Source organism: Stegostoma tigrinum, chromosome 12, assembly GCF_030684315.1.
Source record: "Stegostoma tigrinum isolate sSteTig4 chromosome 12, sSteTig4.hap1, whole genome shotgun sequence".
Lineage (NCBI taxonomy): Eukaryota > Metazoa > Chordata > Chondrichthyes > Orectolobiformes > Stegostomatidae > Stegostoma > Stegostoma tigrinum.
The window spans coordinates 1,758,018-1,817,241 of record NC_081365.1 but is presented as its reverse complement, the minus strand read 5'-3'; the positions used below and the strand labels follow the sequence as shown (position 1 = coordinate 1,817,241).

General features: G+C 48.1%; 2 protein-coding genes across 3 annotated transcripts in view; both read right to left on the bottom strand.

Annotated features, from left to right (window-relative positions):
- Positions 1-6,468: 6,468 nt before the first annotated feature.
- pwp2h (PWP2 small subunit processome component) lies at positions 6,469-40,319 on the bottom strand. The gene is made up of 21 exons (XM_059650077.1): positions 40,194-40,319; positions 38,826-38,938; positions 31,818-31,912; positions 31,574-31,673; positions 31,237-31,380; positions 30,766-30,901; positions 30,266-30,474; positions 29,870-30,013; positions 29,542-29,612; positions 23,436-23,572; positions 22,204-22,352; positions 20,908-21,055; positions 19,814-19,964; positions 18,089-18,269; positions 17,790-17,937; positions 15,347-15,455; positions 12,378-12,443; positions 11,230-11,448; positions 10,039-10,189; positions 8,774-8,848; positions 6,469-7,083 (listed from the first exon to the last, which is right to left on the bottom strand). Exons 1-21 carry the CDS (start codon positions 40,209-40,211, stop codon positions 6,939-6,941), a joined length of 2,709 nt encoding a protein of 902 aa, XP_059506060.1. The 5' UTR covers positions 40,212-40,319; the 3' UTR covers positions 6,469-6,938.
- An 18,807-nt stretch (positions 40,320-59,126) lies between these two features.
- The window catches only part of trappc10 (trafficking protein particle complex subunit 10), a 124,562-nt gene continuing 124,464 nt past the window's right edge, over positions 59,127-59,224 (bottom strand). For both annotated transcript variants that reach the window (XM_059650076.1, XM_059650075.1), the window contains one exon: positions 59,127-59,224. This exon is cut by the window's right edge and continues 1,208 nt beyond it. The gene's annotated coding sequence lies outside the window, so the exon portion shown is untranslated.

The following is a 59,224-nucleotide window of genomic DNA, read 5'->3' as shown; positions in this document are numbered from 1 at the left end:
AGTCGATCTGAGACATCCCTGATCCATGCACCTGGGAGGCAACATACCATTCGGGAGTCTCGTTTTCAACCACAGAACTGTCTATCTATTTCCCTTACAATCAAATTCCCTGTGACGTTCCACTCTTTTTGCCGCCCTTCTGTACAGCACAGCCAGCCACGGTGCCATGAACCTGGCTCCTGCTGCCTTCCCCTGGTGAGCCATCTCCCCCAACAATATCAAAAACAGTATACCTGATTTGGAGGGAGATGGCTGCCGGGGGCACCTGCACTGCCTTCCTGCTCTTTCTCTGCCTTTTGGTCACCCACTCCCTTTCTCCCTCAGTGATCCTAATCTGCAGTGTGACCAATTTGCTAAACGTGCTATCCACGACCCCCTCAGTATCACATATGCTCCAAAGTGAGTCCATCCACAGCTCCAGAGCCATCAATGTGGTCTAACCAGAGCTGCAGCTGGACACACTTCCTGAACATGTAGTAGTCAGGGATATCAGCCGCGACCCTGAGATCCCACATTGAGCAACAGGAGCATAACACGGGTCTTGGATCTCCTGCCATTCTTACTCTTAAGCTTAACTTAGTCCTACTATAATATCAAATACTAGATAAATGAAATGAAAAAAATTTTACCAATCACTCTACTTACCAGCACACGATAAAAAAAATCAAGAAAAACCTTACCTCATCAACACACCACAGAGGCTTTCTTTTTGGTCAGAGGAGGAGGGTGGGTGGGAGACACTACACGTGTAGTGTCTCGGGTTTTAGCCACTGCCCAAATATATCAGTTCACTCACCTTCCCAGACAGCAATCCAACCGCTCCCACTCAGTTCTGCTGCTGAAACGAAGAACTTACCTTCTCGGCAGCCCCCAGTCCTCGCTCTCACCGCTCCCGCTGCTGCTGAGAGAATGGAGGATATCCCAGTTCCATGTTCCCAAACATGCCCTGAGTTCATCTGCCCTACAATCAGACTTCTTGCACTGAAATAATTAGGAGAGTGAAGGGGGAAGGGTCTGCGTGGGATGCTCTCCCGAGGTTGGTGTGCACATGTTGGGCCAAATGGCCGGTATCCACACTGTCAGGATTCCCTGATTCCCTGAGTATACCAGTAATCAAGACCCAATACTCCACCAGGTCTCATCAGCAATGTGAATCTCATTTACTTGCCACACCCAATGCTCAATTTATTTGTCTTTAGTATTTATTATTTCATCAAAAAAGACTTTTTACCAGGTTTCTTCAATACATTCAGAGACCAAGCACAGACTCATAGACCGTATTGTGGGGCATTTGTGCTCTGTATACAACAAACAACACCTTCCCATTGCCAACCATTTTAACTCCCCCTCCCACTCCCTGGGTGACATGTCCATCCTGGGCCTCCTCCAGTGTCACAATGACACCAACCCACAAGCTGGAGGAGCAGCACCTCATATTCTGCCTCAGGAGCCAACAGCCCAATGGCCTAAACATAGAATTCACTAGATTTAAATTCCACCACCCCCACCCACCCCACCGGCCTCATCCGCCACATCCAACCCTTTCTCTCATCACCACCTCCTTGACCTGATACATCCCATCCACATTCTTCCCCACCTATCTGCACCAACCCTTCCCACCGACCAATCCCCACTATCCCCCAGCTACCTTTCCCCAGCTCCACCCATTCTTCCTCCCACCTCCTTGACCAATCTCTACCACTTCCAACCTGTACTCACCTATCACCATCTCACCTACCTTCCCCAGCCCCACCTCTTCTCTATTTCTGAGCTCCCTTCCCCCTCCCAATTTCCAAAGAAGGGTCCCAACCCAAAATATCAACTTTCTTGCTCCTCTGATGCTGCCTGGCCTGCTGTGTTCCTCCAGCTCCCCACTGTGTTATCTCTGACTCCAGCATCTGCAGTCCTTACTATCTCCTGTTTCACAAATGTCCTTTAGGGAAGCAAACTGTTATCCTCACCTGGTCTAACTGACATGTGACTCCAGACCCTCAGCGATATGGTTGATTCTCAACTGCCCTGTTGGCAATTAGGGATGGGCAGTGGATACTAGCCTAGCTAGTGATGCACATATCCTGTGAATGAATAATAAATATCGGTGGAGCCAGCAATACCCAAATCCCATGAATGCCCAAACACAGCTCTGCAAAGATACCATGGGTTTGGAAAGTAAAAGGAAACATCACCTCAGTAGGTGACGAGTTTGAAGGCAGTAAAAAGAACAGGCTGACTTCTTCTTTACTGTCAATGAGATGCAAATTTTAACAATTGAGGAGAACAATGGGAGATCTCCAGACTTAGTTCTCAGTTACCAGTCATCAATTTTTCTTTTAATTAATTCATTGAGAAAGAACTTTATAGCTACTTTTGCTTATGGGTTATTCTGTTACTGACAGAGATTGAGGTTCCTTGTTAGCCTCTCCACAATTGCCACATATGGGCATGCACTGAAAAAAAACTTTCATTCAGAGGCTGTTGCTAGGCAATCCACAGCACAGATTCAAGGCTTCTCGTAGTCCAACAATTAAGCCATAAAGCCATAATTTCTCTCTTCTTAAAACCTTTGTTGGACAATCTTTCCATAAAACCAGTTTACTTTCATTAGCAGTGAGTAAACCACTTTCTCTCTGATATTTTTCATCACCAAGAAACCACAAGATAAATCCACCCTCAATGCCAAATGCCCAAATTGTTCCGTATTCTGGTTTCTCATAGTCTATAAATGTATATGTAATTCTAAAATGCCTTCGCCCTTGGAAAATGAAGGGCCATACAATGCAGAAATAATACATAAATAAGAAAGCTTAAGAAAATTATATGTATTCAACTTTGTTCACTCTTTATAGGGGATTTGCACAATTTCTTTTAACAATCATAAATCTAACATTGCGACCCTAACTGATTCTTCATCCTGTGATCAGGAGTATCTATCAAATATTTCACTTTACTGACCCTTTTGATGACCTCAATGGATCAGTGAATCTTGATTTCAGATGTTCACTCTCTAGTCTGTCCTTCAATATCAGAACAGTATCACTATTTGACTGTCCATTCTTCACTCGCAGGTCTGTAAGGAAGTCTCCACTTTTTCAGCAAGATTTCATTTTAACAGAACAACATTTGGGATATCCAGCAGCTATAGCCTCTGAGAGTCGATTGTATCATCATATTTCATGCTGGATCTGCTTCTCAGCCTCAGTTAAACAAGATTTTCTTCATTTGATTTATCCTCATTCTGAAGCAGATTTACAGTTCCCCTAATATCTGCTTAGGTATCAGTCTGCCCCAGTCTGGTGAAGGGCAATGTTTACCCATCACGCTGGTCCCTGCGCACAATGGAAAAATACCCAGCAGCTGTTCTTACAAATGTTCCATTTCTGAGTAACTGTGGATGATGCTATCAATTATGCTCCAGTTAAATCATTACCCAGGACAAAGTCAATCCCATCCACAGATAATTTCTGAGCCACTCCGAACCGTCAGTTCCAAACATTATGTCACATTCTAAATGCACTTCATATAAAGTTATGTATTTGACTGAGTGTGACACCTAGGAGCCCCAGCAAAATGGAATCAATGGGGAAATCTCTACAGTTAGAGTCATACCTTGCAGAAAGCTAGATGGTAGAGAGCAGTTATCTCAGTTCCACTCATTCCATTTACAAAATGTAGACTCTCAATGGACTCTTTAGAGGAAAAGTTATACGTTTATTCAGCAAAAATCCAGATACATTTTACATGTTTTAAATAGTTTTAACTGATTCCAATGCTATCTTTCTTTAAAGTTTTGGAAAAGATCTGTACCTTGGGTTGTGGGTGAGGCTGTTAACTTGCTCACTGAGCTGGGCTTGTTCTCGTTCAGATGTTTTGTCACCATGCCAGGTAACAACATCAGTGGAGCTTCCGATAAAGCGATGTTATTCCATTCCGCTTGGAATTTATACTGTCCGGTCCGTTCTGGTGAGTAATGTCATTTCCGGTTTTGATCTGTACGGGTTTGTTTATCGGGTGCAATTCTATACAATAGAATCCCTTTGGTGTGGAAACAGGCCCTTCGGCCCAACAAGTCCACACCAAACCTCTCAGCATCCCACCCAGACTCATTGTTCTGTAACCCCCCTAAATTACACATCCCTTGGGCAATTTAGCATGGCCGATCCACCCTAACCTGCACATCGTTGGACTGTGGGAGGAAACCGACACAGACACAGGGACAATGTGCAAACTCCGCACAGACAGTCGCCCGAGGCTGGAACTGAACCCGGGTCCCTGGCGCTGTGAGGCTGCAGTGCTAACCACTGAGCCACCCTATGTTTGTTGATTGTAGTATAGGTGGAGATCCATGCCTCTAGGAAATTCTGTGTGTGTCTATGTTTGGCTTGGGCTCCGATGGTTACCTTGTTCCAGTTAAACTGATGGCCTTCGTTGTCTGAATGTACCGATATTAAGGAGAGTTCATCGTGCCGTTTTGCTGTTAGCTGATGTTCGTGTATTCTGAAATCCAACACCAAGCCCTCAAACCTTGTGATGACTCTAATTAGAGGGGTGTGTACTCATGTGAAAACGTCTAGTTTTGTCTGTGAAGAACTCCTACAGAGACGTACTGGACCTGAGATGATTGATCTCCAACAATGCCATGAACAAAAACACAACCTGTCACTGTTCTTTCACTGTCAATGAATCAAAATCCTGGAATTCTCTCCTATCAACAGTGCGTGTCAATCCACAGCACATGGAGTGCAGTGGTTTAAGAAGGCAGCTCACCACCTTCTCAAGGGCAACTAGGGATGGGCAAGAAATACGGGCCAACCAGCAGCACCTACATCCTGTGAATGAATTTTAAAAATCTTCCTTAAAAAACATGCCCCGCTCAGCCTTGTAACATTCACAAATGTGGAAATTTTATTTTTGGTCCTCAACTCGATTGACGTACACAGTGAACGGCTGGGCTCCAAGTACTGAGCTTGTCGTACGTCACTAGTTTCAGCCTGCCAATGTGAGAATGACCCATTTATTCCCTTTTTTTATTCATTCACGAGGTGAGGGCGTCGCTGACCAGGCAGCATTTATTGTCCATCCCTAATTGCTCAGAGGGCAGTTCAGAGTCAACCATATTGCTGTAGGTCTGGAGTCACATGTAGGCCAGACCAGGTAAGGTTGGCAGTTTCCTTCCCTAAAGGACATGAGTGAACCAGGTGGGTTTTGCCAATAATCGACAATGGATTCAGGGCCATCATTAGATCCTTAATTCCACAAATACTGAATTCAAATTCCATCTGCTGCAGCGTGATTCGAACCCAGGTCCCCAGAACATTATCTGGGTCTCTGGATTAACAGTTTAGCGATAATATCAGTAGGCCATTGACTCCCCTCCTACTCTCTAAATTCTGTCTGACAGCCCATTATTGATTGTTCACCCATTCTCCTGTGGGGGAACTTTATCAAAAGCATTGCAAAAACCCGAGTATAATACATTAATTAAGTCTCCTTTATCAATTTTGCTAATATTGTCTACAAAAAAACCTCCTACACTCCAAACTGACTATAGCCAATCACATCATTATCAACCAAGTGTCTACTTATCCATCCCATACAGTAAATTGTAGTGTTATCCCCAAGACTGATGGAAGTTAACAGGCCTGTAGTTCTGTTTTCCCCCTCGCTCCCTTTCTTCCCCACCATTTCCTACCTTAAAATCAGTTTTCCATTTCATATTCTAAAGAAGTTTGGAACATAGTTGATGTTTTGGTGAACAATCTCCAGCTACCTCTTTCTGGGAATATAGGCAATATGGGTCCTGGAAATTTATCAAATTTCAGACCCACTAATTAATCAGTACAATCTTATTGATGTCAATTTCCTTTACCTTCTCAGATCTTGTACTTTTGGAAGATTTATGGTGTCTTCCTCAGTTAAACAGCCATAGTAATAATTTAGCATCTCTGCTGTCCCTCTATTCCCCCATTTTAAAATCTCCTGACTCAGCCTACTTTAGTCCTTCTTTGCTGTATTCTTAAAAAAAAAATCCCAATCCTCAGATTTATTAGTATTTCTGGCCACTGAATAATCACATTCTTTTAATCTTCTACAATCTTAACTTTCTTTGTCAACCACGGCTAACTGATTTCTTGCGTTTTCTACCTTGAAGGTGCGTATTAGTTGTTTTAAGGTACGTACTATGACCTTTAAGACTATCTAATGCCTCTGCACAATCATTTCTTTTCCCAATAAATCTCAGCTACTTTGCGCCTCATGTTTTTATAACTTCCCTTATTCCAGTTCAACACCCTTTCACTTTCAAATATAATGTGAAATCCACTCAGATCATGGTTCCTCAACACCTAAAGGCTCTTTCACAACAAGATTGTTCATCAGCTCTTTTTCTTTACACAAGATCTAAAATAGCATGTCCTCGAACTAGCTTCTAAGAAACTTTACCAAAAAACTGGCTGTTCACATAGCTTCAATATTTGACAGTGTGATGGATACAAACAGCCGCATTTTTATTAAACATTTATTATACATCATTTACATTGGGAGGAAGCATTCTCAGTCAGAGTGTCGAACATGTGAGGCATTCTTGGTTCATTTCCTTCCACATTCAAAAAGTCACAGTTTTGGAGAAGGGACAGTTCCCACTTTGGAAACTTATACTGCAGGAGTCTTTCTACATTTCCCCACTGGTCAGCCCATCAGAAAGAACTATTTCCATTCACTGTGAATGTGTTTACACTCCATAACTTAACCACTCGACATTTACAATACCCCACAGCGTACAGCCCATGTTTTGTTACCTCACTGCCATGTTACAAGTGGCACTTAATGACTGTGCTCTTGCTGTAACTGCTAGTTTGAGACTGTGATGTACCCACGGATGTTGCTGGAGGACAACCAGAGATTGTTTTAAATCAGCAGTCACCATTCTGGGAACTCCCAGCTTAGTCACTTGCATCCATCAGTTGCTCGATGTCCCCCTCAGAGCCACTGTTTTCATCACTCTCTGCCAATTCTGCTGGGCGTTTCATTCCTCTCTGCTGGGACAGGGCGAGTGCATACCGCATGTTGTAGCGATTCCAGTCACACCTTGAATACACAAAACCAAAGACCCAGTGTCAGGAAAACAAATCAACACCAAAGTCAGCGCCAGCCTGAAATCAGTGGCTGCACAGAGAGCCTGCCCTTCCTTCCTCACCAGCCCAGCACCCACACCAATACACACCCCACAGATATTAGCCCAGGTTATTTATAAACCGGTTCATCGACACCTGCAAGTGACTGCTCCCCAAGTTGGGAGCATCAAGAATAGGGGGCACCGAACTGAAATAATTAACAACTGATGCAGAGGCATAGCCGAAATCAATCTGACCCAGCGAGGGGTTAGGGTCCGGTACGGACTGTCTGAGGGTGTGGGGGGGGGGGGCAGGGTCACTCGAGGGGTTAGGGTCCGGTACGGACTGTCTGAGGGTGTGGGGCAGGGTCACTCGAGGGGTTAGGGTCCGGTACGGACTGTCTGAGGGTGTTGGAGGGGGGCAGGGTCACTCGAGGGGTTAGGGTCCGGTACGGACTGTCTGAGGGTGTTGGGGGGGGGCAGGGTCACTCGAGAGGTTAGGGTCTGGGATGTACTGTCTGAGGGTGTGGGGGGGGGGCAGGGTCACTCGAGGGGTTAGGGTCTGGTACGTACTGTCTGAGGGTGTTGGGGGGGGGGCAGGGTCACTCGAGAGGTTAGGGTCTGGGATGTACTGTCTGAGGGTGTGGGGGGGGGCAGGGTCACTCGAGGGGTTAGGGTCTGGTACGTACTGTCTGAGGGTGTTGGGGGGGGGGGGGCAGGGTCACTCGAGAGGTTAGGGTCTGGGATGTACTATCTGAGAGTGTCGGGGGGGGCAGGGTCACTCGAGGGGTTAGGGTCTGGTACGGACTGTCTGAGGGTGTGGGGGGGGGGGGCAGGGTCACTCGAGGGGTTAGGGTCCGGTACGGACTGTCTGAGGGTGTGGGGGGGGGGGGGGCAGGGTCACTCGAGGGGTTAGGGTCCGGTACGGACTGTCTGAGGGTGTGGGGGGGGGGGGGGGGCAGGGTCACTCGAGGGGTTAGGGTCCGGTACGGACTGTCTGAGGGTGTGGGGGAGGGGGGGGGCAGGGTCACTCGAGGGGTTAGGGTCTGGTACGTACTGTCTGAGGGTGTTGGGGGGGGGCAGGTTCATTCGAGGGGTTAGGGTCTGGTACGTACTGTCTGAGGGTGTTGGGGGGGGGGCAGGTTCATTCGAGGGGTTAGGGTCTGGAACGTACTGTCTGAGAGTGTGGGAGAGGCAGGTTCACTCAAGGGGTTAGGGTCTGGGATGTACTGTCTGAGAGTGTGGGGGGGGGCGCAGGTTCACTCGAGGGGTTAGGGTCTGGAACGTACTGTCTGAGAGTGTGGGGGGGGGGAAGGTTCACTCGAGGGGTTAGGGTCTGGAACGTACTGTCTGAGAGTGTGGGGGGGGGAAGGTTCACTCGAGGGGTTAGGGTCTGGAACGTACTGTCTGAGAGTATGGGGGGGAAGACAGAGTGAATCGAAGATTTTAAATAGATAATGGATTATTACCTGAAATGGAAGAATGTGTCAGATTTCAGGGGAAGGAAGAGGGAATGGTTGTTGTAGACATGATGGTTGAAAGGCTGTAACCATTCTGCCATTCTTAAATCTGAGTGAGTTAAAGCAGACTCTCTGGGATATCAGACAGTGCAGCTTTGGGTGTATCTGTTCAGAACAATGAAGAATGTCTGGCCCATTGACTTACAGTTTGGACACTGTGTCAAAGTGATGTCGGATGCTCCTCTGTAGAGCCTGGATCACTGGCAGTAAAACCACCGAACTGTGGGAAAAACTCCAAAAAATTAACCTTCACCGAGAAAGCACAACTTCAGAAACTGTACGATCAATAATACTACAACTGAGAATTTACCCTGGGTTCACGTCCAAGAGCATTCTACAGTCAACGATACCCAACTGGTATAATCTAACACTGGGCATGAGCCCATGGGGATGGGTTTAATGTTTTAACAAAGATCTGTATCTCAGGCTGCACTTGGAGCTGTTGGTTGGTTCGCCGAGACGACTGGCTTTCATGCAAACATTTCATTTCCCTTCTGAGTGACATTATCAATGCTTCGACAAAGGCGGCACAGCACCGACGATGTCACCTAGAAGGGAGATGACACATCTACACACAGACCAGTCAGCTCCATGGGGCTGGGCAGAGCAGCATGTGCAGGTCAGGGTGTAGCCTGGGACACTGCAGTAGGGTCTAGCGCAGAAAGGGAGAGGAGCACAACAACAAGACGGTTCCAGGTGAAGCAGTGATTTATTTGTAGTTCTAACAAATCGGTCCACCATATTCACTGCTCAAAACGTGCTTGGTCCTCTTTCGATTGGTGAGACCGAGCACAGACAGGGTTACCGGGCTGTGCAGCTTCATCCAAAGGAATTTTTGAGGTCTCATAGGAACGTAGGAAGTAGAGTGGGAGGAGGCAATCCAGCCCTCTGAACCCAATCTGACATTTAACATGATTGTAGCTGATCTTATCCTGGTCTCCACTCCACCCTCCTGTTTGCTCCCCACTGCCCTTTATGATCAGAAACATATCTATTTCTGTCTTGAATCGGTTGACTGATTCTGCCTTCACTGCACCCTGGAGAAGTGAGTCCCACAACTTCACAACCCTCTGAAAGAAGTAGTTTCTCCTCCCCTTAATCTGAACCTACCTCCTCTCATTCTTTATCCACGGCCTGTTGTTCGAGTGTATCCCACAAGAGGGAGAAACTGTTGAAAGTCCCCACCTTATCAATTCCCTCGAGCATTTTATATCCCTCAATCAGATCCCCCACCCCAATCTTCAAAACTCCACTGAGTACAAGCCCAAGCTATTCTGCTGCTCTTTGTATAATGGCCCTTTCATGCCTGGAAGTGTCGCTGTCACCCTGGGTGGATAAAGTTGACAGCATGTCCCTCCCGTCCAACATGAAGCCTCCCTCTCCCCAGTTACCAGGCAGTCTGGCTCTCACCTGGCCTTCAGCTTCTGTCCGTGGAGAGTGAGTAAACGCTGGGCCCAGGTCAGGAAGAACTCCAGGTGCCGTGAGGTTTCCAGAGCCGAGGCCACAAACTGAAGGATTTTCTCTGCGTACATCAGAGGCAGAGTCGAGCACACCAGGTCAACTGGAACAGAGGGAGACGGGAGGTAAGACAGGAACAAGCTGAGAAACAACAGGACAAAGAGAAAAGGGTGTCGGGGCTGGCTCCAGCTCACCGTGTGGTTGTGCTAGACTTGTCGGTCAAGTCTGATGAGGATCTGAGGCCAGCCTGTCAAATGTGATAACAGTGAAGCTGGGGCAGGGAGGCATTTGGTGTCAATGGGCTGCCTGATTCCTGGCCTTTATTCATTCACAGGATGAAGACGTCGCTGATTTATTGCCCATCCCTAAATGCCTAGAGGGCAGTTCAGAGTGAACCACATTGCTGTGGGTCTGGAGTCACATGTAGGCCAGACCAGGTAAGGATGGCAGCTTCCTTCCCTAAAGGACATAAGTGAACCAGATGGGTTTTACCAACAATCAACAATGGATTCATGGTCATCATTAATTCAAATTGCACCATCTGCCGTGGTGGGATTCGAACTCAGGCCCCCAGAACATTACCTGGGTCTCTGGATTAATAGTCCAGTGGTAATATCACGAGGGCCATCACCTCTCCTTGAAAGAGAAAGACACAGCGCACAGTCAAAGGTACTGTCAGCAACACGAGACTTAGTGGTGCCTCCTAGCAAAGTCCGAAAGGAAACACACAGGCTACTCTGAGGCTACCCAACAAACTGAGGCAATACAAACGCTGCATTTCAATAGCGCCTAAGAGATTTGAGTAACAAAATCATTGTTGTAACTGCAGTGAGATTGCTGTTTCTGGGGTGTTGCTATGCACTACACAAAGGGATCATTTAACGTTGTTAAAACACCGAGACGGGAACCCAGCAGGAGAGACAAGCCACTCGGCCCCCTTAACACTGGTCCAATATTTAATACAGTAAGGGCCATCTTTCCTGAACATCCAGCAAACTGTCAATCGGAGGGTCAGCGCTGAGGGAGCGCCGCACTGTCGGAGGGTCAGCGCTGAGGGAGTGCCGCAGTGTTGGAAGTGCCTGCGACTGGTTGCTGACCTCTCTCCAGGATATTTGTCTTTGATGGAGATGGTTTTATACTCACTCTCTGCGTGCGGCACTGTCTCCAGAACCTGCAGAATCAGCTTGTGCTCATTCAGACGGAACGCCATCATGATGGCAGCTGTAAACTCCTTCTGACGCAGAACACGTCTCACGCTGCTTGGGGTGACTTCCTCATCCAGATCGAAGGGGTCAAACACCACACAACCATCCAGTGAGTAGATGAGCAGACCCTCTGTGCTGGTCGCTGCCCAGCTCCTTCCTGGTCAGAGAAGACAGAGATTAACTGTCATGACTTAAATCTTATGTTATCCTGTCCTGGGAGTGTTTGTTGAGGGACACTGCAGAAGAAGCTTTACTCTGTAACTAACCCCATACTGCCAGAGTGGATATGCTAGAATACTGTCCTTATTAGCCCTGTTATATTCCCAGTGGTTACTCAGTTCACTCCTCGAAATGAAAGATGGAACAGATGTGACTATTCACAGATGTTTTCTCCATGTAATTTCTGTACTTTTAATTTTTTTTCCTGCGTCATATCTTCAAATACCTTTAAGCAGGACCCTGGGACTTCACACTGCAGCTTCTAGAAGAAATATGTTCCACATGCAATTGTTTTTAGACCCTGAGTTTGCTGTTAAACTCTCACAGCAGTATCCTCTGATATCAGAATAGCTTCATTCAGTTCAGCACAGTCAAATGCAGTTGCGAGGGTGCACAGTCAGAAAGGCAGGTTCAGATACTGTGTTTCAGACACAAAAGTTTAAGCTCAGACCAGGTTAAAGATGAGGGAATTGAGCAGGCTGCAGTTAGTCAGTGAAAAAGTGATGTGAGGGAGGACCTGGCTCATGCCACTAACCTTTTCATTGTTCTGATGATCTGAGGAACAACAGAGTTAGACAGAAGATGTAGCTTAGCATCTAGAAGCAAAATAAACCTGTTTACAATTGCCCTCACCTTCTGACAGTGACAGGACCATTATGAAGGATGAACATGCTGCTCAGAAATGTCAGTTTTACACCCACCCCAGCCCCAGCAACTACTGAGCATTTACAATAAGCTGACCCTAAACAATATGGGACTGGTTACTGGGAGGTGGCAAGTCTATAACAGGCACAAAGCCAGAACTGCCAGTGTGCAGGAGGTGGTGTGCTCCGATCAGACAGTACAGATTGTTTTCACACCACATACCTGTCGGTGAGAAACTCAGGCAAGTCACTCTGATCTCCGGCTTAAAGTGTCGGGAGCTCATGTCACCTACAGAGCAGAGAGAAAGGAGGGGGTTAGTCCGAACCTGCAGCAGCCATCCGTCAGTGTTGAAACACTGCACACTTATAATTAAACTACAATCAACACAGACATCACCAAAAACACAGGCCTTGAGAGATCATAGAATCCCCTACAGTGTGGAAGCAGGCCATTCAGCCCATCGATCACACACCAACCCTCTGAAGAGCATCTCACTCAGAAATATCCCCCTACCCCATCCCTGTAACCATTTCCATGGAGGTTCTGCAGACAGTGCCTCTCGCACATACTCAGTATAAAACAATCTCTAATGAAGGCAAATGCCCTGCAGAGGAGTCAGCAACCAGTCACACTCACCTGGTGGGTACGTCCCTGAACGCTACGGGAAATTTCCCACGGCCAATCCACCCAAAGCTGCACATCTTTGGACTGTGGGAGGAAACCGGAGCACCCGGAGGAAACCCACACAGACATGGGGAGAATGAGCAAACTCCACACAGACAGTCGCCCGAGGGTGGAATCGATCCTGGGTCCCTGGCGCTGTGAGGCTGCAGTGCTCACCACTGAGCCACCGTGCCACCCATAATGACAGACCACAGCCATTACCCTGCTCCATACTGGGGAGAACTTGGGCAGCAGACTGAAATGATATGAGAAATCAAGATATGTGATATGGAGAGGCAATGGCCTAGTGGTAGTATCACTGGACTGTTAATCCAGAGACCCAGATAATATTCTGAGAACCTCGGTTCAAATCCTGCCATGGACATCAACTAGCCACAAAACGACATGACCCACTATCACTCGTATCCTTACATACAGATAAGGAAGGACACCACTTTGATTGGGACAACACATCCATCCGAGGACAAGCCAAACAGAGACATGCACGAGAGTTCCTAATAGCATGGCATTCCAACCGGAATTCCATCAACAAACACATTGGCTCGAAATCAATCTACCATCCCCTGAGAAAAAGAACAGGAAATGACATCACCAACCCAAGGAAACCTAAACAGATAAATAGAAAGCAGGACGAAACACCAGCGCTTCGTCGGAGGCTCACTGATGATGTTACCTAGAATGGTGACGAAACGTCTGAAAACTAACCTTCCAGCTCAGCGAGCAAACTCACATCCAGAACCTCAACCTGAGCTACAAATGTGGTTGACTCTTAACTGCCCTCTGGGCAATTGGGGATGGGCAATGAATGCTGCTTGGTCAGTGACACCCTCATCCCATGAATGAATAAAGGAAAAAAAAATTTAGATGAGGATTATACAGAAAACTGAGCCCTGAAATGACAGCCGATGGCTCTCTCCTCCCGGTGACTGTGCTAAAATGACTGTACTATAGCAATCTCGCTGAACCACACTCTATAAAAAGGAAAATTAAAATTACAAGCCCCTACGTGACGCCCTCCCCCATTTTCCCTTCTCAGGTACTTCAGATTATAAGCCTACATGAATTCAAAGCAGATGTAGGCTCTTGGCTTCCCAGTTCCGAAGAGGGGACACAGGACTCAAAACAGTAACTTTGCTTCTCTCTCCCCAGATGCTGCCAGAGCCGCTGAGTTTCACCAGCAATTTCTGTTCTTTTTGTTTGTAATAAACCAGAAGGGGCAGTCAGCTGTGAGAGATCACTGCTTTCTTGTCCCACTTCCCACCTGGTATCTACTCTCCCTCACAGCTTTCCACTTAAAAGTACCGTTGTTTTGATCTTTTTTCTTCCCAAAGGTCCAAAACATTGCAACACCAATCACTGCTCAAAGAAATCAGCTCCAACACTGGAAAAATCTCAGAAAAGAAGTGGCTCTGATGGCCACAATTTTCTCCTGTCCTCCATCCTGGATTACCCAAATTAATTAAGTTTTCTGAAGAAGTTACAAAGAGGGCAAAGCTGTGGGTGAGATCTATGTGGGCTTCAGGAAGGTGTTCAACAAGGTTCCTCGTGGCAGACTGTTTAGCAATGTTAGATCACATAGAATACAGGGAGAACTGATTTTAAACCTGTGACCCCTGCTAGTTTACAATTCCTCACAAGAGGGAATATGCTCTCCCCATCTACCCCATCAAACCCTTCAATCAGATTAACACTCATTTTTGGAAATTCTAATGGGTTCCAGGTTCAGGTTGACCAAGTTTTCTTCCTAAGATAACTCCTCCCTGTCCCCTGTTTCCAATTCCGGTGAATGTTACTGAATGGAGACACCTGTTGTTGAAGCACTTCACCTTTCAATCATCAGGACTAATGCAAGAATGCCAAATTTCACAGAACCACAGCTACTAACACTACACAGGAACTGGGTGCTGATTGCTTAGTGTTGCCATGGAGAAAGCATGAGAGGTTCACCAGCAGGGGCAAGGCTTGAACACTTGCTTTTTGTTTGCATAGAACAGGTCTCTGTGTTTAAATATATGTCATGTCCAGCAAGGATCGATCTGACTACTTATGTTGTTCACAGTTCCTGTTAATTGGTATAATTCAATTTCATATCTAGAAATATCACAGTTAATGAGTTCAGCTAAGATTTTATTTTTAACCTATTTTTCTCATTAATCTGTTCAGAGATGATATTACACACCCCTGGATCAGATGGGACTTGAACCCCAGCCTCCTAGTCCAGAGATTAGAACACTATCACTGTACCACAAGAGGTATTCAACTAGGATTTTAATGCAACATCTTTCTCTTCTTGGTACCTGTTGAAACTATTGCCAAGGTTGAGAGGATTTTTTTTTAAACTCAGCAATCACAAATGCAGCCAACTAATTAACACTGGAAAAAACTCACCAGCTTGTAGGGGCTGGCAAAGATTTAAAAGCAGCGCCTCCTGCCCCACACTTCCAAGCTAGCACCCACACCACAACAGGCTGAGGCCTCAGTACACACTGTGTTCCCAAATACTATACCCTTCTTCACTCCTGGCAGACTGATAGCCACGCCATTTTCATCACCAGCACCATCATCAATCAAAGCCATACTTCCAAACTCAGTCATCTTCCTCCGATCCAGGAACTCCTGCAAAAGACCCACAAATTTGTTAAAACACCAAACAAGTCAACAATAAAAGGCCATACAGCCCAAACTCTCGCTACCCAACTGTCAGTGAGCCACATTAATGTCTGTGAAACTGGTACCCCGGTGAGGGTCAGTGTGTGTGTGGGACCCTGTACCCCAGTGAGGGTCAGTGTGTGTGTGGGACCCTGTACCCCAGTGAGGGTCAGTGTGTGTGTGGGACCCTGTACCCCAGTGAGGGTCAGTGTGTGTGTGGGACCCCGTACTCCAGTAAGGGTCAGTGTGTGTGTGGGACCCTGTACCCCAGTGAGAGTCAGTTTGTGTGTGGGACCCTGTACCCCAGTGAGGGTCAGTGTGTGTGTGGGACCCTGTACCCCAGTGAGAGTCAGTGTGTGTGTGGGACCCTGTACCCCAGTGAGGGTCAGTGTGTGTGTGGCACCCTGTACCCCAGTGAGGGTCAGTGTGTGTGTGGCACCCTGTACCCCAGTGAGGGTCAGTGTGTGTGTGGCACCCTGTACCCCAGCGAGGGTCAGTGTGTGTGTGGGACCCCGTACCCCAGCGAGGGTCAGTGTGTGTGTGGGACCCCGTACCCCAGTGAGAGTCAGTGTGTGTGTGGGACCCTGTACCCCAGTGAGGGTCAGTGTGTGTGTGGGACCCCGTACCCCAGTGAGGGTCAGTGTGTGTGTGGGACTGTACCCCAGTAAGGGTCAGTGTGTTTGTGGGACTGTACCCCAGTGAGGGTCAGTGTGTGTGTGGGACCCCGTACCCCAGTGAGGGTCAGTGTGTGTGTGGGACCCCGTACCCCAGTGAGGGTCAGTGTGTGTGTGGGACCCCGTACCCCAGTGAGGGTCAGTGTGTGTGTGGGACCCCGTACCCCAGTGAGGGTCAGTGTGTGTGTGGGACCCCGTACCCCAGTGAGGGTCAGTGTGTGTGTGGGACCCCGTACCCCAGTGAGGGTCAGTGTGTGTGTGGGACCCCGTACCCCAGTGAGGGTCAGTGTGTGTGTGGGACCCCGTACCCCAGTGAGGGTCAGTGTGTGTGTGGGACCCCGTACCCCAGTGAGGGTCAGTGTGTGTGTGGGACCCCGTACCCCAGTGAGGGTCAGTGTGTGTGTGGGAGCCTCTACCCCAGTGAGAGTCAGTGTGTGTGTGGGACCCCGTACCCCAGCGAGGGTCAGTGTGTGTGTGGGACCCTGTACCCCAGTGAGGGTCAGTGTGTGTGTGGGACTGTACCCCAGTGAGGGTCAGTGTGTGTGTGGGACTGTACCCCAGTGAGGGTCAGTGTGTGTGTGGGACCCCGTACCCCAGTGAGGGTCAGTGTGTTTGTGGGACCCCGTACCCCAGTGAGGGTCAGTGTGTGTGTGGGACTGTACCCCAGTGAGGGTCAGTGTGTGTGTGGGACTGTACCCCAGCGAGGGTCAGTGTGTGTGTGGGACTGTACCCCAGCGAGGGTCAGTGTGTGTGTGGGACTGTACCCCAGCGAGGGTCAGTGTGTGTGTGGGACTGTACCCCAGCGAGGGTCAGTGTGTGTGTGGGACTGTACCCCAGCGAGGGTCAGTGTGTGTGTGGGACCCCGTACCCCAGTGAGGGTCAGTGTGTGTGTGTGGGAGCCTCTACCCCAGTGAGAGTCAGTGTGTGTGTGGGACTGTACCCCAGCGAGGGTCAGTGTGTGTGTGGGACCCCGTACCCCAGTGAGGGTCAGTGTGTGTGTGTGGGAGCCTCTACCCCAGTGAGAGTCAGTGTGTGTGTGGGACTGTACCCCAGCGAGGGTCAGTGTAAGTGGGACTGTACTCAAATGATTTCAGCAGACATAGGATGAACAGTGACTATCATTCATGTTCCACATTGAGAACACAAAGTATTTAACAGGCTTCCCTAAGCCAGACTCTGCAGAGTTTCTTAGCTGTAATGTTCTATGTTCTCAGTTCCACGTGGTAATTGATTCCATTCTGCATCCCTGAAGGTGGAGCCTGATGGACAGTGAAGGTAACTGTAGGGAAAACCCTCCGATGGCTCCAGGAGGGAGAGGAAAGGGTTCGAGCAGAGGCCTGTGCAATGCGATTGGACTGCGTACTCCAGCAGGAAGCGAATCAGCAAACTCGGGAAACTGGCCCATGTATGAGAGGTGCTGACACCAAGGCAGCATGAGACCAGGTGTAACAGAGAGAAACGGGGAGAATGGAATAGGATTTGTCCAGGAAGTAGGGTATGAGCAGCACTGGAATTAGACTGTACAGAATAAATGTTATGACATTTCAAGTACAAATAACCAAGGGTTGGCTGAGGGATCAGCTTCATTGTAAATAGAATCGATGCTGATGTTTCCCAGGACACTCACCTCCATTGCATCCAGAGAGAGATTACACGAAATCTCAAACTTCTTCACCAGAAGCTGCTCTTTCACATTGTAAATACACACGAATTTGGAGCGCCCACCAGCCAGTACTGACAGTCCATCAGCTGAGTAACACACAGTGGAGAAGGACCTGAGAACACAGTGAGAGAGTGTGAACGTAAACCCACCCCATGAGGATCTCCGTACAGGAAACAGTAAGACCCCCTTCAGAGAGGAGGGGGCTCCTATCCCCTTTCTTCTCGGTCTGCCCCACGACGGAGCACACGGTCAGCCCCACTCACCGCCCCCTGGCTGCCTGCTTGGCCGTGATCTTATCCAACTCCTTGCGGCCCATCTGTAGATCGTGGCGCCCCTCAATGGAACCGGTCTGTACTGCGTTCTGGTGGTCCCAGAAAGTGATCTGACCATCCAGAGTGACAACTGCCAGCTCTTTCCCATCTGGCCGGAATGCAACATCCAGAACTGAAACACATCAATCAGATGGGGGAGTTACAGGCGGAGCGGCGGCGGCGGGGGGTTACAGGCGGAGCGGCGGCGGCGGGGGGTTACAGGCGGAGCGGCGGCGGCGGGGGGTTTACAGGCGGAGCGGCGGCGGGGGGGGTTTACAGGCTGAGCGGCGGCGGGGGGGGTTTACAGGCTGAGCGGCGGCGGGGGGGTTACAGGCGGAGCGGCGGCGGGGGGGTTACAGGCGGAGCGGCGGCGGCGGGGGGTTACAGGCGGAGCGGCGGCGGCGGGGGGTTACAGGCAGAGCGGCGGCGGCGGGGGGTTACAGGCAGAGCGGCGGCGGCGGGGGGTTACAGGCGGAGCGGCGGCGGCGGGGGGTTACAGGCGGAGCGGCGGCGGCGGGGAGTTACAGGCGGAGCGGCGGCGGCGGGGGGTTACAGGCGGAGCGGCGGCGGCGGGGAGTTACAGGCGGAGCGGCGGCGGCGGGGAGTTACAGGCGGAGCGGCGGCGGCGGGGGGGGGGTTACAGGCGGAGCGGCGGCGGCGGGGGGGGTTACAGGCGGGGTGTTACGGACAGTGGGGTGTTACGGGCAGGTTACAGACAGTGGGGGGGTCACGGACTGTGGGGGGTGTGCTACAGACAATGGGGTGTTACAGATGGGTTACAGACTGTGGGGTGGGGGGGGATAAGCAGTTATAGACGGGGTGGGGTTACAGACAGGCAGGTTACGGTCAGTGTCTAGTCAGGCAGGTCCCATGTGGTGAGAACATCAGGGTGTTGGGGTTCTCAGGCCAGTGTCATTATCATTATCATTGTCATTGTGCCGCTGCATCCCTGCACCACCTCCGAGTTAAATTTCAGCAGGCTGTCAGAGATATTGGTGTGGCCTGATATCTCCCACTTTGTACAAAACTCTCCACATCTCACTCCCTGAGGGAGATACCTGCACACTGACCGGCGTCTCTCAGGGAGATACCTGCACACTGACCGGCGTCTCTCGGGGAGATACCTGCACACTGACCGGCGTCTCTCGGGGAGATACCTGCACACTGACCGGCGTCTCTCGGGGAGATACCTGCACACTGACCGGCGTCTCTCGGGGAGATACCTGCACACTGACCGGCGTCTCTCGGGGAGATACCTGCACACTGACCGGCGTCTCTCGGGGAGATACCTGCACACTGACCGGCGTCTCTCGGGGAGATACCTGCACACTGACCGGCGTCTCTCGGGGAGATACCTGCACACTGACCGGCGTCTCTCGGGGAGATACCTGCACACTGACCGGCGTCTCTCGGGGAGATACCTGCACACTGACCGGCGTCTCTCGGGGAGATACCTGCACACTGACCGGCGTCTCTCGGGGAGATACCTGCACACTGACCGGCGTCTCTCGGGGAGATACCTCCACACTGACCGGTGTCTCTTGGGGAGATACCTCCACACTGACCGGTGTCTCTCAGTACCCCCTCTCTCTCTCAGGGAAGTATCTGTACACTGATTGGTGTCTCTCTAATCGTGAATAAACCATATAAAATATGCAACAAAAACTGTTGCCTCACCATCTGAATTCAGGACAAGTGTCTCTCTTGTTTTCCAGCTATCAAACATATCCCATAATTTCACCGTCTTATCCCAGGATGCACTAGCCAGGAGTGTATGTGATGGGCTGAAGCTCAGATTACTGACTGGACCCTCATGCCCGGCCAGGACCTGTAAAGTCAAGGTTTAAACAGTAAGAAGCAGTTTACTGAACGAATAACACACAGGACCTGTCTTACCCAGCACAGGGCTACAGCACTAAACGCACACAGTCTCCATCCCTATTCTCCTCTTGTGTCTAACAACATAACTACATCTCTCCAACATTCCAACCCTTACCCAAAACATCCAGGGAGGGAGAAGCTGAAAGAACAGGGATATATTTCCAAGTCAGGATGGTGAGTGGCCTGCAGGGGAACTTACAGGGGGTGGTCTTCTCATGTATCTGCTGCCCTTGTCCTTCGAGATGGTAGCAATCATGGGTCTGGAAAGGGCTGCCTGAAGATTTCTGGTGCGTGTTACGGTTGTATACACTGCTGCTGAGTGTCGGTGGTAAACAGAGTGGGTATAGAAGACTGCTAGAGTCTGGTAGTGGGGCATTCCCTCTACGTCTGAACATACTGGTCTAGAGACATTAACTCTGTTTTCTGTCCATAGATACTGTCAGACCTGCTGATTTTCTCTTGCACGTTCTCTGTCTGTTCCAACATTCTCTCCGTCCACCACCAGTGGTCAGTACCAGGCACTCACCATCCTGAACTGAAGGTATATCTCCATTTCTCTCGAGCGACAGGAACTGCCTTCCCAGGTCCTGCTCTTAGGATCAGGTTTGTCGGGGGTAGACAGGCAGAGGGAGGACTGATAACAGGGGCTGGAGCTGGTGTGTGTTTGGGTGTTGCAGCCTGGTGCTTGGTAAGAAAGGTTAGGCTATGTCAGTAAACAGAGATGAAATTCACTCAGGAGCAGCAGGAATAGGCTATTCGGTCCATCCAACCTTCTGCATCATTCAATGTGATTGTATCTGACGACCAAACTCATCAGCTTGTTCCAGCTTTCTCTCTGTACGCAGAGCAGAATGTCACGAATAGTGTTAAACAATCAATCCCAGGCTCACCTCAAGTAAGCGACCAGTTTGCATCGACCAGACAAAAATTTCAAAGGAATCCTGTGAGCCAGCACACACAATCTCCCCACTCATATCCACAGCCAAGCAGAAGAACTGAGTGGGTCGTGGCGATGTGAATGTTCGGAAATTTCGATACCTGTGAGAACGCAAAGAGGATTGTTCAATCGGCAATTTTACCCTGAAAGGTCCCACCAGCTAAAATATCAACTTGTAATTTGACCAAACCCATCCCTAATATCCCCCCCAAAACACCAAGCCCCATCACAAATACCCAAAAACACATCTACCCCAATACCAAAAATACCGAGCCAACCCCAAATACATCTTCAAAAACAGCAGGCCTATTCCAAATAGTTCTGACACCACCCAATAACCAACATTATTTCAGACATTATTATTACAAAACACTGACCGCTTTGCAGAACACCTACGATCTGCCCACCAAAAACACCCTGAATTTCCAGTTGCTTGCTGCTTCAACACACCACCCTGTTCCCTGGCCAACATCTGTGTCTCAGGCTTAATACAGTGTAGAGCTGGAGAAGCACAGCAGGCCAAGCAGCATTAGAGGAGCAGAACTGTCAACGTTTCAGGTCGGGACCCTTCTGAAGAAGGGCCCCAAGCCAATATGTTGACTTTTCTGCCTCTCTGGTGCTGTGTGACCTGTTGTGTTCCTCCAGCTCTACACTGAGTTGACTCAGCATCTGTAGTTCTTGCTATTTCTGTCTCAGGCTTGCTGTAGTGCTCCAGCGAAACTCAGTGCAAACTGGAAGAACAGCACTTCATTTTCCACTTGGGAACTCTACAGCCTTCTGGACACAATATCGAGTTCAACAACTTTAAAAGGTACCTTTGCCCATGTCTTTGCCCCTATCCCCCCAACATGCAAGGCCTCGTTATCTCATTGGCTGCTACCGCAAACAACTGTCAGTCAGATACTAATGGCCTGTATCAGCAGCATTTTTCCATCAGACTGATCTTTGCCCAATCCTTTGTCTGCCCAACAGTTTTCTCCCTCTATCTCTTGGGGCTCCATCTCATCTATTGTTTGCTCCTCCCTCTGCCCCACCCCATCTTCAGCACATACACCAACCTTCACCCAGCTACAATCAGTTCTGAAGAAAGGTCACTGGACCTGGAATGTTAGCTCTGCTTTCTCTCCACAGATGCTGCCAGTCCTGCTGAGTTTCTCCAGCAATTTCTGTCAGATATACTAACCAGCCCGGTAAGCTTGTGGTAATAAGGCAGGTGTGTGGTACAGATATTATTATTACTGTGACTCACCTGTGAAGGTCGAATGCTCGGACTGTCCCGTCCAGAGAGGCGCTCAGCACCACAAACCCTGTAGAATTGAAGGTGACTGCAGTGACAGCGCTTGTGTGTTCAGTAAACGTCACAATACAGAAACCACTGCTCGTGTTCCAAACTTTCACCTGGTGGGAGGCCAGAGGTCACAGGTCAGTCACAGTGACCCTTTCCCACACTAGCACTTAACACACAGACCAACTATGGGAGAGGAGAGTTCAACAATTACAGGCCAAGAGGTTAACAACAAGACCACAGACCTCACTCTCAATTAACCCTGCCCGCCCCCCCACCCCGGTGTCTGTTAGCCCCACCCTCCCACAGCCTCCCAACCAATTCTCAATCCATACCAATACATTTCGCACGGTCTCTCGTGCTGGTTTATTTGCTAACTTTGCAGGTGGGAACTTATCAAATGTTTCTGAAAATCCACATGCATCATACCCACTGGTTCGCCTTTATCAATGTAATATCCTCGAGAAACTCCAAGTTTGGGAAAGATAATTTCCCTTTCATAAGTCTATGGTTATTTTGATTAATTTTACCACCCTTTCAACTTGTTCAGTTATTATACCCTCTCTAATGGACTCTAACATATTATTTATAGAATGTTGTCAAGATATGAAGATAGATTGAAGAGGCTGAGGCTGTTATGTGTGGAACAGGGAAGGTGGAGAGGGGTACTAAAAGAGGCATTAATTATTGAGGGGCATAGATAAGGTGGACAGGAAGGTGCTGTTTCCAAATCAGAGGGGTCAGTCACCAAGTGGCATTAATTTAAAGTGTGGAGAAATCTAAGAAGAGAGTTGAGGAGGATGTTTTTCACTCAGAACGGAGTGGGAATCTGAATGTCACTGCCTGAGAGGGTGACTGAGTCAGAAACTCTCGTAACATTTAAACAATATTTATATATTCACCTACAGAACCATGGCCAAAAGCTGGAAATGGGATTAATGCAGTCGGGCATGTGCTGGGAATGGGATTAATGCAGTCGGGCATGTGCTGGGAATAGGATTAATGCAGTCGGGCATGTGCTGACTGGTGTGAACACAATGGACCAGAGTTTTATGAATTGACTTTAAATTACATCAGCTTTCAGGGTGGACAAAAATAAAAACAAATTCACTCAGTAAATTGATCCCACGTCGATGTTCTGAATTAAGTGCAGGTCTCCTTTCTGAAACGAGACTGATGTATAGGGAGGGTCTCACCTTGCCATCCTCTCCCCCTGTGACAATGTACTGAGCATCTGGGGAGTACGACAGCGTGGCCATGTTGTTGAAGTGACCTTGTTGTTTGAAAACGTAAGATTCACTCTGCCACTCCCAAACCAGGAGCTGCCCCAGACCTGAAACACACACACCATAATCACATCATGCAGCATTACCCCCTCAATACGACAGGCAAATGACAGCAAACAGTAAGCAGTCAGCCAGAGAAAATAATCTGAAACCCCCCTCAATAATCACCATCAGCCTTTCTGTCACACCCAACCACCCTTTCCTATATCCCTTAATTCCATCTCCTTATCTTTCCCATGAACAGGGCCTGGAGTGGGGAACTGGGCTGGGAACCAGGCCTGGAGTGGGGAACCGGGCTGGGATACAAATGGAGCAGTGTTGGAAACAAGAAACTGGGCTGGTGAAAATAATTAAGGGGCAAAAGGAGGTGAGGAAATCAATAATAATAGCTATCGCTAGATAAAAGCACTACAGAAGCTATAGGGACAACATTCCCCAGACCTGATGGCATGCACACTAGGTTATTAACGGAAGTAGCTACAGACATAGCGGATGCATTGTGTATTTCTTTTTATTCATCCACGGGATGATGTGTTCATCCAGATTCACACGTTGTTATCATGAATTAAATATGACCTTTTTAAAAAACTGAAGAAAAATGCACTAAGTACTTTCCTGACAAAGGAGGTAATATTTAATGTAACTGATTGCCTTAATGGTAGTTACATTTGCCATTAATTTTTCTATTAAAACATGGCATTATGTATCACTTATTAATGTTCAATCATACTTGTGAATTCAATACTGGCATTGCTGTAAACCTCGCGACAAAAATAAAATGTTAACAGTGACCCAAATAAAAAATACCCATGGTTTTGGAGGTAGTATATTTGCATGGGCAGAGGATTAGCATACAAATCGAGGACAGACAGCTGGGTTAAGAATGGAAACCTGTAATTTATGGAATGGCACAGGGTTCAGTGCTGGGGCCACAATTATTCACAATATATATTAATAACTTGGATCAGGAAAGTGAATACACCATTATCAACGGCTACTTACAGATGGCGCAAAAGTAGGTGGGAAGCATTGTGGTAACATAAAAGCAGCGATGTGCTTCTGAGGCTTTATAAAGCTCTAGTTAAGTCCCATTTAGAATACTGTGTCCAATTTTGGGCCCCACACCTCAGGAAGGACATATTAGCCCTGGAGCGTGTCCAGCAGAGATTCACATGGATGATCCCTGGAATGGTAGGTTTAATGTATGATGAACGGCTAAGGATCCTGGGATTGTACTCATTAGAGTTTAGAAGGTTGAGGGGAGATCTAACAGAAACTTACAAGATAATGTTAGGGTTAGAAAGGGTTGGACGCTAGGAAGTTGTTTCCATTAGGCGGAGAGACTAGGACTCATGGGCACAGGCTTAAAATTAGAGGGGGTAAATTTAAAACTGAAATGAGACGACATTTCTTCAGCCAGAGTGTGGTGGGCTTGTGCATTGCCACGGAGTGCAGTGGGGGCCGGGACGTTAGATGCCTTCAAGGCATAGATCAACAAATTCTTGATCTCTCAAGGAATCAAGGGCGATGGGGAGAGTGCAGGGAAGTGGTGTTGAAATGCCCATCAGCCATGATTTAAATGGCGGAGTGGACTTGATGGGCCAAATGGCCTTACTTCCACTCCTATGTCTTATGGTCCTATGGTATTATGGTCTAACAGTGATGCAAGTCTATAGTGGGACACAGACCAGTGAGGGGACAAAAGCTTGGCAGATGGAATATAATGTGACAAAAAGTGAAGCTAAGCACTTTTACAGGAACTATAGAGAAGGTGAGTATTATTTAAATTGATAAAGACTGCAGAAAGCTATACAACTTGGGATTTGAACAGGTTGGGCTCAGACCCACTGGAGTTTAGAAGAATGAGAGGATCTCATTCCAACACACGACCCAGAGGGGACTTTACAGGGTGGATGCTGAGTGGATGTGTCCCCTTTTAGGAGAGAGTGCAGTAAGTGACAATTTGAAAAGAAATGACCTTCAATGTATGTTGAAAACATTTTTCCCCTCAGAGGGACTACATAATTTGCTTCAGTAGCGAATGGAACACAGGGGATCCATAGGACCATAAGATATAGGGGAAGATTTAAGTCTGCTCCACCATTCAATCATGGCTGATATGTTCCTCAACGCCATTCTCCTGCTTCTCCCTGTAATCCTTAATTCCCTTACTAATCAAGAATCCATCTTTCTAACTCTTTTTTTTAAATACACTCAGTGACTTGGCCTCCACAGCTCTCTGTAGCAATGATTTCCACAGATTCATCATCCTCTGGCTGAAGAAATTCCTCCACACCTCAGTTCTAAAGGATTGTCCCTTCGCTCTGTACCCTCAAGTCTCCCCAGACACTATCCAGGCCTCTCAGTATTCTGAAAGTTTCAGAAATGCCCCCTCATTCTTCTAAAGTCCATCGGGTAAAGACCCAGAGTCCTCAACCATTCCTCATGTGACAAGCCCTTCATCCCCAAGATCATTCTTGCAAACCTCCTCTGGACCCCATCTAACACCTGCATATCCTTCCTTAGATACAGGTCCCAAAGCTGCTCACAATATTTGCAATGCGTTCTGACCAGAGCCTTACACAGCCTCAGCAGTGCATCCCTGCACTTGTATTCTAGCTCTCCTGAAATAAATGCTAACATTTGGCTTCCTAACTGCTAACTGAACCTGCATGGTAACCTTAAAAGAATCCTAAACCAGGATCCCCAAATCCTTTAGCGCTTCAGATTTCCAAAACCTTTCCCCATATGGATAACAGTCTAAACCTCTACTCTTTCTACCAAAGTACATAACCTCACACTTCCCTACACTGTGTTCCATCTGCTAATCTTTTGCCCACTCTCCCAGGCAGTCCAAGTCCTCCTGCAGCTTCCCTGCTTCCTCAACATTCCTCCACCTATCTTCGTGTCATCTGTAAATGTAGCAACAACGCCCTCAGTTCCTTCATCCCGATTGTTAATGTAAATAGTTGTAGTCCTAACACAGGTCCCTGTGAAACTCTACTAGTCACCAGCTGCCACCCTGTTAAAGACCCCTTTATCCCCACTCTGCCTTTTGCCAGTCGGCCAGTCCTCTATCCATCCCAGTACCTTGCCCCAAACACCATGGGCCCTTATCCTATTTTGCAGCCTCCTGAGTGGCACCTTGTCAAAGGCCTTCTGGAAATCCAAATAGATCACATCCACTGGGTCTCCTCTGTCTAACGTGCTCGTTACCTCCACAAAGAATTCTAACAGATCTGTCAGGCACAACCTCCGCTCGATGAAGCCACGTTGACTCAGCCCTGTCTTACCATGCACTTCCAAGTGCTCCACAACCTCAGCCTTAAGAACAGACTCTCAAATCTTACCAGTGCCCGAGGTCAGCCTAAGCGGCCTGTAGCGTCCTGTCTTCCACCTCCCTCCCTTCTTAAACGGAGTGAGGGGGGGGGGTTACATTAGCGATTTTACAGGCCTCCGGAACCCTCCCTAACTCCAGTGATTGCTGAAAGATCATCAACAATGCCTCTACAAACTCCTCAGTTATCTCCTTCAGAACTCAGTCCATCTGGTCCAGGTGATTTATCCAACTTCAGACTCTCACTTTCCCCAGCACCTTCCCCTTAGTGATGGCCACTTCGCCGACCGGTAGCCCCTGATTCTCTTGATGTTCTGATAAGCTGCTGGTGTCTTCGCTCCCCCTTATTACTTCTCCAGCCTCATTTTCTATCAATGTCCAATCTTGCCTCTCACTTCCTAGAAAAAAAGCTGTTTAAAAAACTAACTTATCCTTACACTTCAGCATCACCAACCTAATGCTTATTTAGTTTTTAATGCATATTTCAGTTTTTAAAGGTTTTCCAATCCTCTGTCTTCCTGCTATTTTTCTCTTTATTCATTGACAGGATTTGAGTGTTGCTGACTGGTCAGCATTTGTTGTCCATCCCTAACTACCCAGAGGGCAGTTAGAAGTCAGCCACATTGCTGTGGGTCTGGAGTCACATGTAGGCCACACCAGGTAAGGATGGCAGTTTCCCTCCCTCAAGGACATCAGTGAAACAGATGGATTTTTCTGACAATTGGCATTGGATTCATGCTAGACTCTTAATTCCAGATTATTTGAAAAGTGAATTCAAATTCCACCATCTGCCATGGTGGGATTCAAACCCGGGTCCCCAAAACATCACCTGGGTCTCTGGAATAACAGTCCAGCGATGTTACCACTAGGCCATCACCTCCCCACATTGTATGCTTTATCTTTTGCTTTTATGCTGTTCCTGACTTCCTTTGTTAGCTGCAGTGCCTTGTCTTCCTCTTAGGATGTTTCTTTGTCCTTGGAATGAAATTCTGCTGCACCTCCCGAATTACCCCAGAAACCCCTGCCATTGCTGCCCCACTCTCTTCCCTGTTAGGCCCCACATCCAACCAACTCTGGCCAGCCCCACCCTCATGACTTTACTCAATGTTTACACGTGATTCCAGCTTCTCCCTCTCAAACTGCAGGGTGAATTCCGTCATATAATTGTCACTGTCCCATAGGCGTTCCTTCACCTTCAACTCCCTAATCAGGTCTGTCTCATTACACATCAACAAATATAGAATTGCCTGTTCCTCATGATTTCTACCAGAATCCCCTCCAAAAGACCATCTCATAGACGTTTTACAAATGCCTTTACTTGATATCCACTACCAATTTGATCTTACCCGGGCCACCTGTATATTGAAGGCCCCCCAGGATTATTGTAATATGACTTTCTTACATGCCTTTTCTACCTCCTGATTTATTTTCCCCACATCCTGACTACAGCTAGGAGACCTGTACACAAGTGTTTGCAGGGTCTTTTATTCTTTGTGATTCTTCAATTCTACCCACACAGATTCCACACCTTCTGGCCCTACATCACTTCTTACTGTCGGCTTAATTTCATTTCTTACTAACAAGGCAACCCCATCCTTTGCCCAGCGGCTTGTCCTTTCAATAGGATGTGTATCCTTGGGTATTTAGTTTCCAGCCCTGATCCCCTTGCAGCTACATCTCTGTGATCCCCACAACATCGCACCTGGCAATTTCAATCTGCGCTATTGGCTCAGTTCCTTTGTTTCGAATACTGCACGCACTTCAGTACAACACCCTCAGTCCTGCCTTGATTACCCCTGTTCTTGTAGTTGTCACCCTATTTGCTGTGCCTGAAGTTAGATTTCTGTCCCTTCCCACAGTCTCTCTACTCATACTTATTGTGGGAATGTTAATATCCTGTGCTGAGACCCCCTCCTTCCCCTTTAAACTTTTCCCATAATTTTCCATGCAATAGAAACCACCTCCCACCTCCCCACACCAACTCTCAGATTAACTGTAGGGGAGAGACAGATAGATTCCATCACAGCTTTAAATAAACCCAACAATGGAGTAAAGTGCCACACTCCAAAGACTCACCACTCTCCGAGCCTGTTTCTCCTCACTTCAGCCCCGAATGGTCAGCCCCTTTGCTTGAGACTGTCTCTGTTCTCAATTATCCAGCCCGGGGATGGTTACAGGGGGGCGGGGTTTGTGAGATACCCTTTTCACATCCAGCCTGTTCACAACCCTGTCTCTCAGTGAGATCACCTCTTATTCTGCCCTACTCCCCATCCCATTTACTCAGCCCCACATCCCAGGGCCAGCTTGAACCTTTGCTGCTCCCTTCAATCAGGGGAAACGGTGCATAATATTCCAGATGTGCTTTCACCAAAACTTTATAAAACTGAAATAAAACCTATTTAATCCTGTACACCAATCCCCATGTAATAAAGACCATTTGGAGTCCTGATTGGAAGCTGTTTGAGTGAGCTCGGTTTCTGTGTACAACACCTAAATCTTTTCCAACATCAAGATTCCCCCCCATTTAAAACAACTGTACTTTTCTATTTTTACACCAAAGTGACTCTCCTCATAGGCAGCCCATCTCCTCTCCACAGCTTACCTTTCCACCCAGCTGTGTACCATCAGCAAGCCCATACATTCCCTCTGTCTCTGCAAATATAACAAACACTCTCTCACCTGGACACCCAAAAGCAATCCAGTCCCCAGACACATTCACAGAAATCGACTCGATCCTTTGGTCTGAAATACTGAAGATAATTGGAATTAGTAACTGGAATGATCATGGCCTCCCAGCCCCACCCAGCACCTAATCAGATTCATCATCATATCAATCACCTGCCCCTAGAGCGGGGATAGAGCAGTGCAGCTCACGTCCTTGATCATGATGGATCCCTCAGCATGTTCCTGTGTTGTTCGCACTCTCCCCTACAGCCCTTACTAAGCCACCCACACATATCGACTAGTTTACTGCCTTCCCATTGCACCTGAAAACACTGCGCTTTACCTGAGAGAGTGGATGAGGTTAAATTCCGGCAGCTCATGGAGGTGAAATATCCCGGAAGCAAACCCTGTGACCAGGAGGTGAGTTTTCTTGTGGTAGGCAGCAGCTGTCAGATCATTGAAATCCTTCTCTTTATTGAAAAAATGCCTTCAAAAAGAGAGTTGTAAAATACTGAGATATAAGTCAGATAGGGAGGGGCAATGACAGAGAGAGAGGGGGGTTGGAGAGAGAGAGCGACAGCATGAGAGAGAGAGTGCAAGAGAGAGAGTGAGAGGGAAGAGAGCGAGAGCGAGAGAGAGAGAGAGAGAGACAGAGACACATGTAGAGCAACAACTAAAAAAACAGGCACATTGTCGAACAGTTAATGACGAATCAGTGTGTATCTGCAGCATTTCTTACTTTCCAACTCGAGAGTATTTCACTTTCCCAATCCTTTCCTGCTCTGACTCTGCCTTTCCACGAATGATGTCTGCGCTCTGCCCACGGATGTCTAGGCTTTGATCAGTCTCTGTTTTGCTCTTGGTCTTTGAGAGTTGACGCTGAAGACCATCAGGTTCTGTATCACACTGCCACATACACAGCGTAGCATCCCGACTCAGTGTGTAGATCTGCAGCAAAACATATCTCCACTCAATCTGATACCAACCGCAGCAGACCACTCACACCACCCAGCAGGAGGCACTACAGTCACTTGTGCTCCAGACTTTCACCCTACCCCTCGGTCAAAGGTCAGGGTGGGCTGCCCAGGCTGTGCCAATGAATATCTAACAATGATGGTGAGGGGAATGTGAACCCCTGGGGGGACAGGAGGGGGGTGAATGCGGACCCCTGGGAGAGGGGTGAATGCGGACCCCTGGGAGGGGCAGGAAGGGGGACGAATGCAATCAGGATTTACTCACGTCCAAACTCTTCTCTTCAAAAAAACAGGCAACGATGACATCTTTGTGCCCGCCGAGCGAATAGTAAATGAGATTGGCCCAGCGCTCTGCTCCAAATACCCAGGTACTGCTGTCCATGCTGCCAACTGCAAAACACCTAGAACACACATTTACGCAGGCCGTCAATCAGAACCCACTGGGATCCCATCATCCCCACACAACACACAAACAACAACAACACCTCCGAGAGCCATCGATCACTCCAACAGCGCACTGGGAGCACCCCCTTCCCATTCCCTCAGTCCGAGGGGTATAAGGCAAACCTCGTTCCTCAGATGTGGTAGTCCAGGTCAACAGTGGTGACGTGAACATTTTGACAAGAGGGTTCAATAGGATGTGGCAGGCTTGTTTCCCAGCCACAGTAATGACCCTGTCTCTCCTACTGGCTATCAAGGAGGTGAAAAGTGTTATAGCAAGTAAGCTTCCTCCTACTTTGAGTCGTCGGTCCAGTCGATGCACGTTGTCTCATCATAGGGTCCAAAGTAAGTCTTGTCCAGCACGAAGGGGTTAAATTCGCGGGTCTTGCCAGGAGCGTGATACATCAGAACAACATTGTGCTTACTCACAACAAACTTCCTGTGGAAGAACACCAAGAGTCCAGGTTACAGTCAGGTCCTGGGTCAAAACCACAACAGCAGGCAGAGAGACGAGGCCATGCCAGGAAACAGCAGAAACCAGCCCTGAGGCTGGGAGCTGTCCTGATGGGGTGAAACAGGCCAAGCCATGGCAAGCTGTGATCAGATGGAGGATGTGCAGTCTTGCCCCTTACCTGCCATCAGGTGAGAAGCTGACACTGTGCACGCGGGCGTGGAAGTGAAATTGATGCAGAACAGATTTACTGATCAGACTGACCAACAGGGCTTCACCCTCTGCAAAGAAGCAAACAGACATAGCCACTGGCATTACAGACCACATCATAAACAGACCTGGAGGAGGGGGCATGAGGTCAGGGAGACGGTCAGCAGGGGATGGTGTCTGGAGGTGGGGGATATGTGGGTACAAAATCCTCTTACCTTCATCGATAAGGATGGCTAGGTTTCCATCAGGAGACTGCCCGACACAAACTATGTTTCGCTGAGCAGCAAGTGGCAAGGTGTCAGCCTTATTGCTGAAAGAAACCAGAGGATGGTCACACAGCCGAGTCCTGAGAGCTCTAAACAAACCAAGGACAGCTCCCCCACTGTCAGAAACACATACATACACAAGACACACTCACACATCATTACCGTAAATCCCGTCAATACATCACTGCCAGAGACTGGGGAAATCTGGGAAAATATTTCCTCAGTGCTGAGGGAGCGCCGCACTGTCAGAGGGTCAGTGCTGAGGGAGCGCCGCACTGTCAGAGGGTCAGTGCTGAGGGAGTGCCGCACTGTCAGGGGGTCAGTGCTGAGGGAGAGCCGCACTGTCGGGGGGGTCAGTGCTGAGGGAGAGCCGCACTGTCGAAGGGTCAGTACTAGAACATAGAACATAGAACAGCACAGCACAGAACAGGCCCTTCAGCCCACGATGTTGTGCCGACCATCGATCCTCATGTATGCACCCTCAAATTTCTGTGACCATATGTATGTCCAGCAGTCTCTTAAAATGACCCCAATGACCTTGCTTCCACAACTGCTGCTGGCAACGCATTCCATGCTCTCACAACTCTCTGTGTAAAGAACCCGCCTCTGACATCCCCTCTATACTTTCCTCCAACAAGCTTAAAACTATGACCCCTCATGTTAGCCATTTCTGCCCTGGAAAATAGTCTCTGGCTATCAACTCTATCTATGCCTCTCATTATCTTGTATACCTCAATTAGGTCCCCTCTCCTCCTCCTTTTCTCCAATGAAAAAAGTCCGAGCTCAGTCAACCTCTCTTCATCAGATAAACCCTCCAGTCCTGCCAGATTCTGGTAAACCTCCTCTGAACCCTCTCCAAAGCATCCACATCTTTCCTATAATAGGCCGACCAGAACTGGACGCAGTATTCCAAGTGCGGTCTAACCAAAGTTTTATAGAGCTGCAACAAGATCTCATGGCTCTTAAACTCAATCCCCTTGTTAATGAAAGCCAAAACACCATGCTTTCTTAAAGACCCTGTCCACTTGGGTGGCCATTTTAAGGGATCTATGTATCTGCACACCAAGATCCCTCTGTTCCTCCACACTGCTAAGAACCCTATCCTTACTCCTGTACTCAGCTTTCAAATTCGACCTTCCAAAATGCATCACCTTGCATTTATCCAGGTTGAACTCCATCTGCCACCTCTTAGCCCATCTCTGCATCCTGTCAATGTCCCGCTGCAGCCTACAACAGCCCTCTATACTGTCAACGACACCTCCAACCTTCGTGTCGTCTGCAAACTTGCTGAGCCATCCTACAATCCCCTCATCCAAGTCATTAATAAAAATTACAAACAGTACAGGCCCAAGGACAGAGCCCTGTGGAACACCACTCACCACTGACTTCCAGGCAGAATATTTTCCTTCTACTACCACTCGCTGCCTTCTGTTGGCCAGCCAATTCTGTATCTAGACAGCTAAGTTCCCCTGTATCCCATTCCTCCTGACCTTCTGAATGAGCCTACCATGGGGAACCTTATCAAATGCCTTACTGAAGTCCATATACACCACATCCACAGCTCGACCCTCATCAACTTTTCTAGTCACATCCTCAAAGAGCTTGATAAGGTTTGTGAGCATGACCTGCCCCTCAAAAAGCCGTGTTGACTGCATTTGATCAAGCCATGCTCTTCCAGATGGTCATAAATCCTATCCCTCTGAATCCTTTCTAACACCTTGCAGACGACAGACGTGAGACTTACTGGTCTGTAATTGCCGGGGATTTCCCTATTTCCTTCCTTGAGAGGAATTACATTTGCCTCTCTCCAGTCCTCAGGTACGACTCCAGTGGAGAGCGAGGATGCAAAGATCCTCGCAAGTGGCGAAGCAATTGCATTTCTCGCTTCCCAAAGCAGCCGAGGACAAATCTGGTCCGGGCCTGGCGACTTGTCAATCTTAATGTCTCACAAAATCTTCAGCACATCAGCTTCCTCTATCTCTATCCGTTCCAGCATGCACACCTGCTCTTCAAAGGTTTCATTCACTACAAAGTCCGTTTCTTTCGTAAAGACAGAAGCAAAAAACTCATTTAGGGCTTCCCCTACCTCCTCAGACTCCACTCACAAGTTCCCTATGCTATCCCTGATCGGCCCTACTCTTTCTTTGACCATTCTCTTATTCCTCACATAAGTGCAAAATGCCTTTGTGTTCTCCCTAATTCGTTCTGCCAAGCCTTTCTCGTGCACCCTCCTGGCTCTCCTCAGACCATTTTTGAGCTCCTTCCTTGCCTGCGTGTAATCCTCTCTAGCTGAACTTGACCCTAGCTTCCTCCACCTATGTAAGCTACCTTCTTCCTTTTCACAAAAAGCTCCACCGCTCTCGTCATCCAAGGTTCCTTTATCTTACCCCTTCTTGCCTGTCTCAGAGGGACATATTTACTCATCACTCGCAACAACTGTTCCTTAAACAGTCTCCACATGTCTATAGTGCCCTTACCGTGGAACAACTGCTCCCAGTCCATGCTTCCTAACTCATGTCTAATCGCGTCATAGTTTCCTCTTCCCCAATTAAATATCCTCCCATTTTGCCTAATCCTCTCCTTCTCCATAGCTATGTAGAATGTGAGGCAGTTATGGTCACTATCGCCAAAATGCTCTCCCACCACAAGATCTGATACCTGCCCCGGCTCGTTTCTGAGCACCAAGTCTAGAATGGCCTCTCCCCTCATCGGCCTGTCAACGTACTGCGTTAGGAAACCCTCCTGAACACACCTTACAAAAACAGCTCCATTCAAATCTCCTGCTCGAAGGAGGTTCCAATCAATATCAGTACTGAGGGAGTGCCACACTGTCAGAGGGTCAGTACTGAGGGAGTGCCGCACTGTCAGGTGGTCAGTACTGAGGGAGCGCCGCACTGTCAGGGGGTCAGTGCTGAGGGAGTGCCGCACTGTCGGAGGGTCAGTGCTGAGGGAGTGCCGCACTGTCGGAGGGTCAGTGCTGAGGAATCATGGGAACTCTCTCTAATGTCTTTGCTAATACCCATAAAAATAGAAACAATTATTTTGAGTTTCCTGAAGCCCATATCATCAAGGTCTGTCTCTCGCACATTGGCTGCTTTGAATGTGTCTTTCTACTTGTAACATTTACTAATTGAGAAAGAACTATTTAAAAAACCAAGTATTCCAAAGATTGCTTCAGGTTTTGATAAGCATGTGACGTCGCATCATTGTAAGCATTGTTTCTACAGCTGCTTATTCAAGCAGTACATGGAGTGTCGTGTGCAGACAAACTGGAGCTGAGCAGTTGTGTACAAATGGAGCTGTGGTTTGATAACTGGTTACTATTCCTCAAACCAATGTGTTACCCCTCACTGAGATAGCATTGTGGAAATCAAGCCACACTATTCTCAGAGTCTGTGTAAGAGTCGAAGATTCTGAAATAAATACAAAGATTCCTCAACTTTCCTGATGTATAGACCCAAGTTGAGACAGCAGAGACCAGGTTTCTGTATTTAATAAGAATCACGACAAATCATTACCATCAGAGATCTATATCACAGGAAAAGGCCCTTCAGCCCATTTAGTCAGCAATACTCAAAAACAACTACTTGATCTGCTCTAGTCCCACTTGCCAGCATTTGGCCCACAGTCTTATATCTAAACATTTCTTTCACATTATGACGGTTTCTGACTCTAGCTGCCTTACAGGCAGTGAGTTCTAGATTCCCACCACCCTGTGAATGATTCAGATTTTCCTCAATCTCTAAACTTCCTGCCCTTACTTTAAATCTATGTCCCCAGGTCATGGATCACTCCAGCAAAGGGAAATCTTTCTTCTCTATTTGGCCCGTTCACTTTTATCTATCTCAATCGCGTCCTCCCTCAGTCTACTCTGCTCTGAAGAAAACAGCCCAGACTGACCCATCTCTCATCATAACTGAAACTAGTAAATCTCCTCTGCATAATCTTGAGTGCACTCCTTTCGGGAGGGAAACTGCCATCCTCACCTGGTCTGGCCTACACGTGACTCCAGGCCCACAGTGATGTGGTTGACCCCAAACTGCCCTCTGGGTAATTAGGGCTGGGCAATAAATGCTGCCTGGTCAGTGACACCCTCACCCCAAGAATGAATAAAGGAGCCACTGAAGGTTGGCCTGCAGGTGCAGCGGGCTGTGAGGAAAGCTCATGGCACACTGGCCTTCATAGCGAGAGGATTTGAGTATCGGAGTAAGGATATCTTGCTGCAGTTACACAGGGCCTGGGTGAGGCCACACCTTGAGTACTGTGTACAGTTTTGGTCTCCTTGTCCAAGGGAAGGGCATTCTCACTATTGAGGGAGCCCAGGAAGGTTCGCCAGACTGATTCCCGGGAAGGCAAGACCGACATATGAGGAAAGACCGGATCGACTGAGCTTGTATTGAATTTAGAAGAATGGTGGAGAATCTCAGAGAAACTTATAAAATCCTGATGGAACTGGGCAGGGTCGATGCAAGAAGAATGTTCCCAATGTTGGGGAAGGTCCAGAACCAGGGGTCACAGGAGCTGGATGTGGTCCTTGCGATTAAAGGGATCAAGGGGTGTGGGGAGAGGGTGGGAATGGGATGGTGAGATTGTACAATCAGCCATGTCTGTATTGGATAGTATTGCAGGCTTGAGGGGCCAAATGGCCTCCTCTTTCTATGATGAACAGTCAGACCCTGGGAAGCATCAAGGAGCAGAGGGACCTTTGTGTGCCTGTCCACCTGGTCCCTTATGGCAGTGGGAAGGATGTTATTAGACAAGGCAGAGATTTTTACCAGCAGGGAGGTGGTGGTGTAACTGTGTGAAAATCTGATTAGTCCACAGCAAGAATAGTGTGTTCTGGAAACCATGTTATATGAGGGATGAGAGTTTTTTTTTTAAAATTCATTCTTGGGGTGAGGGTGTCACTGGTCAGGCAGCATTTATTGCCCATCCCTAATTACCCAGAGGGCAATTCAGAGACAATCACATTGCTGTGGGCCTGGAGTCACATGTAGGCCAGACCAGGTGAGGATGGCAGTTTCCTTCCCTAAAGGGTGTTAGTGAACCAGATGGGTTTTTTCAACAATTGGCAATAGATTCGTGGTCATCATTAGATTCTTAATTTCAGATATTTATTGAATTCAAATTCTACCATCTGCCATGGCAGGATTCAAACCCTGGTCCCCACAATGTTATCGGGGTCTCTGCATTAACAGTCCAGTAATAATACCACTGGGCCATCGCCTCCCCCTTATATTGGCTGCTCTTCAGTCGTCTGGTACCTCTCACGTGGCACCAGAGAAATTGAAAAATATCGCCTGCCTCCTTGCTATTTCCTCCCTTGTTTCACTCAATAACCTGGGATACATTTCATCCAGCCCGGAGATTTGCGTGCTTTTAAGTCTGTCAGACCCCTCAGAACCTCCTCTCTGTCTCTGCTAATTTCTTTAATTGTGTCATAGATCATCTCACTAGTGGAGATCAATACCATAAGAAACAAGACCGGCAGTGGGCCATTCAACCCCACAAGCCTGCTCTGCCATTCAATAGGATCATGACTAATCCAAGATTCCTCACATCCATTTCCCGCATTTTCCCCACAACCCTTGCTTCCCTGACTGATTAAGAATCTCTCACAGCTGTGAACATACACAAGGTCTCTGCTCCCAGAGCTCTCTGTGGCAAGGAGTTCCAAAGACTCTCAACCCCCTGAGAGAGGAAATCACTCTTCATCTCAGTCTTAAATTGGTGCCCCTTTACCTTGAGGCTATGGCCTCTGGTCCTCGACTTTCCCATGAGGGGAAACACCCTCTCAGCATTTAACCTGTCAAGCCTACATGTTTCAATAAGATCACCTCTCATTCCGCTAAACTCCAGTGAATAAAGTTCCAATCTGTTTAACCTTTGCTCATAACACAATCCCTCCATACCAACAATCATCTTAACGAACCTTCCCTGAGCATCCTCCAACAAAGACAAATTATTCATTTAGAACCAAAACCACACCCTTTGGCTCCACACACCATTTACCACTGATCCTTGATGGGCCCTACCCGTTCCCTAGTTATCCTTTCCTCATTAATGTACTCAAGATAACTTCAGATTCCCTTTACTTCAGATTACTTTACCTACCATTATGTTTTAATGCTGCCCTTTCGCCCCATCCAATTTCTTTTATACAGCCCCTTTCTCAACCATCAAGCGCCGCCAATTGTGGCGCAGACAATGGAAGGGCTTGAAGGACTGTATCAGTTTTAGGAAATGTGGCAGCAAGATCCCAGCAACAGCACAGTGGTGTGATGTTGATCGAGGGATAAGTCATGGTCAGGATGCTGAGGAGAAATTCCCCGTTCTGCTTCAGAACTGTGCGCCAGGATGTTTCACCACATCATCCTGAACAGCTGGCAAGAGTTTTACCAACACAGCCACATCTACAACTGACCTCTTCTCTGGAAACTTCCAGCTGAGGGAAACCCCTCAGGTTCTCAGATATCTCTTCAGCTTGAGAAATAGTCAGCTAATTGTCTCAATCGCAGGAATTAATCCATTCAACAAACATTTTAAAGGCACGGATTATCTGGGCACTAACACACTGCTGTTTGTGGGAGCTTGCTGTACAACTTCCTTCTATTACAACAACGTTTAAACTTCACAAAGTACTTGCTGGAGAGGCTCAGCAAGTCTGGCAGCATTCTGACTCTTCTTCAGAATTGGTCACTGGATCCAAAACATTAAGCTCTGCCTTAGTTTCACAGATACTGCTGGACCTCTTGAGTTTCTCCAGACAGTTCTGTCTTTGTGATTCAGATGTTCAGTTCTCTGTTTTATTCACAAAGTGTTCTTCTGGCTGGAAAGCTCTTTGTCACATCCTGAGACTGGAAAAAGGAGCTAGAGATCTACGACGTCTTTGGTTGACTGATCTGGATCTCCCAGTCACTGTGTACTGTTTCCCCCATCCCCCGTCCCCAAACTCACTTCTTTAGATCGAAGACTGTGATCCGATTTCCAACTGGACTGATGACAGAGTTTCCATCTGGTGAAAAGCTCAGGTTTCCATGGCGATAAACTGTCCCCAGCAGATTCGAGAACTGACAGGAGTAAAACACAATGGTCAGTGAGAGAGCTGCACATTGTCCAGCAGAAACGACAGTGACCAGAGGGGATGCAAGAACACATTACCACCGGCTGTATAAATAGCTCTCTCTTTGCAGACCCAGCTGCACCCAAAGCCCCTCCCAAACCTCTCAGTCCATCTACTATCAGGTATGGGATCAGTTTTTCACTGTACATCTTATCTCTCCCTGTTATAACCATGTACATCTCGATCAATTCTTCCCTCAATCTTCATTTGTCCAAGGAGAACTCCTTTTCCATCCTTACCCTGGAACTAAACACCCTCATGCCTAGACCACTCTGTGAATTTCCTCACTACCCTCTCAAACACATCCTTCCCAAACCATGGTGACCAGGATGGCATGGAAAGGATGTTCCCTCTTGCGGAAGAATTTGGAACTAGAGTTCACTGTTTAAAAATAATAGGTCACCAATTCAAAACAGAAGCAAGGAAACATTTTCACCGAGAGGACTGGGAGTCTGTTCCTGAAAAGATGGTGGTAGCGGAGTCTCTGAATATTTCAGAGAAAGGTAAACAGATTCTTGATAAGCCACAGGTTACAATCAGATCAACTGTGCTTGTGCTGAATGTGAGAGAAGACTCAAAGGGCTGAATGGCCTGCTCCGGTTTGAATATGTGAGAGTCATCAGTCAAATGGAGAATCAGGGAAACATTACTACCACCTGGGGGTGGGGGTGGGGGTGGGGTGTCTCACTTGCAGCGAACCAGCACAAGCACAACAGCCCCATCCTGCATCAAGTGGGTGACAGGCACCAGTCACTCCACAGGGGAATGTGAAACATGGAAGACAGGAGCAGCAGGAGGCCCTTCAGCCCTTCAAGCCTGCTCCGCCATTCATCACGATAATGGCTGATCATTCAACTCAATACCTAATGCTTTATCGCCATAACCTTTGATTCTGCAGACGCTAACCTACACCCCATAACCCCTCACCCCACAGCAAGGGAGACCCAGAAGGGATCACAGAATCCCTATAGTATAGAAACTGGCCATTCAGCCCATCGAGTGCACAGCAGCCCTCTGAAGACCATCCCACCCTATGCCTGTATCCCCCACGGTTAATCCACCCTGACCTGGAGCACCCAGAGAGAACCCACACAGACCCGGGGAGAGTGTGCAAGAACCCCCCTCCCCCTCGAGGAGAGTCGCACACCCTCCCTGAGCTCTCACCCCACAGCCTCAGCCTCTCCCTAACCCCCGGCCCTCACCCTGAAGCTAAATTTCATTCTTTTTCCTTTCGATGTTCCCGCGTGGCCTCTTCGCACAGACTCCCAGTCCTCCGCGGCACTTCCGCCCTGCTGTGACACACTTCCCTCGCTGACGGGACGTTTCCGCCCCGCTATCCTCCCCAGGGGGCCAGCCACTTCCGCCCCGCTGTGACATTCTTCCCTCCGTCATTTGCGCCCTGCCGTGACGCTCTTCCCTCCATCATCAGGCATTTCCGCCCCACTGTGACACACATCCCTCCGTCATCAGCCATTTCCGCCCCGCTGTGACACACATCGCTCCGTCATTGTGAGCAGAGATAATGGGAACTGCAGATGCTGGAGAATTCCAAGATAACAAAATGTGAGGCTGGATGAACACAGCAGGCCAAGCAGCATCTCAGGAACACAAAAGCTGACGTTTCGGGCCTAGACCCTTCATCAGAGAGGGGGATGGGGAGAGGGAACTGGAATAAATAGGGAGAGAGGGGGAGGCGGACCGAAGATGGAGAGTAAAGAAGATAGGTGGAGAGAGTGTAGGTGGGGAGGTAGGGAGGGGATAGGTCAGTCCAGGGAAGACGGACAGGTCAAGGAGGTGGGATGAGGTTAGTAGGTAGATGGGGGTGCGGCTTGGGGTGGGAGGAAGGGATGGGTGAGAGGAAGAACCGGTTAGGGAGGCAGAGACAGGTTGGACTGGTTTTGGGATGCAGTGGGTGGGGGGGAAAGAGCTGGGCTGGTTGTGTGGTGCAGTGGGGGGAGGGGATGAACTGGGCTGGTTTAGGGATGCGTTGGGGGAAGGGGAGATTTTGAAACTGGTGAAGTCCACATTGATACCATATGGCTGCAGGGTTCCCAGGCGGAATATGAGTTGCTGTTCCTGCAACCTTCGGGTGGCATCATTGTGGCAGTGCAGGAGGCCCATGATGGACATGTCATCTAGAGAATGGGAGGGGGAGTGGAAATGGTTTGCGACTGGGAGGTGCAGTTGTTTGTTGCGAACTGAGCGGAGGTGTTCTGCAAAGCGGTCCCCAAGCCTCCGCTTGGTTTCCCCGATGTAGAGGAAGACACACTGGGTACAATGGATACAGTATACCACATTGGCAGATGTGCAGGTGAACCTCTGCTTAATATAGAAAGTCATCTTGAGGCCTGGGATGGCGGTGAGGGAGGAGGTGTGGGGGCAAGTGTAGCACTTCCTGCAGTTGCAGGGGAAGGTGCCGGGTGTGGTGGGGTTGGAGAGGAGTGTGGAGCGGACAAGGGAGTCACAGAGAGAGTGGTCTCTCTGGAAGGCAGACAAGGGTGGGGATGGAAAAATGTCTTGGGTGGTGGGGTCGGATTGTAAATGGTGCAAGTGTCGGAGGATGAGGCGTTGTATCCAGTGGTTGGCGGGGTGGTATGTGAGAACAAGGGGGATCCTCTTGGGGCAGTTATTGCAGGGGTGAGGTGTGAGGGATGTGTTGCAGGAACTGCAGGAGACGTGGTCAAGGGCGTTCTGGACCACTGCGGGGTGTAAGTTGCAGTCCTTGAAGAACATGGACATCTGGGATGTGCGGGAGTGGAATGCCTCATCCTGGGGGCACATGAGGAATTGGGAATAGGGGATGGAATTTTTGCAGGAGGGTGGGAGGAGGTGTATTCTAGGTAGCAATGGGAGTCGGTGGGCTTGCAAGTGGACATCAGTTTCTAGCTGTTTGCCTGAGATGGAGACAGAGAGGTCCAGGAAGGTGAGGGATGTGTTGGAGATGGCCCAGGTGAACCTGAGGTTGTGGTGGAAGGTGTTGGTGAAGTGGATGAACTGTTTGAGCTCCCCTTGGGAGCACGAGGCGGTGCCGATACAGTCATCAATGTAACAGAGGAAGAGGTGGTGTTTGGGGCCTGTGTAGGTGCACCAGAGGGACTGTTCCATGTCACCTACAAAGACGCAGGCATAGCTTGGGCCCCCACTGCATCCCAAAACCAGCCCAGCTCGTCCCCGCCTCCCTAACCTGTTCTTCCACTCACCCATCCCTTCCTCCCACCTCAAGCCGCACCTCCATTTCCCACCTACCAACCTCATTTCGCTTCCTTGACCTGTCCGTCCTCCCCGGAATGACCTATCCCCTCCCCACTTATACTCTCCTCTCCACCTATCTTCTCCTCTCTCCATCTTCAGTTCGCCTCCCCCTCTCTCCCTATTTATTCCAGAACCCTCTCCGATGAAGGGTCTAGGCCCGAAACGTCAGCTTTTGTGCTGCTGAGATGCTGTTTGGCCTGCTGTGTTCATCCAGCTTCACACTTGTTATCTTCCTCCGTCATTAGCCATTTCCGCCCTCCTTCTATCATCAGAGATAATGGGAACTGCAGATGCTGGAGAACCTGAGATAACAAGGTTTAGAGCTGGATGAACACAGAAGGCCAAGCAGCAGGAAGGCTGACATTTCGGGCCTAGACCCTTCATCACCACCACCCCCCCCCCCCCCGTGACACACTAACCCCTGTAGCCTGATGAGATACTCCATTTCCCTCACTCAGTGACCTACTTCTCCATTAAAAAATACATCTTTAAAAGAAACCAGAAACCTGCACGATCAGTGTTGGGTTTTAAGGCCACTGACCTTCACTATTAGACATGATGACAGTAAGCAGCCATTGAACCCATCAGCCATGCTCTCCTATTCAGTAAGGTCATGGCTAATCCTCATCTCCACTTTCCCACCTTTCCAATTCCCGAAATGATTAACCTCCTACCCCATGACCTGCCTTCCCCCTCACCACTGCCAGCCAGGAGATTCGCTTCACGTTCACAGACTGGGTGAGGGGACAGTAAGAAAGGTTTCTCAGGGCATAGGCTGACACTTCATTTTTAAATTCATTTCCACATTTAACAATGTATTACTGTCACACTAATCCCCATCTAGCGTCACCCCATCTTAGTTCCTTGATAAAGAATGCTAACTTCCCACAGTGCCTAATGGGGGCTAATATTTTTGTTTTGTTCAATGTGGGACCGCATTTTAGGAATAGCCATCAAACAGTTAACAAACTTTTTTATTTAGCAATGGCCAGGGTGAACAAACTGCATTTTGAGACCAATCTGCATTTGGGAACGTAGAGAAGTTTCTTATCTTTCAAGCAGCAACAGATTTACAGTTGTTATCACTGCACCCATACTATACAGGAGTAGAATTAGGCCTTTCGGCCCATCAAGTCGGCACCATGTGATCATTTCTGATACATTTCTCAACCCCATTGTCCTGCCTTCTCTCCATAACCCTCGATCTCCTCACCAATCAAGAAACTACTTCTCTTTGTCTTAAATACATTCAGTAGCTTGGCCTTCACAGCCATCAGTGGCAATGAGTTCCATAGATTCCACTAGCTAAAGAAATTCCTCATCTCAGTTCTAAATGGTTGCCCCCTTACTCTGAGGTTATGCCTACAATTCCTAGTCTCTCCAGACACTGGACACTTCAAACATGGGGTCATAACTTAGTCAGCAGCCTCCTGAGTGGCACCTTATCAAAGGCCTTCTGGAAATCCAAATAGAGTATGTCCACTGGCTCTCCTTTTATCCAACTTGCTCATTCCCTCCTCAAAGAGTCCAAACATATTTGTCAGACATGACTTTCCCTTGAGAACACTGAGCTGATTCAGCCCTATTTTACCGTGCACTTCCAAGTTCTCCACAATCTCAGCCTTAATAAAGGACTCGAAAATCTTACCAATGTCCAAGGTCAGCTGAACGGCCCTAGTTTCCTGTAAGGATCGTTCAACCTTACTGGTCAGAACCGAATCCACATGTTTAGGAGCGAAGGCACTAAAGGATGTTGGATAACACAATTGGCATTGATTTTAGATTTTTGAATAAAGAGATTAAGTTTAATGCATACACAAATCTAAATACGGCATAACCAATAGTAAGTGATCTTTTGACAAATTACAATACAGTTGTTCAACTCCCAACGATGACTGGTCTGGTCGGGAGGTGCAAGGCAACTTTTCACGAGGCAGCATTGTAAAACATTGACCCTGTCATTGTTTCCTTTGGTCAGTGTCCTTGGGGCCATATCCAGTCCTCGGGGCTGTATCCAGTCCTTGGATGTGATATCCTTTGGTCCTGCTTGGAGTCTCAGCAGGAAGCAGCTGCTTTTTTTAGAACATAGAACATAGAACATAGAACATCGAACAGTACAGCACAGAACAGGCCCTTCAGCCCACAATGTTGTGCCGACCATTGATCCTCATGTATGCACCCTCAAATTTCTGTGACCATATACATGTCCAGCAGTCTCTTAAATGACCCCAATGACCTTGCTTCCACAACTGCTGCTGGCAACGCATTCCATGCTCTCACAACTCTCTGTGTAAAGAACCCGCCTCTGACATCCCCTCTATACTTTCCACCAACCAGCTTAAAACTATGACCCCTCGTGCTAGCCATTTCTGCCCTGGGAAATAGTCTCTGGCTATCAACTCTATCTATGCCTCTCATTATCTTGTATGCCTTAATTAGGTCCCCTTTCCTCCTCCTTTTCTCCAATGAAAAGAGTCCGAGCTCAGTCAACCTCTCTTCATAAGATAAGCCCTCCAGTCCAGGCAGCATCCTGGTAAACCTCCTCTGAACCCTCTCCAAAGCATCCACATCTTTCCTATAATAGGGCGCCCAGAACTGGACGCAGTATTCCAAGTGCGGTCTAACCAAAGTTTTATAGAGCTGCAACAAGATCTCACGACTCTTAAACTCAATCCCCCTGTTAATGAAAGCCAAAACACCATATGCTTTCTTAACAACCCTGTCCACTTGGGTGGCCATTTTAAGGGATCTATGTATCTGCACACCAAGATCCCTCTGTTCCTCCACGCTGCCAAGAATCCTATCCTTAATCCTGTACTCAGCTTTCAAATTCGACCTTCCAAAATGCATCACCTCGCATTTATCCAGGTTGAACTCCATCTGCCACCTCTCAGCCCATCTCTGCATCCTGTCAATGTCCCGCTGCAGCCTACAACAGCCCTCTACACTGTCAACGACACCTCCGACCTTTGTGTCGTCTGCAAACTTGCTGACCCATCCTTCAATCCCCTCGTCCAAGTCATTAATAAAAATTACAAACAGTAGAGGCCCAAGGACAGAGCCCTGTGGAACTCCACTCACCACTGACTTCCAGGCAGAATATTTTCCTTCTACTACCACTTGCTGTCTTCTGTTGGCCAGCCAATTCTGTATCTCAGAACTTCATACCTGATAACCAACCTTTTACCTGTAGTGGCAAGGGACCGGTGCTGTCATTCGCTCAGTTTCTGCCTCACCTTGGCAATACTCTCCTTCTGAGTGTTTGCACATGCCCTGAGTCCTCCAATCCATATACCCAGCATCTTCAGGTACCCTGTCCTGCTGGTGAATGAGATAAAGGATCGGTCAGCCTAGTTCCCAAAGAAAACTGCCTCATTCTTGTCTCAATTTACCTGGATTTTCGAGGCCACTTTGAACTGATCACACATGCTCATGAGTCAGCGCACTGATAACAGATCTGAGTAGAACAAGGATACGTCATTCATGTACAGGGAGGCTTTGACCAGCAGGCCTCCTTTGCCTGAAATAGTCACCCCACTGTGGCTCACATTCTTCCTGATGGACTCAGCAAAGGCTATACAACACACAAATTCGGTGAGAGAATGGGCAGTGCTACCTGACTCCAGAGCTGGTCGAGAAGCTTTTTAATTCCTGCCATTTGATTGAGACAGCACTAACAATGTTGGTGTAAAGCTGTTGGATCCAATTGCAGATTCCCTCCCCAAAGCCAATTTTGGAGAACGTGGCCCCGGTGTATGTGCACAGTATCCTGCCAAAGGCCTTCTCCTGGCCCAGTCTGATGAGACAGGTATTCATTCCTTTGTACTGCACATAGGCGGTGGTATCCCTGAGGAGCATGCAGCTCTTAGATCTTCCTGCCCAGTACAGCACAGGTTTGGCCGGGGTGAGTCACTGATTTCAGAATAGACCTGACCTGGTTGGCGATGACCTTAGACAGGATTTTGTAGTCTGCATTAAGCAGTGAAATTGGTCACCAACTTCAGATTTTCTCCCTTTCTCTCGCTTGTAGATGAGGGTGATGATACATTTGATCATGGATTTGCCGATGGTACCTGACAGAAACACACTGTCATACACCTCCAGCAGTCGTAGTCAGTTAATCAAGTCCCACAGAGCAGCCAGAAGACTGTCACTTCCATGAATTTTACTCTCTTCAGAGGACTCAAGAGCTTTGGTCAGCTCGGCCAGAGATAACGGCTGGCCCAGCCTGTCCTGCATGCTGTCATCTAAGACCTCCGTGGTAAAGGACAGGAACGACTGGGAGGCTGTGCTGTCTGTGGGCGTCATGCCATATATTCTGGCATAAAAAGATTTGCTGATCCTCAGGATGTCAGACTGAGATGATGTTACCGATGTCGCAGAGCTCTCCCTGTGCACCTTCTGGAAGAAGAAACATGAGCATGTCTCATCTTGCTCCACTGTGCAGACCCTGGACTGGAAAATTATTTTGGGGGCATCTGAGGCAAGGAGCAAGGCTTGCTGGCGCTTCACCTCCTGGAGACCCTGTGTGACATCGACCCCCATCACCTACAGCAGGAGTAGGATCTGTATGGGTTTCTGGAGTTTGAACAGTTTTTCCCAACTCTCTGTCTCACCTTCTGCACATCTTTGTGAATAATTGGCCTCTTTATGACCCCCTTGGAGATAACAAGAACCGCAGATGGTGTAAGTTGGAGTTGACACAGTGTGGAGATGGAGGAACACAGGTCAGGCAGCATCAGAGGAGCAGGGAAGTCGATGTTTCAGGTCAGGACCCTTCTTATGACCCCCTTGGACTGTTTCCTATCAGTCGGCTGGAGACTTAAACAGGGGTCTGATAGCTCTCCAACCTGTGAAATCACTTTGTACTTCCTCAATATTTTCTGGGGTAAAATGTTTCACATTCAGCTCCCACACTCCCTTGCTGGCCTGCTGGTCATCCTGTAGGAGACAGTAATCAGAGAAGGACGCTGGCTTTACATCAGTGGATCTGACTGAGAACATGCAGCATGCAAACAGGAAATCTATCCTTGAACAGATAGATCCATGCGGCCTCACACCGTAGGAGTGCTGAAAACATCCTGCAACTTGGTGCTTTTCGCGATTTCCATCAGGAATATGGGCATGGCGCCCAGTTTGCTGTCAGCCCTCCCGGATCACCCACCTGCATCCATGCTGCTGTTGAAGTCTCCAGCCGGAATGATTGGCCTACCACCTCCTTAACTTTGGAGATGATGATGTTGCCTCCTTGCAGCTGAATACCCAGGCTGGAGGAATGGCGATCGTATTCCCCTCACCCCACCCCCAACCATATCAAAGACCCATGGGCCCATAATCGTGACCATTTCCTGTACCTGCTGAGATGTGGGGTCCTGCACTCCTGCAGAAACAGGAGGCCTGCTTTAATTTTGGCCAAGTGATCCAACTTGGAGACACAGTGCAGAGTGACTTTAACACAACGCACATGAAAAATGGTTTTGAAAATCATCACTGGCTTTTACCCACTGGACAAGATCGTGCCCAGTTGGGTGGGGAGGTTGTTGCAGCCTTGCAAGCCTAGGGGAGGCATTGTCCCTCGCTCAGTCCCGAGGGAGCTGTCTCCTTCCTCCCTGGCACAGGGGGCATTGACACCAGATCGAGACATGGGGACAAGGATGAAGCCAGGAGGGTGCAGGTCTGATGTGGACAGAGCTGCTGTCACGCTCTGCTCTGAGTTCAGTGCGTTGCTGCTTCCAGTGGCCCAGAGCTGCAGTGAAGTGAGTATCTTACTGGTTCCTGATGACTGCTGATTGGGTTTTGTGAGGGCTGGGGCGGGTGCTTCTCTCCTTCTCGCCTGTGGGGCTTTTTGTCTCTTTTTCTGTCTGTGGCCTACACCTTCACCGTGAGAGGAGACGTTGGTGTGTCCTTCATTTCTTCGTGCACAGTAGAGGGCCCCACATGGCTTTCCTTCCCAGATGTTCTCCACCTTTGTCCACTCCCTGGCTCATACTGACATCTCAATGTCTGCTACAGACGAAAATAGATTTCTTGTCACTCACCAGTGAGAGTCTCATCTCACTGTTCAACACATTGATGGAGAATCAGAAGTTTTGCTTTTGACGTTGAAAGTCACATTTCTGCTGATCTCACCCAATTTTCCCAAAGAGGTTTATAGGATCATGAGGGGCATGGATAGGCTAAATAGACAAGGTCTTATCTCCAGGGTGGGGCAGTCCAAAACTAGAGGGGCATAGGTTTAAGGTGAGAGGGGAAAAGATTTAAAAGGGACCTAAGGGGCAACTTTTTCATGCAGTGGGTGGTGCGTGTGTGGAGTGAGCTGCCAGAGGAAGTGGTGGAGGCTGGTACAACATTTAAAAGGCATCTGGATGGGTTTATGAATAGAAAGGGTTTAGAGGAATATTGGCCTAATGCTGGCAAATGGGACTGGATTAATTTAGGATATCTGGTCAGCATGGATGGGTCGGACCGAAGGGTCTGTGTCCGTGCTGTACAACTCCATGATTCTAACAAGGATTCTCAGCCTGTTCCCATGTGAAGGAGGAATTCCAGCTGGCTCGGGGTGCAGCTCAAAGGTGTACACGGTACACCATCAAATGATTAAATAGTCAGGAAGGCAAATGCAACTTTGGCATTTATTATGAGAAGAGTTGAATATAAAAGCAGGAATGTACTACTGAGGCTTTATAACGCTCTGGTCAGGCCACGTTTGGAGTATTGCGTGAAATTTTGTGTCCCATATCTCAGGAAGGATATATTGGCCCTGAAGTGGGTTCAGAGGAGGTTCACGCGAATGGTCCCAGGAATGGAAAGCTTAACATATGAGGAATGTTTGAGGATGCTGGTTGTGTATTCGATGGAGTTCAGAAGGATGAGGGGGGATCTAATTGAAACTTACAGAATACTGAATGACCTGGACAGGGTGGATGTTGGGAAGATGTTTCCATTGGTCGGAGAGTCTAGGACCTGAAGGCACAGCCTTAGAGTAAAGGGAAGACCTTTTAGAACAGAGATAAGGAGAAACTTCTTCAGCCAGAGAGTGTGAATCTACAGAACTCACTGCCACAGAAGGCTGTGGAGGTCAGGTCATTGAGTACATTTAAGACTGAGATCGAGTTTCTTGGTTATCAGGGGGATCAAGGGTTACGAGGAGAAACTGGGAGCACGGGGTGGAGAAAATTATCAGCCATGATTGAATGGCAGAGCAGACTGGATGGGCTAAATGGCCTAACCTCTGCTCCAATGCTTTATGGTCTTATCCACTGTAACTAGGCCTCTCAATATTCTCTAAGTTTCAATCAGATTCCCCCATCCTTCTAAATTTGATTGAGTGTAGGCCTAGAGTCTGTAACTGCTCCTCATATCACAATCTCCTCATCCCTGCGATCATTTTAGTAAACCTCCTCTGCACCCCTTCCAAGGCCAGCACATCCTTCCTTAGGTCCAGGACCCAGAACTGCTCAAGATATTCCAAATGTGGTCTGACCAAAGCCTTATGCAGTCTCATCAGTATATGCTGCTCTTGCATTCTAGGACTTGTTCAATAAATGTTAACATTGCATTTGCCTCCTAACTGCCAACTGAACCTGCATCAGTGATAATGGGAACTGCAGATGCTGGAGAATCCAAGATAATAAAGTGCGAAGCTGGATGAACACAGCAGTCTCCTGAGCATCTCCTGAGATGCTGCTTGGCCTGCTGTGTTCATCCAGCTTCACACTTTATTAACTGAACCTGCATGTTCAGCTTAAGTGACTCCCAAATCCCTTTGTGCTTCACGTGCAAAGCCTTTCCTCATTTAGAAAGCAAACAATCCACACCTCGATTCTTCCTACCAAAGCGAATAACCTCACACTTTCCCACATTGTATTCCATCTGCCACTCCTTTGCTCGCTCTCCCAGCCTGTCCAAGTCCTCCTGCAGCCTCCCACCTCTTCAACACTAACTGTCCCACCACCTATCTCTGTGTCATCTACAAACGTAGCAACATTGCTCTCAGTTCCTTTATCCACATCATTAAATGTATAACGTGAATAGTTGCGATCCCAACATGGATCCCTTCAGAACTCCACTAGTCACCAGCTGCCACCCTGTTAAAGACCCCTTTATCCCCACTCTGTGCCATCTGGCAGTCAGCCAATCCTCTGTCCATGCCAGTACCTCGCCCCTCACACTGTGGGCCCCTACCTTATTTTGCTGCCTCCTGTGCAGCACCTTGTCAAAGGCCTTCAGACATGACCTCCACTCGATGAAGCCACGCTGACTCAGCCCTGTCTTACCATGCACTTCCACGTGCTCCACAATCTCAGCCTTAAAAACAGACTCTCAAATCTTACCAGTGCCCGAGGTCAGCCGAAGCGGCCTGTAGTGTCCTGTCTTTGGGGAGATGTCAGAGGTATGTTCTTCACACAGAGAGTGGTGGGTGTGTGTGGAATGTGCTGCCTGCAGTGGTAGTGGAGTCAGATACTTTAGAGACTTTTAAGCGACTCTTGGATAGGCACATGGAGGGTAGTAAAATGTAGGGTAGGCAGGGTAGATTGATCCTAGTAGGATAATAGGTCAGCACAACATTTGTGCTGTACTGTTCTATGTTCTATGTCTTCTACCTCCCTCCCTTCTTAAACAGTGGGGGCGTTACATTGGCCATTTTCCAGGCCTCTGGGACCCTCCCTAACTCCAGTCATTCCTGAAAGATCACCACCAAAACTTCAATCTCCTCAGCTATCTCCTTCAGAACTCTAGGGGAGAGACCATCTGGTCCAGGTGATTTATCCACCTTCAGATGCTCACCTTCCCCAGCACCTTCTCCTTAGAAATGGCCACAACACACACCTCTAGCCACTGGCTGTCTTGAAGCTCTGGTTTGCTGCTGATGTCTTCCGCTGCAAACACTGACAAAAAGTACCTGTTCAGTACCTCTGCTGTTTCTTCGTTCCCCATTATTACTTCTTCAGCCTCACTTTCCAGTGGTCCAAAGTTGACCCTTGAGTGTCTTACCTTCTAATACCTGAAAAAACACCTTGCAATCATCTCTTATTTACCGTTATTTTTCTTCTCCCACTTTTCTTCTTTTATTTTATCTCTGCTGGTTTTTAAAGGCTTCCCACTAATCATTGCCACATTGTATGCACATGCAATGAGCCTGAGTTTGATCTGTTGCTTTCACTGTAATCAGTACCATGACAAGTGTTATTTTGTGCTCTCGATCGGCAGATCGTACAATACAAAGTGCGATAGGGCAGTAGGGTGCAGAATGCAGTGCTATGGGCGCAGATTAAGTACAGAGAGAGGGAGGTGGATGGGATGCGGTGGATAACAGAGAGGGGGGGGGGCGGTGGGGGGAGAGAGTGAGAGAGATCAGAATTAATGTTTGTGAGGTCCATTCAGAAGTTTGCTACCAAAGGGAGAATCTGTTCTTGAATCTATTCATATATGTATTCAAACTTCGATATCTTCTGCCTGATGGAAGAGGCTGGAAGAGAGTAGAACTGGGGTGGGAGGGGTTTTGATTATGTTGATTACGTTGAGGCAGTGGAAAGTATAGATAGAGTTAATAGTTGAAAGGCTAGTTTGTGTGATAGACTAGGCTGTGTTCACCACTCGCTGTAGTTTCTGCTGTATCGGGATCAGCAGTTGCCATACAGACTAGTCAAGCAACGGCCTGACACAGTCGTACTCACAGAATCATACCCTACAGACACTGTCCTGGACCCCACCGTCACTGTCCCTGGATATGTCCTGTCCCACCGGTAGGACAGACCCAGCAGAGGGGGTGGCACCGTGGTACACAGTCAGGAGGGAGTTGCTGTCGGGGTCCTCAACATTGACTCCGGACCTCACGAAGTTTCATGGCTTCAGGTTAAATATGGGCAAGGAAACCTCCTGCTGATTACCATATACCGTCCCCCCTCAGCTGATGAATCAGTCCTCCTACATGTTGAACAACACCTAGAGGAAGCACTGAGGATGGCACGGGCACAAAACGTACTCTGGGTGGGGGATTTCAATGTCCACCACCAAGACTGGCTCAGCAGCAGTACTACTGATCGAGCTGGTTGGGTCCTAAAGGACATCGCTGCTAGTCTGGGTCTGCGGCAGGTGGTGAGGGAACCAACAAGAGGGAAAAACATACTTGACCTCATCCTCACCAATCTGCCAGCTGCAGTTGTATCTGTCCATGACAGTATCGGTAAGAGTGACCATCGCACAGTCCTTGTGGAGACAAAGTCCCACCTTCACATTGAGAATAACCTCCATCGTGTTGTGTGACACTATCATCGTGCTCAATGGGACAGACTTCACACAGATTTACCAACTCAAGACTGGGCTTCCATGAGGGGCTGTGGGCCATCAACAGCAGCAGGATTGTACTCCAGCACAATCTGTAACCTCATGGCCCGGCACATCCCCCACTCAGCCATTACCATCAAGCCAGGGGATCAACCCTGGTTCAATGGAGAGTGCAGGAGTGCATGCCAGAAGCAGCACCAGGCCTGAAGGTGAGGTATCAACCTGGTGAAGCCACCAAACAGGACTACTTGCTCACCAAACAGTGAAAGCAGCAAGTGACAGACAGAACTAAGCGATCCCACAATTAACGGATCAGATCTAAGCTCTGCAGGCCTGCTACATCCAGTTGTGAATGGTGGTGGACAATTAAACAACTCACTGAAGAGGAGACTCCACAGATATCCCCATCCTCAATGGTGGAAGAGCCCAGCACATCAGTGCAAAAGATAAGACTGAAGAATTCGCAGCAATCTTCAGCCGGAAGTGCTGAGTGGATGATCCATCTCGGCCTCCTCCAGTGGTCCCCAGCATCACAGATACCAGTCTCCAGCCAATTCGATTCACTCCACATGATATCAAGAAACGGTTGGAGACACTGGATAGTGCAAAGGCTACGGGCCCTGACAATATTCCAGCAATAATACTGAAGAATTGTGCTCCTCAGCGTGCTGCTCCCCTAACCAAGCTGTTCCAGTACGGGTATCTACCCGACAATGTGAAAAATTACCCAGGTATGTCCTGTACACAAAAAGCAAGACAAATCCAACACGGCCAATTACCGTCCTATCAGTCTCCTCTCAATCGTCAGTAAAGTGATGCAAGGTGTCAGTAACAGTGCTATCAAGCAGCACCTGCTCAGCAATAACCTGCTCAGTGACGCCCAGTTTGGGTTCCGCCAGGGCCACTCAGCTCCTGACCTCATCACAGCCTTGGTTCAAACATGGACAAAAGAGTTGCATTCCAGAGGGTGAGGTGAGAGTGACAGCTTCTTGATATCAAGGGAGCAATTGACCGAGTGTGGCATCAAGGAGCCCTGGCAAAACTGGAATCAATGGGTATCGGGGGAAAACTCTCTGATGGTTGGAGTCATACCTGGCACATAGGAAAATGGTTGTGGTTGTGGGAGGTCAATCATCTCAGCTCCAGGACATCTCTGCAGGAGTTCGTCAGGGTAGTGTCCTAGGCCCAACCATCCTCAGCTGCTTCAGCAATGACCTTCCCTCCATCAGAAGGTCAGAGGTAGGGATGTTCACAGATGATTGCACAATGTTCAGCACCATTTGTGACTCCTCAGATACTGAAGCAGTCCATGTTCAAATAAAACAAGATCTGGACAATATCCAGGCTCGGGCTGACAAGTGGCAAGTGACATACGCACCACACAAATGTAAGGCTGTGACCGTCACCAATAAGAGACAATCTAACCACTGTCCCTTGACATTCAATGGTGTTACCATCACTGAATCCCCAGCATCAACATCCTGGGGGTTACCACTGGCCAGAAACTCAAGTGGCCTCACCACAAACACAGTGTCTTCAAGAACTGGTCAAAAGCTGGGAATACTGCAGCGAGTATCTCACCTTCTGACTCCCGATCCACCATCTACAAGGAACAAGTCAGGAGTGTGATGGAATACTCCCCACTTGCCTGGATGGGTGCAGCCCCAACAACACTCAAGAAGCTTGACACCATCCAGGAGAAAGCAGCTGCTTGATTGGCACCACATCCACAAACATCCCACTCTCTCCACCACTGATGCTCAGTAGCAGCAGTGTGTACTATCTACAAGATGCACTGCAGACAGACATTCACCAAAGATCCTCAGACAGCACTTTCCAAACAGATGGCCACTTCCACCTAGAAGGACAAGGGCAGCAGATACATGGGAACAACATCACCTCCAAGTTCCGTTCCAAACCACCCACCATCCTGACTTGGAAATATATTGCAGTTCCTTTACTGTTGCTGGGTCAAAATCCTGGAATTCCCTCCCTAAGGGCATTGTGGGTCAACCTACAGCAGGAGGACTGCAGAGGTTCAAGGAGGCAGCTCACCAACATCTTCTCAAGGGCAGCTAGGGATGGGCAAGGAATGCTGGCCAGCCAGTGACGCCGTGGTTCACTCTCAAGAAGGCTGAACTAACATTTGTAGCAGTGACCGTGGGTACAGGAGCATTGGGGCTATTGGGATAGGTGCCATATTTTCATTGACCTTCTGTTCAAAAGCAAGCATAGAAATGCACGGAGCTCGTTGGGTAGGGATCTGTGGTTGCTCGTGATTCCGTTCGATTTCACTTTGTAGCCTGTTATGTTGGGTAAGCCTTGCTACGGTGGTATTGCCTCTTGGCATCTCCGACAGCCTTATGAAGGTTGTACCTGGACTTCCTGAATTACCCCCAGAAACTCCTGCCATTGCTGCCCCACTCTCTTCCCTGTTAGGCCCCACATCCAACCAACACTGGCCAGCCCCACCCTCATGACTTTACTCAATGTTTACACGTGATTCCAGCTTCTCCCTCTCAAAACGCAGGGTAAATTCTGTCATATTACTGTCACTGTCCCATAGGTGATCCTTCACATTCAGCTCCCTAATCAGGTCTGTCTCATTACACTCAACAAATATAGAATTGCCTGTTCCTCATGATTTCTACTAGAAACACCCCCAAAAGACCATCTCATAGGCGTTTTACAAGTTCCTTTTCTTGAGATTAACTACCAACCTGATTTTCCCCAGGCCACCTGTATATTGAAAGCCCCCCATGACCAATCTATTTTCTCCCAATCCTGACTACTGCCAGGAGGCCTGTACAAAATTCCCATCAGGGCTTTTCTCTTTAGCAGATCCTCAACTCTACCCAAACAAATTCTATGCCTTCTGACTCAATATCACAACTTGCTATCAATTTAGTTTCATTTCTTACTAACAAGGCAAACCTGCCACATCGGCCTCTCCTTTCAATAGGACAGGTAACCTTGCATACATAGTCCAAGGATATCCTTGGAATTAGGAACAGGTGGGGGCCATTCGACCCCTCAAACTTGTTTTGTCGTTTAACCAGATCAATTATTCTCTTTATGGACTGGGGCTTCCTGGCAGGGCTGGCATCCGATACCCGATATCTGAATTTACTGCCCTTGGGTGAAGAAATCCCTCATCTCAGTCCTGCCCTTTCTCCTGAAATCATGTTCCTGCTTTCATGTGTCACTGCAATTAGTTGTATATTTAAATCATAATATAACTCCCTGTAATATGCAGCCAGAATTCAACTAGAACTCCCAAGTCTCTTTTCACTTCAGAATTCTGAGTTTTCTCCTCATTTAGAAAACAGTCCATGGTTTTATTCTTCTTACCAAAGTGCATAACCTCACACTTTCCCACATTGTACTCCATCTGCCACTTCTTTGCCCACTCTCCTAACCTGTCCAAATCCTTCTGCAGCCTCCCCACCTCCTCAATACTACCTGTCCCTCCACCTATCTTTGTATCATCTACAAACTTAGCCAGAATTCCCACAGTTCCTTCATTTAGATCATTAATGTATAAAGTGAAAAGCTGTGGTCCCAAACTGACCTTTGCCGAACACCATTTTCACCGGCTGCCATCCTGTTGAAAGACCCTTTTATCCCAACTCTCTGCTTTCTGCCAAACAGCCAATCTTCTATCCATGCTCGCAGCTTGCCTCTAACTCCATAGGCCCTTATCTTACTCAGCAACCTCCTGGGCGGTACCTTGTCAAAGGCTTTCTTGAAGTCCAGGTAGATAACATCCATTGGCTCTCCTTGGTCTACCCTGCTTGTTACTTCCTCAAAGAATTCCAGCAGATTCATCAGGCATGTCCTTCCCTTGAGGAAACCATGCTGACTTTGCCCTTTTTCACCATACACTTCCAAATATTCAGAAATCTCACACTTTACAATGGACTCCAAAATCTTACCCATGACTGAAGTTAGGCTATTCGGCCTGTAATTTTCCATCTTGTGTCTTACTCCCTTTTTAAACAGGGCTGTTACATTAGTGATTTTCCAGTTCTCTAGGACCCTCCCTGACTCGAGCAATTCCTGAAAGATCACCACTAATGCTTCCACTATCTCTTCAGCTATCTCCTTTAGAACTCTGGGGTGTAGTCCATCTGGTCCTGGGGATTTATCCACCTTCAGGCCAATCAGTTTTACTGGCACCTTTTCCTTAGTGATGGCCACCATACTTAGCTCTGTCCCGACTCCCCTGAATTTCTGGGAGATTACTCGTGTCTTCCACCGTGAAAACTGACACGAACTGCTTGTTCAGTCCTTCTGCCATCTCCTTGTTCCCCACTGCTATTTCTCCACTGTATTTGCCAGTGGCCTAAAATCCACTTTTGCCTCTCTTTTACCCTTTATGTATCTGAAGAAACTCTTACAGTCATCTTTTACATTACTGACTAGCTTACCCTCATATTCAATCCTCTCCCTCCTTATTTCTTTTTTTGTTGCCCTCTGTTGGTCTTTGTAAGATTCCCAGTCCTCTGGTTTCCCACTGCCCTTCACCACATTACATGCTTTCCTTTTTGCTTTCATGCTATCCCTGGTGCCCTTCGGCAGCCATGGTTGTCTCATCCTCCCTGTGCCATGCTTATTTTTCCTAGGGATGCATTTTTGCTGCGTCTCCTGAATTACTTCCAGAAACTCCTGCCGTTGCTGTTCCATTGTCTTTCCTGCTTTGCTCCTCGCCCAGTCAATTCTGCCCAGTGCCTCCCTCATACCTCTGTAGTCACCTTTATTCAGCTGTAATACCATTACCTCTGATTCTATCTTCTCCCTCTCAAATTACAGAGTAAATTCTATCATCTAATGATTACTGCCTCCTGAGGGTTATTTTACCTTAAGCTCCCTTAACAAGTCTGCTTCATTGCACAATACCAAATCGGGTATAGCCTGTTCCCTTGTGGGCTCCACCACAAGCTGCTCCAAAAAGCCATCTTGTAGACACTCCACAAACTCCTTTTCTAGCAATCCACTACCAACATGGTTTTCCCAGTCCACCTGCGGATTGAAACCCCCAAAATCACTGTGACTTTGTCTTTTTTTACACACTTTTTCTACTTCCTGGTGTATCTTGTGCCCCAGCTCCTGACTGCTGTTTGGAGGCCTGTCACCACCCCAGCTCTGGTTATTTTACCTTTGCATCAATTCTACATGGATAATCACCATTACATCTACATTAACATGTCACCTTCCACTTACGAATGGTTGTTGAGAATAGTCTTTCAATAGAGCTGGTCCCACACTTTCCTTCTATCAGAGGAGGACATTCCTTTAGCTTTGACTAGTAGAACATACTAGCAGGTAACTCCATTTCAAAAGGAGGGAATTTATGGACAGAGCTGGTGAAAGTGGACAAGGTCCTTAATGAATACATTGCACCCATATTCACAAAAGACGACATAGCAGGCTGAAATGGAAAGTCACATGGGATTCATGGTGGGCTGATAAAACGGGTACAGAACTGGCTTAGCAAGAGGAGAAAGAAGTGGAAGAAGGGTGTTTTTCAAACTGGAGCTCTGTGACCAGTGGTGTTCCACACAGATCAGTGCTGGGACCCCATATATATTTATATCAATGATTTAGAGGAGAATGTAGCTGGCATGATTAGTAAGTTTGCAGATGACACAAAGATCGGGGAGTGGCGGATAGTGAGGAGGATTGCCAGAGGATACAGCAAGAAATAGATAGGCTGGAGACATGGTCTGAGAAATGGCAGATGGGAGATTCATCTGGATAAAAGTGAGGTGATGCATTTTGGAAGATCTACAGCAGGAAGGGTTATATTGTGAATAGCATAACCCTTAGTCACATCAACATACAGCGACCTAGGTGTAATGGTCCACAGTTCCCTGAAAATGGCAATACAAGTGGATAATGTAGTCAAGGACATTTACTGCATGTTTGCCTTCTTTGATCAGGGTATAGAGTGAAAAATTGGCAAGTCATGTTGCAGCTTTAGAGAACTTTAGTGAGGCCACACTTGGAATACTGTGTACAGTTCTGGTCATCACACCACCAGAAGAACGTGCAGACTTCGGAGAGGCTTCAGAAATGCTTTACCGGGACGTTGTCTGATTGGAAAGTATTAGCTGTGAGGAGAGATTGGACAAAATTTGGTTTGTTTTCAATTGAACATCAGAGGCTTAAGGGTGACCTGATACAAGTTGACGTAAATACGAGTGGTACGGATAGTTGGAGTCTCTTTCCCCCAAGGGAGAATTGTCAATTACGGGGGTGGGAGTGCAGCTTTAAAGGTAAAACGGGAAAAGTTTAAGGGGGTTGTGAGAAGCAAATATTTTACACAGATATATGAACAGGCAGGGAATAGAGGGTTTCAGACCTTTATGTGTAGAGGTGAAACATTTTTAGTTTCGAAAGGCGTGTTGTGGCAGCACAGTCTTGTTGGGCTGAAGGACGTGTTGTGGTGTTGTATTGTTCTTCATTTACCCCTTTTGCTCCAACATTGCCAACATGACGGAACAACTGAAAAGGAGAAAATTTCACTTTCTCTCTCAGAGTCACCAAGTCAGAGGATATATAACAAAACAAGTCAGTTACTGGAGACAAAAATGTCAAGGATGCTGATGTTTATATAACGTTCACAATTCACATCCACATCTTCCCTGCCCTCAGCACAAGTAAAGCAAGGCTGAACTGACAGGGATACCAA

Excerpts from the sequence above, each read along its gene's own strand:
- pwp2h (XM_059650077.1), bottom strand. Across the intron at positions 22,353-23,435 it reads CAGGGGGAGAGGATGGCAAG|GTGAAAGTTTGGAACACGAG; the intron begins GTGAGACCCTCC and ends GCCTCCCACCAG. Across the intron at positions 12,444-15,346 it reads TCTGCCAGGAGTGAAGAAGG|GTGACATGAGCTCCCGACAC; the intron begins GTATAGTATTTG and ends TCTGCTCTGTAG.